The following is a 72,089-nucleotide window of genomic DNA, read 5'->3' as shown; positions in this document are numbered from 1 at the left end:
TTTGTCCAGCAATGAGAAGCTAACCACGGTACAGCCGGTAGATCTGGTGTCCCCCTGTACAGGCCTCTAAGTATGTATGTGGCCTTGCAAGAGTCAGAAGACCCTTAAAGAAGAATTTAGATCATGTCTTCCCCAAGATCGCTGTGGGCGCTCCTGCTGGGTTCAAAACTTGTAGCACCTGAGTGGGAATTGTCCCTAAATTCTTCACAGGAACTGTTGGATGAAAGTAGAACAAGATATGCTCCAACACCCTTTATTCCTCTGACGACTGTTTTCTCTGCTGTAGAAGTTCCAGTCATCGTTAGCTCCTTAGCTTGGATACACTCGGGTTACAGTAAATATAGTTCTTTTGCTAAAGGTTTTAATTAGAAATAAGTTTGCTGATTAAATGTCAGCCAACTTTCCAATACCTAACCAATGTTGTAAAGAGAAAGGGTTGATTCTGGCTGTACATGGTTGCAGTCTGTGACCATTGGCCATGGCCTCACGACTGCTGGCAGAGCAAACTGTTGACTAGATCAGGAAGGAAAAGAGAGTGAGGAAGGGGCTGGTGTCCCTCAGTGACAGGAATTCCTCCCAGTAGGGTCCACCTCCTCAAGGTTCCATCACCTCCCCACATTATCACCCAGGAAGCAAACCTTTGACACAAGTCCCACTGTGGGGGAGGGGGACAGTTGACGCAGCATTAGGCAAAACCCCACAGCGTGCTCTGGAATCTTACTCTCAGATGTTTTATTGCTCCTTCAAAACTATTGCTGCTGTGAGTAGATGTTACATGACTAGTGATGTACCAACCAGTTCTTTCCTTGGTCTAGCTTTCTTTTTCCAGGTCACCTGTACTACAGATGTTGGGAGCGTTAAGACACCATTGATCCAGCACGAGCCTGCTACTGGAATTGGTAAGTGTTTCACACATGTTGAGTGTAGCACTTCTCATCTTCCCCAAGAAACAAGCACATATGTATGCATACAGCCTGTGCTAATGTGTTAGTGTAGATTTTGTGGAAGGAGCCATGTTGTGTTATAAATGACTTTTACAAGGCCTCATGGAACTTACATTAGGTGAAGAATTAGAGCTGCTGTTAAAATGCTTAATCGTTGAACTATAAATGTGGGAAACAACAGAGATATTTCACTTCACTTCTCTCTTAACCAAATAATCTGTCTAGAGGAAACTGCTCGGGTCAGCAGCACATATGAAGTAAGAACACCGTGACTTTGTGCACAGAAAAGTGGAGTAGAGAAGAGATGAGAGGAAAGGGGACAGTTGGCCGGTTCAGCTCCTGTTGATCCTAACGATGGCATTCTGGAGCTAGAGCCTGGAATAATGCCTTTGGGACACTTCTGCCTGTACCCGTCATGAGAGGTGACAAGTTGCTGCTCACCACAAGTGAATCAGCTGAGGAGATGAAATTATAACTCGTGTGTCTGTGTGTGGGCACGTGTGTATGGGTGTGCGTGCACGTGTGGGCATGTGCGTGTAGAGGATAGAGGACCACCTAAGGCGCCGGGCTCGGGCATGTAATCCCCCTCATAGACACAGGGCCTCCCACTTCCCTGAAGCCCACCAAACAAGTAGGCTGGGTGGCCGGGGGCGGCAGGGACCCGCCTGCATCTGTGTTCTTAGCAGTGGAATAACAGACAGGGGCCACTGCATCTAACTGTGTTTTGTTTTGTTTTGGTTTTTGGTTTTTCTAGGTAGGGCCTCACTCCAGCTCAAGCTGGCCTAGAATTCACTGTGTAGACTCAGGCTGGCCTTGAACTCACGGCAATCCTCCTACCTCTGCGTACTAAGTGCTGGGATTAAAGGCAGGAGCCACCATGCCTGGCTACGTCTAACATTTTCATGTGTGTCCTGGGAGTCATACTCAGGTTCTCATGTTTTCAAGGCAAGCACATCACCTCATCCAGAGATTATAAGGAACATTTTTTAAGTGCAGTTTTACTCATAATATTTGACTCCAACATACACAGGACTTTACACTTTCAAATAAAAGGGCAAAGTTAGAGAAATAGCAAATCTTTTCCACTAAAACCCCTTGGTGGCTAACACATTTTCTGTTCTGGTAGCTGGTGCCTCGTCGACATTGTGTCCACGAGCACTTTGAGTGTGTTAGGCCCTCTACATGCTGGAGCACTGTGAGCACACCGATACCAGAACCAGCTTCAGCCAGTGAGAGTGCCGCTTGCAGACCGTGCATATCTGGATGCCGTGCAAAATGCCTCACCACATCGAAGGTGATTCCTCTCACCCAGCTGCTGCCATGTGATCTGTAGCTGTGAGACAGGAAAGAGCGGCCTGACACTCCTCGGCACTTCCTACATTTCTCGGTGGGGGGAGGGGTGCGAGGGACACAGGAGTTGAGCCAGCAATGCTCTGCAAGCTGGTTGGTAGCAGGACCACTGGACCATGGCTTTCCTCTGGACTCCAGGCCCAGGAGCCTTCACTGACAGTTCTCCGACTGGCGTGGGCACGAGTCACCTCTGCTTGCTTGTTCGTACATGGTTTCTCAGGCTGCTGACAGAGGTACTTGTGGGAGGCACTTTAAGTAAGTCCTGTGATTCTGGCCCAGAGGCCCAGGACCCCTACCACTCTCCCCAGTGTGCTTAAACCTGAGACCCAACCACTGGAGTGCTATTCCCTGACTGCTAGCTTCCCACTTGATATATATGCAAGTCCCTTAAAGTGGAAAGCATAGTATAAAAAGGGAGGGAAAAGAGAAATGTTCAGGACACCCTATGCTGATTTTGAGCTCTTCATAAAAGGAAGCGATCTCCTGAATACAAACAGAAGTTCTCCTGGCTGAGCTCTGAGTTGTGAGCAGCGGCCCTCATGTCTGGAGGCTGAGCTCTGGGCACAGCAGAGGGACGAAGCTCTGAGGACTGTGCCAATTCCAAGCACTGTCCAGCTGATACCTAGAGTCAATTTTAATTTTGCTGGTATAACTTCTGACGCGTCCCCGTTCCATTGCCTGCGGGCAGCCTCCCAGCCAGAAAGCAGCAGAGCCCGCATCTCCGATGGCTGCTCTGAGCAGTTTCCCTTTTGAGGTCTCCCTCAGGCACTCCTCAAGTGTTCCCAAGCAAGCGTCCACTGAGCCCATCACACCAGCCTCTGGAGTCCCAGCCTGTGTCACATGCACAGCAACTCAACCCTTTTCCTATATAACCAGGATCCATGTATTTGGAGTGAGGACGCCACATTGGTTCCGACTGAAGGACTTGTAGCCTGCAGGAGCTAGGTGTTGCTTTGGTACCAGCTCTCTCTCTCAGAGATGAGGACGCACAGGCCAGGGCATCAGCGACTTTTCAAACTGTATTGCAGCTCAGAAGTTGGATGGGGTTAGCAAAGGAGTTTTGCTCCTCTCACCATTTCAAACTTAGTTTTCCTCACTTTCTTCTCCTCTCTTATGTCTTTGCACCCCAATTCTGACCTTTGTCTTTTAATCTTCCCCCTGGGAATGTGAACGGGACGATGTGGAACATACCTGCCACATCCTTGATATACTGAGACAAGAGGTCCTGGCACACACTTGCCACATCCGCAAAGCTCTGGCACCAGGGATGGGTGCCCAGTGCGCAGGCTTCTTCTGCCTTGTCCGCTTGTCCTCTGCCTCTGGCCCAGGCATGTGCTTCCAGTGGGCAGCGCTCTGGCTGCCAGTGCCACACGCGCTGGAGCGGCAGTCTCTCACTTCCACGGGCTTCTGAGCTGGTTCCAGCAAGCGGCTGTGCAGAAGCTGATCCCCCAGTTCCCCTCCTTCTCATTTTGCCAACATGGCAGCATGATCCTCCTGCCTTGTGCCAGCCTGCAGTGACACCCCTTTTACCTTTCTCCCCTATGCCACTGCTCAGCCACGCCCATGCAGAAGACACAGTGAGCCCACTACTTCATCACGGGAGGGACTGACCCTCTTTGTGTCCCTCAGCTTTCCTTCACTGTGACAAAACACCTGAGGAAAATAATGAACAAAAGGTTCATTGTGGCTCACGATTTCAGAGGCTGCAGTCTACAGTCACCTGGCCCCACAGCCTCTGGGCCAAAGGCAAAAAAGTACCATGACAGGACCATGCCATGGAGCACAGCAGCTTACTGCATGGCAACCAGGCAGCGAGGGCAGACAGGGCCTCAGGAAAGTGCATCCTGCAAAGTCATGGCCCCACTGACTGACTCCCTCCAACTGCGTCCCTCTCTGAATCCCCTGAGCCATGAGCTCATCAGCGGGCCCGCCATGGAGGAACACGCCATTGTCCAGTCACCTCTCAGCCCCACGTTAGAGCATGGCTGATCCAAACCACAGCAGCCATTGAAGGCGAACCTTTGTGGGGGAGGGGCAGGCGCTGGGGAGATGGCTCATGATTCAGTGGGTGAAGTGAAAGCATGAGGACCGGAGCTTGGATCCCCAGCACCCAAAAAAGTGCCAGGCATAGTGGCATGTGCTTATAACCCCCGCCTCAGGTAGACAGGCAGGAGGATCCCCGCGGATTACTGGCTGGCTAGTCCAGACAAAACAGTAAGAACCTCTCTCAAAGTAAAGTGAAGAGTAGTAAACTACAACGAGCTCTGGCCTCCACATGCGTGAACACACGCGTGCACACACACACACACACACACACACACACACGCTCGCATGTGCACCAACACACACAAAGGTGTCCACATGAATACACAAACATTCATGCATACCACAGACATATATACATCTAAAAATGTTGTCTTTTATTAGCCTCCTGCTGAGATAATACCATCAACTTTCAGCAGAAATCAAAAGGCTGTGGTCAAGGACGTTCTACAAGAAGCCCCCTCAGTGCCTTTGGTGACAATCTGTAGACCTTTTGCTACGTAACGGAGGCCAGGGAGCAAGACATAAAACCTTTGTAAGAAGCTATAACCTTCACAGTGAAAACTGGGATCTGATGTATCAAATCTCGTTTGCATAAGACTTCTCAGGAATGAGGCTATCTGAGGTGAGGGGACCCTGGGTGTCACAGCCTGGACGGTGCATTGACTCTGTGGCAGCAATACCTAGAGCGGCCTGTGGCTCACAGAAGTGCACAGGGCCTCAGCCAAGCATCAGGACAGCCTCGTGGTCGCTGTGCTGCCGCCTTGTAAAATTGGCTGCTGTCCAGTGGTCTTTCCAGACTTTCCAGGGCAGTAGTGATTTCCAACCCAAACCACACTGCCAAGGGGACCACTGAGGTCCCTGGAGGTCTGTACGTGCTGGTTGCCTCCAAGCAACACCCAGACAACGTGCCTTCAGCCTGCATGGGAGTGTGAACAATAATGAGACACTGCTTTCAACTCCTGCATAAACTTCACAATTACACAGTAGCGAACACAGACCACAAAACTGCCTGCTGAAAGAGCATCTTCCTTTTCTTTTTTTTTTTAATATTTTCATTTATTTAGAAGCAGAGAGGGAGAGAAGAAAGACATACAGAGAGAATAGGCATGTCAGGGCCTCTAGCCACTGCAAATGAACTCCAGATGCATGTGCCACTCTGGCTTTACATAGATACTAGTGAATCAAATCCGGGTTATTAGGCTTTGTAGGCAAGTGCCTTAACTGCAGAGCCATCTCTCCAGCCCCTATTTTCCTTTCATTTTCCTGTATTTTTTTTTCAGGCCTAGTGCTAACAACTCCTGGAGAAAAGAAGGAGTCAGGAAGTAAAAGTACAGAGTTCTACAGTGAACTGTGGTTCATCGTGTTAATGGCAGTGCTGGGTCTGATCTTGTTGGCCATTTTTCTGTCCCTGATACTACAAAGAAAAATCCACAGGGAACCATATATCAGAGAGAGACCTCCTTTGGCACCTCTTCAGAAAAGGACGTCTCCATTGGGTGTCTATCCACCAGGGGAAATGCCTATGGTATGTACAGAAGGGTGTATCCTTTTCTATCACAATGTGAACCAGCTATGTGAGAGAGCACATAGGACTTTCTGTGTAAAGAATCATGGAGAGATGGCTTAGCAATTAAGGCATTTGCCTGCAAAGCCAAAGGACTCAGGTTCAATTCCCCAGGAACCAGGTTAGCCATATGCACAAGGGGGTGCATGTGTCTGGAGTTCGTTTGCAGTGGCTGGAGGCCCTGGTGCACCCATTCATTCTCTCTCTCTCTCTCCCTCTTTCTCTGTCAAATAAATAAATGAAAAATATTTTTAAAAAAGAAGCATGTATCATTTAAATTCTCTCAGTTTGGATGCCCTTATTCTTCCTTGTCTTGTTTAACTGCTCTTGCAGAGACTTGCAGTGCCATATTGAGTGGCAGGGGAGGTGTTGGCACCACCGTCTTCTTTCAGAAAAGACAAAGCCTTTACCTTTTGCCCATTCAGTGTGTTATCTGCTGGCTTTTGTTATAAACAGTCTTTATTATGTAGAGGTATGCTTCTCATTTTTATTTATTTGAGAGAGGGAGAGAAAAAGAGACAGAGTGAGAAAGAGAGAAGGAAGATGGGCACACCAGAGCCTCTAGTCACTGCAAACGAACTCCAGATGTATGTGTTACCTTGTGCATCTGGCTTACATGGGTCCTGGGGAATCAAACCAGGGTCATTTGGCTTTGCAAGTTACTGCCTTAACTGCTAAGCCATCCCTCTAGCCTGAGGCATGCTTTTTATATGTAGAGTTGTTAAGCATTTTCATCATGAAGGGATGTTTTATCAAATGCCTTTACTGCAAAAATCATGGCCATATAGTTCAATTCTCCATTGTGTTGATGTGATACATCAGAGTTTGATTTGCAGATGTTGAATCATTCTTGCATTCCTGGAATGAATTCCACCTGATCATGGTGATCATGGTATACATTCTTTTTAATGTATACAGGGAAATATAAGTAAATTTTGTGGTCTGTGGTACTGTGATTTGGCAGTAAGTTGAAAGTTGTCTGTGCTTGTTCACACTTGCATGAAGGCTGAAATAATACTTTAGTGTATTGATAGTCTGACTAGGAGTTTGAATTTAATTTATTAACTTTTTGTTTTGTTTTGTTTTTCGAGAAAGGGTCTCACTCTAGCCCAGGCTGACTTGGAATTCACTATGGAGTCTCAGGGTGGCCTCAAACTCATGGCAATCCTACCTCTGCCTCCCAAGTGCTAGGGTTAAAGTTGTATGCCACCATGCCTGGCTAATTTATTAACATTTAAATGATAATTTTTGAATCTGTCTTCATTAAGGGCATGAGTTGGTAGTGGGTTTTGGGGGGAGGTGATAATATGTTGCTTTTATTTTGCATATTTGTCTGGTTTTGAAATAAGAATAATGATGGCATCATAAAGTTTAGAAAAGATTTTTTTTCTATTTCAATTTTTTGGAATACCTTCAGATTTGGAAGTATTTTTTTTTAATTATTTTTAAATGTTTTCTAGAATTCAGCAATAAAGTCATCAGGCTCTGAAATTTTTTTACATGGAATATTTTTAATAATAATTTCAATATTATTCATTATTTTGTTTTATCTAGAATCAGTTCTGGTACATATGTTTATTTTACCCATTTTAATGTTAATTTACCCATTTCTTCTAGATTTCCTAGTTGTTGTTTTTTTAAATGTAGTTGCCCATAGCAGTTTTATGACCCTTTGTATTTCTGTGGTATCAACAGTTCTTATTTATATGTGCTTTCTCTTTTCTCTTGATTAAACTAGCTAAAGACTTGTCAATTTTGCTTATCCTTCCAAAAAAATCAGCTGTTACTTTGATGTACTGCCTAGTATTTTTATTTTTATTTCTGCTCTGACCTTCCCTACATCATTCCTCTAATACCTTTGGACCTCTTGGCTTGTTACAACTTTTCCTAATCAGTAAGGTGCACTTTTAGGATGGGTGAGATCTCTCTAGCTTTCCAATGTACGTGTTTATTGCTGTAACACTCTCTTGATGCTGCTGTGGCTGCGTCCCATAAATTTTGGCATACTGTGTTGTCATTTTCATTACTTTCAATTTTTTTTTCATTTCCTTTCCCTTTCTTCCATTACCCCTTGGTCCTTCAGAAGCATACCATTCAATTTCCTTGAATTTGTATACATTTCATTCTTCCTGTCTCCCCAAAGTCGTTTTCCTTTGCTTTCCTTACCCACTCTTCTCTAGATAATAGTGTTAAGGCTCCTTCTATTCCGCCAGTGTGCCACTAAATTCCTAAAACGGTTTTGAACAAGGACTAATGTCACTTTTTTCTCAGTTTGACTCTGTGGCTGACATATCCGATGTGTCCAGTAATGTCACCCTAAAGAGCTTCACCATGCACCTCGAGGTACCAATGAGTGCTGCATGAATGGCTGGCTTCTGCATGTTGTGTCGGCTGTCCATTGGGGGGCAGGGGCCTTTCACTGCGCTGTTAAATGAGAAACCCCAAGGTCGCAAGGGCACAGTCTGGGTTCCACATCATGGGAAGACATTGCTTTGTACATATTAATAGCACAGCTGACTTATTTTGGAGACTGGGATCTTAAACAAGACAAATAACAAGTACTAAGAAAAGGAGGGAGGGATCATTTTCCTACAGATTCAGGACTTTTAAAATGAAATTAAGCTGCTCATGGTGGGCAACCATGTACACAGCATGCTGGGGGCAGGAAACTGGAGGGCTGGGTTCTGTGCCAACATACGAGAACACCTGTTAACTCATACTCCATCCCCACCTCAAGGCATGGCAAGCCTTGCTCCACAGGGAGCAACAAGCCACCAGTGTGTGGACACTCTAGGTGTTGAGAGCCTTGGCCACCTAATACCAACAAGGGTACATAGAATATTATTCAGCTGAAGAATTCCATAAAGACTCTTGAAAGTCATTCTCTTCAGTGACATGTGTAAGTCACAGTTTTCTGCCACATATCAGGCCCATTTTGTTTAACATCAATCCCCAAAAACTTGCCTTTCAGGGACTAACCAATACCAAAATTCCCGGGTCCGGGACACCGGTGAGCATTCGGAGCAGCCGGAGTGTGTCTGTACTGCGGATCCCAAGTCAAAGCCAGATCAGCCACACCTACTCCCAGAGACCTCTCCGTCGCAGCGCCAGCCAGCGCATGGACATTAATGACAAGAAAGTTGTGATTGATGACTCTCTGTGGGAAACCATCATGGGCCACAGCAGTGGACTGGTGAGTTGTTAATGTCTTTAGTTCCATGGTCCAAATAACTGAGTCTGGTAGATGACCTCATCATGTGCTATTTGCAAGCAGGTCCCTAGCAGCTGAAAGGACTAAAATCCTAGAAATTTTACCAACTATCACGCTTCATTGCTGTGCCACCTTGTAGATGTCCTCTGCAGCACCATTCACTGGGCTGTCGGGTGAGAAGTGGATGGTGCTCGCTCATCTTCCCCAAATCTTCCTTACGTTCCTTCACAGAAAGACCAGGGATGGCTAGGGAAATGGCTTAGTGGTTAAGGAGCTGGCCTGCAAAGCCTACAAACCCATGTTCAACTACCCAGGTCCCACGTAAGCCAGACGCACGAGATGACACGCGCACAAGGTGGCACACGCACACAAGGTGGCGCACACATCTGGAGCATGGTGACAGTGGCCAGAGGCCCTGGTGCGCCAGTTCTCCCTCCCTCTCTCTTGCTCGTTCTCACTCTCTCCTGTTCTTTCTCTCATAAGAGAAAGAAAAACTAGTGGTTTCTATGAATCCTCTATTGAATAATGGTAAAAGATAAAGGGAAATCTTTTGGTTCAGGTCCCTTGTCCATCCAAAAATAGACCTCTGGACCTCTGTGCCTGCTCAAAATGATTAAGTGCATATGAGTCATTTGAACATTTTCCTGGGGGCTGGGCAGATGGCTCAGAGGTAAAGGCACATGCTCGCAGAGCCTGCTGACCTCTGTTTGATTACCCAATATTCACATAAAGCTAGATGCACTCAGTGCTACATGTGTCTGGAATTCATTTGCAGTGGCAACAGGTCCTAGTGAACCCAATCTCTCTCTCTCTCTATCTATCTACTCACATATAAAAATATTTTTTAAAATAAAAACTTTCCTGATCTTATTACAGCTAATTCATTTCCAGCTCAGATCTAAAGTTTTATAAATGACAGGAGTAAATTTTAGATTGTTGAAACACACAATTGCTCATGCAGTACTTTTAACAGGCAAAAGAGCACATTTGACTTAACACAATTCTTAGATGAATAAAAGTCTGCTATCATTATGTGATATTATTTAGATTATTCCATTTGATCGTCATAGGCTATAGGAAGTCAGTGATACTCCTCCTCACCTTTACAGGAGTGGAGGGTCAGATACGCAGTCCACATAAGCAATCGTTGTTGAGGGGAGGGATCTTAAAAACATCATGTGCCTCTAACTACTATGCAGCATGTGTCACGTAGGCATTTTGACAGTGTCACTGTGCAAGAGGATCAATGAGCAGTTTTAAAAGTACTTGGCAAATTTTCATTATAAAATTTTATCAATACCTGTTCAATAAATCCACTAACAGGATAGGAAGTAATCAAGAATATTCATGTGCATTTTGGCTCAGTCTGTAAAGCTTTTTTTTCTTTCTTTCTTTTTTAAATGACATAGATAGAGATACACATTTCTCCCTGCTTATAGCTGAGAAAATGGGAGCTTTCAGGGTGAAAATGCCGCACAATGTAATATGCTGGCTTAGTCTACAGACCATGTGTGCATGTAATGTGATTCCTTCAGTGGGGTAAATCTAAAGAAAGGACTGCCTAAACTCACACCTTAGTCTTTAGCACATCAAGCTGTCACTAGTCACAACAGGTACTGTCACAGTGATGCTTGGCTTGCTTTTCAGTACGTGGATGAAGAGGACCTGATGAATGCCATAAAGGGGCTCAGCTCCGTGACCAAGGAGCACACCACCTTCACTGACACCCAACTGTGAAGGATGGGAGGCTGTAAGATGTTAACTCTGCGATGTGGACTTTGCACCGCAACATTCCTGACCGCTGACTGACACAGCACGGTGCTGAAGACCAGTGTGTGCTCCTCTGTAATACTATAAAGAAATGAGGCTTGTTTCTGAAATCCTTCTTCTGTTAATAGAAATCTAAGAAATGCCCTGTATCTGGTAGTCAAGTATAAGGAAATCGTATCCATAGGAAAGTGCTGGTTCTGCCTTGCTCGTCTGGTGGAAGATGAAGCATGCAATTTGCCCTGGGCTCTGACGGCAATGCCACTGGTTAAATGAATAATCGGTGGCAATTTCACGATGGCCCACAGTTGTTATAAGTAAGTAATGAGATGCTGCTGGTCTAAAAATGAAGCAAGTGGACCGAGAGGAGGGACGCTGCTGCTGCACCCTCCTTCCAGCCCGATGGTTCCAGTGCCGGCTCCACGCCTGAGTTCAAAACACGTGACTTGGAAGATAACTCCGGCTGCAGACACTTAGCTAAAGATTATAGTTACACTATTTGGGGCTAAATATCCTCCAAGCCTTCTGACAGCACTATATAATTTATACATGCACCTGTCTCTGTTCTTGCATTTATGAATCTAGAAAATCTAAATAGCTAAAATAAATTCCAGGGAACAAACTGTTTCAATGCAAACACCTTCATTTGAGTCAATGTTTATATCAAACTCTAATTAGCATTTTTCATAAAATTCTGTCAATTCACTGAGCAATACGTAATACTGATATCTTCAATTCAGGACATTTTGAATGGCTACCATCGTACTGGTAATGTCTATTTAGCCTACGTGGAATTTTAAAAGGAATTTTTTTTTTTGCTCCTTCCTGACATGTAAGTATAAAAGTATGTATAATGTACATACATATGTATATCACATATACTCTGAAGTGTTTCCCTCCATGTCAAGAGCTCACTTCTCCCTTTAGTCAGTAATAATGAACAACATACAACAGTGTCAACTTCTAGAACTCAAGTTTCTTAGGATTACAAGGTTATCATAATTCTGGATTAGTGTTTAAAGCTTTTTGTTAAAATGACATCGAAATATACATTTCTCCTAGTTTATAGATGAGAAGTCCAAATCAGTGTGAAATTACATACATCCGTTTTTCTTTCAGATGGCTTAACATAACTTCTCTGCTTCCTTTTAAGGTTTAAGTGGTACTAGAAGTAATTCATACAAAAGTCTGACACTATTTTGTGAACCCATGCCCAGAGACGGGGGATCACAAAGTTAAACTGGCAAAAATGTACAAAGTATAGAGATGGCCCAACTTACTCTACTCCTCTGGTGCAGCAAAGATTGATACTTCATCCCAGTGTGTGGTGGGGCAGCTCCTCACATCGAGCTATTCCAAAAGGCTGCCTGCAGCACAGACCAGTAGTAAGTGACTCTGTCTGTCCACCACAATGACTACAGACATTCCGAAATAACTGCACCTTCAACAGTGGCCACTGTCCCCGTCAGTGGGAGCATGGCACTGGAAGGCTCAGGTTTTATTTCTGTGAGCTTATTCTGAGTCAAGTACTTGCTTCCTGCTGGAGGCCGGCACATCCGAGAAAAACCTGTGTCTGCCTGTGTGAGCTTCTGTAGCATGAGGGAGAAGAGGCCCTTTCTGGTCATAGCCTATGCCATCCCTGGCCTCCTGCTCCATAAGTAGCACTTGTGTTCACAAGTACATCCACAAGAGGGCAGATCCTCGGTCTTGGAAGTTAACTACTCCATCACTTTATATTTTCAAGAGAAAAAGATGTAGATCCACCCCAATTCCTGTTCCCAGATCAAACCCCCTTGTACCCCAAGGATCCACCCACCCATCTTACCCCAAAGACTCTGATCCAGGGGGCCAGGGCTGGGGCTGGGGCTTCTGCTTTTGAAAGCGTTCTTGCTCGTAATGGAAGAAGCAGTAAAGGAAAGCATCTGGAAGTAGCCCTGTGAGGAACACACGCGACCAGGGCCGGACCAGCCCACTGGCCACTAGTTGTCCCCCACAGAGCCAACGTCCTCCGTGTTCTTAGAACTTTTCAGTCTGCTCTGCGGTTCTGCTCACACTCCTGCGCTCACCAGTGCAGGCCAGTTCTCAGTTTAACTAAGAACTACCATGCTTTCTTGTTCCTAACATTGTTTGGTAAGATTACGCAGTCACGTTTTTATACCTTCTGCCAAGAACAACGCTGACGTACTATTGACTTCCACTGCAGAGCATGTGCACGTCCCAGGGCCTTGCACTGCACGGAGCATGTGCACGCGCGTCCCAGGGCCTTGCACTGCACGGAGCATGTGCACGCGCGTCCCAGGGCCTTGCACTGCACGGAGCGTGTGAACGCGCGTCCCAGGGCCTTGCACTGCACGGAGCGTGTGCACGCGCGTCCCAGGGCCTTGCACTGCACGGAGCATGTGCACGCGCGTCCCAGGGCCTTGCACTAGTGCAACACTCGTGCTGGCCTCCCTCTAAAGACAGTTCACTCCATCTGTAACTGACACGTGGAGCACTTACGTACCTCAGCAATAATGAGCATAATTGTATCACACTTGAGCAGTTCACTTCCAATGCTCAACTATCGTGTAAACTCATTTAGATGGTTTGATCAATAAATATTTAGATGTAAACCAAGTTTAGCATCTTTATGAAAAAAACATTCTAATAGACAATCCTATGTTGCACATCAGTTAATAACTACATGCCAATTAAGAAAACAGGATGCTCTTGGGCTGGAGAACATTGCTTAGTGGTTACGGCATATGTCTGCAAAGCCTAAGGACCCCAGGACCCATGTAAGCCTGATGCACAAGGAGGCACATGCATCTAGAGTTTATTTGCAGTGGCTAGAAGTCCTGGCACACCCATTCTCTCTCTTTCTACCTCTTTCTCTCTCTCAAATAAATAAATAAAACATATCAAAAAAGAAAAGAATGGGCTGGAGAGACGGCATAGCGGTTAAGCGCTTGCCTGTGAAGCCTAAGGACCCCGGTTCAAGGCTTGGTTCCCCAGGTCCCACGTTAGCCAGATGCACAAGGGGGCGCACGCGTCTGGAGTTCGTTTGCAGAGGCTGGAAGCCCTGGCGCGCCCATTCTCTCTCTCTCCCTCTACCTGTCTTTCTCTCTGTGTCTGTCGCTCTCAAAAATAAAATAAATTAAAAATAAAAAAAAAGAAAACAGAATGTTCTCAACCAACGTACATGAGAATTCACAGTGGTACCTTTGTCTGACTGAGTCCCAACTATTAGATTAAAATTTTGCAACATTGGAATAGGAGTGGGGCCACCATATCAAGTCCTAGGCAATTCTGACACAAGGACCAAGGTCCACCAAGCCAACTATCTGATGATGTGAGGCTCACAAGAGAGGCAGTCATGTAAGCCTGGTCAAAAGCTCATAGCTGGGGCGGGGGGGGGGGGGTGTTACGGTCCCTGGGAAGAAACCCACTACTGCTGTTAACTGGACATGTAGTCAAACTGCCTTCTAAATCAGTATGCTCATACCCCCAACCAGGGCTACTCTCAGATTTCACCATCACTCACTGCCGGGAATCAGTTCTGGTGAACAGTTCTCAGTTTATTGTCAGGGAAAATGGATCGATAAGCATCTGAGGGCGGGGGCGGGAAGGAGGACCCTAAGGGGGTTGGTGGATTAAAAGATTGCTAATCTATGGGGATATCCATTCCAGCACTTAGGCAATGGTGGGCCAGGTGATCTAGGGTCTCAGGGGTATGGGTTGTGTGAAGGTGTTGGCTGATAAGCAGTGTTCTAGGCAACTGGCCAAAGGCCACAGAGTTATGGGCAAAGCCCAAGTCTTATCTGAAAGTCCAGGTATCCCATGCTTGGAGAAGGAAGCCTTACATCCTGCTGAACTTGGGGTCCAGGATTTTATCTGGGGGTCCAGGCTGTGTGAACCCCAAGAATGGGGGTAGGATCCTGGCTCACTGCAACCCCCAAGGATGGGGGAGGAGCTCCCTTGCAGGTCCGGCCCCCAAGATAGGAGATATGACCAAGGTTCAAGCTGTTGCTTCCCCTCCACAGCCTGGGGACTTTGCGTCACAGTTTAGGTTTGCTCTAACCCAGGGTCCTGCCGATGTCCAGCACCCGATGCCTCCAAAACATTACAGACCATGGCCGAGGCTCTTGGTTTCCCACCAAAAATAGATAGTAAGATCCTACTGCTGAAGACTCCACATATTTGGGCTGTAAGGTCACTGAGAAATCCTCTTTTGAGTTGAGCTGAAAAGCTCCTCCATAAAGACCAGCTGAGAGCTGGTAAAAAGCTACACTGCATGCAGCTCTATGGGAGAAAGAGAAGTCATCAGTGGAGATAAACAGCAAACACTGCAAGCCTTAAGTTTGGCCAGCCAGGCCAAATGAGGAAACTGGTATAATAGTGGCATGTCTGTTGTGGGGGAAACTAATGGCTCTCTAATTGGACTGGAGGCCCGCTCCATGAGAAGGAATACATGCCTGATACTGAAAACGTATGATGGGGGAGGTCATGAGCCCAAGGGGTGCAATGCCTGCTGCTGTCCGGCTAAATGCATTTTATTTATTTATTTATTTATTGGTTTTTCAAGGTAAAGTTTCACTCTAGCCCAGGCAGACCTGGAATTCACTATGGAGTCTCAGGGTGGCCTCGAACTCACGGCGATCCTCCTACCTCTGCCTCCCGGGTGCTGGGATTAAAGGCGTGCGCCACCACACCCGGCCTAAATGCATTTATTATGCTCACCAAGCTGCTCAGTAAACACTTCTCTTAATGTTCACACCCATATTATTGCTACTCTCACTTTTGATTACAGAAGAAGCTTCTCTTTTCAGATGGCACTGACCACTGGGATGACTAAAAAGGTGAAGTGGCAGAGGAGTGCTCAGCACTGAAACGTCTCTATCACACCATCCAAGGCTCAGGGTCCATTGCAGAAGAGGTAGCACAAAGAATGTAAGAGCCAAAAGAAGGGTAGAAGTCCTTACAAAGCACTCTTTGAGACAAAAAACAGCCTGGATACCCATGACTTCACAGTGCCTGGCACTACCTACACAAGACCCTCATAATAGCAGGAAATCAAAATAAGAGGAGAGTAATTGAAAGGAGGGGATATGATTGAGAGTGAATTGTGAAGGAGAAACTGGGGGTGGATTACCATAGTTTATTGTCTATAATTATGAAAGTTGTCAAAAAATAATTTAGTACAAAATTGCTTCAAGTCTTTCATCATGCAAATTTTAACTTGTCACCATTTTTCAGTAATCAAAAAGTGTACAGGGGGTAAAATGTGCACAGGGGCTGGAGAGATGGCTTAGCAGTTAAGGCACTTGCCTGTGAAGCCTAAAGACCCAGGTTCAATTTTCCAGATCCCACATTAGGCAAATGCACATCATAGTGCATGCATTTGAGGCCCTGGTGCATCCATTTTCTCTGTCTCTCTTTCCCTCCATTCCTCAGTCTCTAGTCAGTAAATAATAACAATGCAAACTGTGGAATCAGACCTTTTGCTCTGGTATCCTGACTGGCCACTGGGTAACAATATCCCTGTTCACCTGAGCCAGAGAGTGCAAGGGCCAAAGGATAAAAACTTGCTTCCTCCTCAATAAAATAAACAGTCTTTCTAAAATGGGTAGACAACAACACAAAAAAGTCAACAAAAGTCAGAAAACTGAGGGATCTCCACCAAAGATGCCTACCCCTACAATGGAAGCCTCCAAGGAAATCATAGAGAAATCAACAGCAATTCATTCCCAAAATGAACACAGCAACCAATGAGAGACCCTCATTAAAAAACAAACAACAACAAAAAAAAAAAAACAACACTGAACTGGAAGCAAACTATCAAAGAACTAATAATCATATTAATAAAATTGAACAGAATTGTCTCTTAGAGCATTCAGCTTTTGATAGTTGGCTAAACTTGATTGAAGAAAACATAAGAAGCTTTCAAAGAGATATCAATGAATTGAAGGTGAGTCAAGAAAAGGAAGATCTCAACAACTGGTTGATTAAGCTTAATTAAGACATGATCAAACAAAAGAATGAATTCCAGAAGGCATCAGGAAAATCAGAAGTTGAGTTGAAATCATAAGTCAAAAAAAAGATGAACACATTGCAAAATAACACAACAGAAAACAAGTATCAAATAGAAATTATTAAAACCTCTTAATAAATCCTCACCAACAGAGTTATTCATGTGGAAGACAGCACCTCTGACCTGGAAGACAAGACAGAAGAAACTGATTGGGAGGACAAAAACTTTGGTAAGTTAAAAAAAACAAGTGAACAGAATACGAGGGAACCATGGAATATCCTAAAATGACCAAATATCTGCATCACAGGTATACGAAAAGGAGAGGAAATCTAGGCCAGAGGCATAGAGAACATATTCAACAAAATTATTGAAGAAAATTTTCCACATGTCTCAAAAGAGAGGTCCATCCAGATACAAAAAGCCCACAGAACACCAAACAGGACCAAAGCAGAAACTCTCCAAGACCCATCATAGTTAAAACTCTGAACAACAAAACAAAGAGAGAGTGTTAAAAGCAGGAAGGGAGAAACAACTCACAATATGCAAAGGCAATCCCATCAGAATTATGTCATATTTTTCAATGGAAACCCAGAAATTCAGCAGGGCCTGGGATGGAACACTTCAAAGTCTAAAAAGACTATGGCTTGCAACCCAACCTAATCTACCCAGCAAAAGTATCCCTCAGAATAGATGGTAAAAGAAACACTTTCCATGAAAAAAGTCAACTCCATGATTATATGAACATGAAGCCAAACTTACAGGGAATACTTGAGGGAATACTCACTCCACAGAACAGTCAAACAACCAATCTGAAGAGTCAACAAGATCACAATAACCAAAACAGACCAGGCTCAAGCACAAGAAAGCACAAACCCATAAAACACCTTATCATGGCAGGGGTTAACTCTAAACTCACAGTAATAACCTTAAAAATTATTGGTCTTACCCATCAAAAGACACAGGTTATCAGCGTGGATCAAAAGCTTGGACCCTTCTATCTGCTGTCTTCAAGAAAGCTACCTCACCACTAAAGACAGACACCTCCACCGGGTGAAAGGTTGGGAAATGAAATTCCAAACAAATGGAAATAAAAGTGGGTGTTGCTATATTAATTTGTGATAAAGTAGACTTCAAACCAAAAGTAATAAAAAAAAAAAGACCACTTCTAACTCATCAAGGGAATTATCCAACATGAGCATGTCACAATCATAAATAAGTAAGTGTAAAATGGGTGTGGCAGCACACGCCTTTAATCCCAGCAATCGGGAGGCAGAGGTAGGAGGATCACCATGAGTTCAAGGGCACCCTGAGACGACATAGTGAATTCCAGGTCAGCCTAGGCTACAGTGAAACTCTACGTCAAAAAAACCAGAATAAATAAATAAATAACTATACATACATACATACATATGCATGCACCAAGCACAGGTGCACCAGTTTATAAAACAAAATCTACTCGACAATAAAACAGAAATAAACACCAACATCACTATAGTCGGGGACTTCAATACTCCACTATCATCAATAGACAGATCATCCAAGCAGAAAATCAACAAGGAAATAATACAGCTCAACAACATCAAAGATCAACTAGACCTAATGGACTTCTCAGAACTTTCTACCCCAACAATACGGAAAACACATTCTTCTCAGCAGCCCATGGAACCGTCTCCAAAATTGACCATATATTAGACCATAAAATGTGCCTTCATAAAGTCAGGAAAATTGAAGCAACTTCTGTCAGATTACCCACCAGAGGTTAATGGTAAGACCCTACATGACAAAGACACCATATGCTCTCATCAAGGACCACAGAGACCTGGTTGGAATCCAGAAGAGAGCCAGTCACCAGACAATGCACCCACCTACTGCTGGAAGTAATACATGAGCTACTGGGGGAAAGTGGCCAACAACTATCTGAGCAACTCAAAGTGTAAGCGACTCAGAAGCAAACAACCTGACGTGATGTTCACACAAGTACAATAGTGGCACACAGCTATGATGGGTAGCCAGCTACTCTGCTTAGTGGAAAAGAAACCATATCTGAAACTGGGAAACAAGTCAAAATCATATCCAGGTAACGATTATGCTTCCCAATGTCAAGCTCCCACTAATCTTGGGCTATAAGAGGGTCTACACCCTTTAAAATCTAAATTAACAATACCATCCTATTTAACCAGTGCTGACTTCACGCCCCATTGGAGATTCTGCTTCTCTTTTGCAGATGAGATCAGGATCTGAGGTGATAAATGACCCAGTGCACTTCAGCCTGGCCCCAGCTGAACCCACAGAGGAACTGGGGAAATGAGCAAGAGCACTGCTTTCTCAGCACTAGGGTGAAGGAGATAGACACTGAGGACACTCAACACCTACCAAACCAGAGATCCAGAGGCTCCTAAGAGCCCATCACTGAAGTGGACTTAAAACGCACCCAGCATGGCTCAGGGAATTTTGTGGAAAGACTGTTAGAGCCACAAGGTGGGACATTCTGCACAGAGACATTGCCTCTCCCCCATAACTGACTGCTGCCCCATAATGCATGACCACAATCCCTATGAAGTTGACCTGCATCCCCAATGAGGAAGGCCTCTTCAGAAAAGGGGCAGGGAGCAGGGAAAGGATGGTACCAAGATGTATTTTTTTACATACTAAATATGTCCATATCTAAAAAAAAATAAAAACATAATTGAAAACACAGTGTTAACATTCTTAACTCATTTAATTGATGAGTTTTTTGAGAAACCACTGGCAATATAGTAAACTTTAAGAATTTATTTCAACTTCACTCATTCATTTTATTTCTTGGAATGGGATATATACATTATTCACCAATAAATGTTTAAGGGTTTAAATGTACAATTAGCCTACTGTAGAAACTTATAAATCATTCCAATTAAATGAAGAAAAATGTACAAAAACATTCTTTTGCTCTCAGATTCAAAACATATTCAAAAGTACATTTTTACATAGACAACACATTTAACCCCAAATTCAGAACAATTGTGTAAGTGAAAGAAAATGGCCACATTATTATAATTATCAACTGCAAAACATGGCGGCCCCTAAAGCAGAGAAGACTAGCAAATGGAACTTTCTCTTCTGCAAGTTTCACCTGATGATTACTCTCACTTCACCTTTTCAAAATACACAGTTGTTCCCACTGGAAAGACTTGGCATTCAATACTGGTGACACATGCTATATTCAAGAACTCCCAACAAAGGGAATCAGACACGGACTCACAATACAAGAGAATGACGTGGAAGGACAGTACACAGTAGGATCTGGGGTGCACATCAATAGTGTTTCGAGTCACAAGCAGCACCTCACATGCTGGTGAGCACTCTGCAATCACAGTAAGGGCAGGAGCCCCAGCTCCAGGAGAGATATGGTTCACGTTGACCTGACACCGCAACAGTGTCTGGCAGTCAGGAGAGCAGCAGCCCGCTGGGTCATGCTCTAAGGACAAGCCATGGGGGCGGCCTCCAATCACGATGTGCACACTCATGGCACAACCCAAATGCATGAACATTAGAATGAACGCCCACTTTACTAATGTTCCGTTACATGTGCTTACAAAAGAAAAAAAAAAAAAAATCCAAAATGTCAAGAGAGATGATTATGCCTTTTTACTTCATGAAATTCTGTTTAAAAAGGTACTAAATGAAACCAAATTTTATCTGGTAAGTTTTGATGTAAAAAATCAATGTACTGAAATTCAGGAAACTTTATAATTTTCACCTAAATTTAGCAAACTATCATGCATCTTGGTGAATTTTACAAGCTGTACTCTTGACCGGAAGAATCGCTTTTCTTATGCCTAGGAGACGGCGTGGTCTTGGTAGGCGATGGGGACGCAGTGCCGGGCGAGTCAGTTCCTCCATCAGAAGTACTTGGCGAGGAGGCAAGATGGGGGACTTTCTTTCTTCCCAGGAACCCTCCCCCTTCAAACGCCCCTTTCTTCCGTAACTCCACTTTATTTTCATTCTCATCTTCTGATGACCTTTTCTTAGACTCTGAAAAACTTTCTATTAATTTATGCACTTCCAATCCACTGTCTAATTCTTTCAAACTTTTTATTTCTGTTCCAGGGGACTTATTCTCAGATACAGTCCCTTCCCCTGCAGCTCCCTTCACCTCAGCTGGTATTGGACCCAAGTTACCATTTTCAGGGACAGCTCTTTCGACATTTTTATTCAAGTTAATCGTCTGGAAGTCCTTGTGACTGTGAAAGCTCTCTGTTCTTCTGGCTCTGGCTAACAAAGGGCTCTCTCTGTATGGTCGCACAGCACCGTAAGTAGCTGCTTCATGGATGGTTTCTTGATGTTGCAGCTGGAGGCTAAAATACAGTTTTTAAACATTATACTTCAGATTTCATAGATTTCTAAAAAGAATATATCACTGAACTACCAAAAGCTTACTATATAAACATGCAATGTATATTATTATTCACATTTTTCTGTAAAAAATATGCATATCAAGTAGTCTACATTATATATACTACCAATGAAAATAACACCAAACATATATTCACATTCATTATATTCAATATTTGGTCCTTGGCTTTTCAGAATTTAAAAAGTTTTTTTGTCAATATGGTAAAGAGGCACAACATTCATTCCGCTGAAGTACACAGGCCTTAACGTATGACAAGACCAGACAATGCACTCTTTCCTCAAGCATACTGACTGCAAGGCAGCAGAACAAAACTGCACACATACCCGCTGTGATACGTGATTTTCCTGCTCTGGGTGAATTCAGAGTTACGTTCAAACTGACAATAATTTACAAAAGGAAAAAGGTGGGATGGGCTCAGTGACAGAAAGTATGCTTAGCATGCACAATGTCCTGAGCTCAGTCCCAGCACCCACCCAGAAGAAAAGACAAAAATATGTTTCCTATGAAAAGAATGTGAGTAAATTTATGTGAGAAATTTAATAAAATTTAAACACTATCAATATGAAGTCTGAACTGAAACTACACTTTGAAAAATATGCCTCTTACAACTGACTCCAGGATGTCAAGACATTTTTCTTAAAAGCAGTCGGTTCAATCTGGGCTATCCCCCCAGCTCCTTCACCCACCTCGAGCTGGATTCCCGCAGGCGGCTATGCTGGACCACTGACGTTGCTGGACTAATGTTAGGAGTGGCGCAGCGAGACGTGCTCAGATCACACTGGTCTAGCAACCTGAGTAATTCTTCTTCAGTTGGACCACCTACATCTTAGTAAAAGAAGCAGTTACTACCAGCACGTGGGAGAGGACCACCATCCCTCCGAACACGGCAACCTACCCTTATCTTCACTTTTGTTCACCACGTCCATGGCAGTCGTGAGATCCCACATTTGAATGCTGCCGTTCGTATGGCCAGTGAACAAGTAGCGCCTGGGCCGTGAGCCCATCCTGCTGGACCCCTCACACTCTCTCACCGTAAAGGAGGAGATTGTTGTGCAGTCCACGGCCTGAATCTCACAGATTCTGCAAACAAGTACACAGATGTGAACCACAGAAAGCAATTACATTTTGCAACTGAGATTTTTTATTAATTATTTATCTGCACGGTTACAAATGAATATGTATCTAAGACAGACTTAAAGGGGCCAAGGAAAATCAATAGAAAAACAACTCAAACCTTGGTTCTCTGAGAGGAGGTTCTTTTTTAAAAGATTTTTGTTTGTTTCTTTTTATTTATTTATTTGAGAGTGACAGAGAGATAAGAGGCAGAGAGAGAGAGAGAGAGAGAGAGAGAGAGAGAGAGAGAGAGAGAGAGAATGGGTGTACCAGGGCCTCCAGCCACTGCAAATAAACTCGGGACATGTGTACCCCCTGTGCATCTGGCTAATATGGGTCCCGGGGAATCGAGCCTTAAACCAGGGTCCTTAGGCTCCACAGACAAGCGCTTAACCGCTAAGCCATCTCTCCAGCCCAAGAAGAGGTTATTATACATATACATTCGTGATGGTAATTTCTGACTGACAACAGAATTAGACCCATCATGGAAACAAATCTCTGGTCATATCTGAAAGATGTTCTAGATTAGATTAGTTGAGGTAAGAGGAACCATCCTATCTGTAAGGCCTGTAGGTGGCACCTTTTCCATGGGATGCTTAAAGAGGAGAAAGCTGGCTGATTGTTCAAGATCCATCTCTCTCTCTCTCTCTTTCTCTCTCTCTCTCTCTCTCCTTCTTCACTGTGGACACAATGTTTCCAGAGGCCTCTAGCTCCTGCCACGATGCACCCCCACCCAATTCCCCTGGGAACTGTCAGGTGATATAAACTCTATTTTCCTAAGCTGCTTGTCATAGGGTATTTTGTCTCAGCAACAAGAAAATAACTAATATAATATCAATGCATTAGTTAAATAAAATACAGAAATAATTTAAGTCACAAAAGCAGAAAGAGTATTGGTGAGGAGGGATTCTTTACAAGGAAGCTGTGAAAGAGAAGATATAGGGGGAAGGGAAGGAAATTATTCTAGACCTTACAAAAAAAGCAATAAAATTTATGTGCAAACTTCTAAATTCAAAACCAAAAAACACTAAAAAGTTCCACAAAAACATTAAGATAATTAAAAAAAAAGCCGGGCATGGTGGTGTATGCCTTTAATCCCAGCACTCTGGAGGCAGAGCTAAGAGGATTGCTATGAGTTCAAGGCCACCCTGAGACTACACAGTGAATTCCAGGAAAGCCTGGACGACAGTGAGACCCTACCTCAAAAAAACCAAAAAAAAAAAAAAAAAGAAAAAAAAAAGAAGCATTATTCATTGATTCTCAAACATAACATAAAAACCAAAACTAAGAACCATTTTCCCAGGCTGACAAAAAAGGAGGTGGAAATTGTGAGCACACGATTATATCAATGCTGTTCAGGTAGTTGAATTGCACTTCAGCTCCTTCAGGCTACTTCAAATCAGAGGAGGAAGGGGTGAAGGGAGGGACAATTAGCATCCGGACAATACAAGAGGAAGGAGATCCAGTCCACATGACCTGAGAGCCAGGAGACAGGACATGAGGTGTAAGTCAAGGTCTAGTCACCCAGGGAACAGGACGTCTCTCCTTCCCTCCCCTCTCCCCCCACACACGTGCACCCTCACATGCAGTGATGGCTATGCTGGTCACGTTTTCATGTTAAGGAGAGAGCTTTGTACCAAGTGTAAGGTTTGAAACAATTATTTTTGTAGCCTCTATCACATTAAGGGTCTTCTCCATTTTAGTTATTAGGATTTTTAAATTTTTGTTTATTTTTATTTATTTATTTATTTGAGAGTGAAAGAGAGAGAGAGAGAGGCAGACAGATAAGAGAATGGGCACGCCAGGGCCTTCAGCCACTGCAAAGGAACCCCAGATGCATGCACCACCTTGTGCATCTGGCTAACGTGGGTCCTGGGGAATCAAGCCTTGAACCGGGGTCCTTAGGCTTCACAGGCAAGCACCTAACTGCTAAGCCATCTCTCCAGCCTAAGTTATTAGGATTTTTAAAGGCTGTAAGTGGATGTGAAATTGGTGATTTTTTTTTTCTGTTTGATAATCTTTCTCACTACTATTAATGTAATGAGTAATGTTTAGTTATAAATAACTGTAAAATCATTCAATTTTTTTTTGAGTAGATGTCTGGTTTATTTTTAAAATAAAAAAAGGATCACCATTTATATGTGCATGAAAACAAATATAACTTTGCTTTTTTTTTCCCTATGGGATAGATTCCTAGAATTTTTCCACCTGCTTTTTTTTTTTTTTTTTTTTTGTGGTGGTTGTTGTTTTTATTGTTGTTTTTGTTTTTTCCTGGTGGATTGCTTCCCTAATCTCTCCCAGAACGCTTTTGTTCCACTTCTAAGCTATCTTTAAAAAACCCACTCTGGCTCACAATAGCATTAGAAAGGTCTGACTTTTACTCAGTTCTACAAGTAACATTTGCTTCTTATTTTTATAGCTATATTTTAAAACATAAATAATAAAATTCATGTAGAAATTAAGTGATTATAACGCACTGCAACTATCTGAAATCACTTAATAAGGGGAATATTAAAACGGAATACAGACAAGAGATACTATGCTGCCAGAGAAAGCTGTACTACCAGCTTTAATAAACATTTGGCAGCTTCTCTGTGGAATATGCACCAAACACTAAATCACAGTGATTTGCAACATGTCACGAGATGGCAATATGCTGTCTAAATACATTACAGCCCTATAAGTCATTGCCTTTTAAAAAAAATAAACATAAGTAACAACCAAAAAAAAGCTGTCCAAAAGATGATTTAGGTACATTAAAATAATTTTCTAGAATTCATTCATTTATCAGTTGCTAATGACTACACAATTACCTATGAGAGAAAATTTATCATCTCTCCAAGTTGATTCATTAAAATATGTAACCAGAGAAAGTTGAAGAAAGACAAAAGGGAACTTTGAAAACATGAGAGCAACACTCCAGACAAATTAGCCATCTGTTTAATGACTGAGAATGGAATTTTACTTGTTGCACATGTCTGAGGTGTAAAAAGGTTTGCTGTTAAAAACGGGAAATATTGGGGTTCAATCTAAAGCCACAATCAGATTATAAGAAGTAAAATTTTAGTCAACACAAAAGAAAGAAAAACTAAACTCCACTGAGTAAGTCAGAGACTATTTCTTAAACTTATTTTCTCCTATGACATCTAAAAAGTGGAAGCTTATTTTGTAAAGAAGCTAATGAAGAGCTTGTTGCTTTCATACAGCTAACAAAAGGAAGCACTAGACTAGAACTTCACACTGCATCAAATTCACTGTGGCCTTCTCTTACATCAGACCAGAAACCATCTCTGATGTCAAAGCAGAGAAGACAGGCAGCGTTACAGGTGCAAGGAAAGCCTCAGGCAGTGCAGCGCCCACACTGTGCAGGCGCTGACGAGGCGTGCAGATGCACTCCGCCTCTCATGAACTCAGGCAACACGTCCCCCGACAGACAGGGAGGGGAAATGCAGTCATGGCTGCTGTCTTGTAGGCTATGCCACAGCTGTGCACATTAGTTATTATTAATCAAGGTTTAAGTGCTTCGTCATTTTTATTCTATATGGAGATACTGTCTTTCTAAAATATCTTTTATCTGTGATACAAATTATATACAGAGACTGTAAAGGAAGGGAACTATTTAAATTCAGGGGATTTTTTTTCCTCCTAATAAGAAACTGAATGTTTTTAAGAAAAAAAAGCATTAAGTGGTTAAAGTTCACTATATCTTATCCCAAGTTCTTCCTAAATGATCACAGCATGAGTGAAAATGCTAAATAAATTCCAGAGACTGAGTAGTAGTTCATTGGTGAATTTTAACTGGTGCACAGATGCCTTACTTTTTTATGTATTTCTGCGCACATATGGATGGATGTGTGTGCCATGGAGGTCAGAGGACAACCGCGAGGTATTTCACCCCTCCTTTGTCAAGTTCTTGACACAGGCTGTCCCCTATTTACTCCACTAGGCATACTTCAGTACACCTGGCAAGCAAGCCTTAGGATTCTCCTGGCTCCGCCCCCGCGGCCACAGGTGGATCTCAGATGTGTACCACTTTGCATCATGAGGGTGCAAGCTAGCCCCTTTCACTGTTGAGCCATCTCCTGAGCCCACAACTTTAACTTTTTCATTGTCATTAATAGACTTCTGTCACAATATGCTCATAGTAACACTGTTTCTTCACTGGAAAATCACACCCTCCACTCTCAAAGACATAAGCAGTTTGTGAATGTAAGCATCACTGCAGCCAAGTGTCACCTTTTTCCAGTTGAGGAGAGTCTTACAAACAGTTTGTTAGTGATGGGAACAACTTTCTGGATAAACACTTGCTGATCATCTCGCTCTCCAAATGGTCCTGGGTCAGAAAACAGAATGCCAAAAAGTTAATTAGATTTTGTTTCATTTTAAAGAAGGAACCTTAGTAATAACTAATACCCATCTCCCCCGAAATAATTTCATTCCTGTCAACATCGCACTGAGTTCTAAGTCAAAACCAGACACATAATGCTATGAAAGAACTACTTCAATTTGCATTAGCTTGTTTTAAAACACAATATTTCAGATTTATATTTGATGTGCTAAGGCTTTAAAGGTAACTGTTTCCATAAAGTTCTTCAGTAGCAGTCTAGAAGATAACTTATTAAAATATACTCCATCTTCAGGAGTATTCTGGGATAGATGGATTGCTTGATTGATTCACACAGATTCCTAGGACATAGAAACTGGGGACCTAGGGTGTGGCTCAGCACTAAAATGCGCTCTTGGCATATGCAGTCCTTGGGTTTGATCCTAACACTCAAAGGGGCAGGAGAGCGAGGAACTAAGGCACTACATGTGCTCATCTTACTTTTTGAAAAGCTAACATGCAAACTTTTAAAATCCCAGTGTAACTTTATCATTTAGTAAAAAATACAATATCCCAAAAGTATGGGATAGCCAGGGACCACAGCACAGTCCAGAACATGTAGGATAGCACAGGTCCTATGTGACAGAACTCAGTGAACCTCAGCCACAGCTCTAGCGTGGTCTCCACTGTGCTAGGTACCTGCAAACTGCCAGACAACTTTCTGACTTCCAGGCCTACCGACGTGGAACAGCAGCCCTCAGCCAGTAACTTCGACCAAAGTCAAAACAGTGACATGCTACCCAGCGCCCAGGAAGGATGTGACTATGCAACTATGCCTTCTCCCCTGAACTGCATAATGGTGAGATGTTCAGATACCCTAACTCTTCACACCTTAATAACCATCTGTATTCAATTTATAGATCCTCCCATCTCTCTCCAAAAGGGCTCCACAAAGACCCCCAAGACTTTTCTATAGTCTTTGCAGAAGAGAGGACTCCAAAAACATGACCTTTGACTTCTGTACCTTTTAACTAGCTCCATTTCTTGTTTCTTTCATGGTCTCCCCTCCAACATCCTATCATCCCATTAACTACTGCAAATCAAGACTTCACCCACACCTTCTCCACTCTTCTACTGATTTGTATGTCTATCTCTTAGGATACAAAAGAATCGATATATAAAAGGAAATCTTCCTATCTCCTTGACCTGGTTGGTTAGGTTGTAAAATTAATTTTCAGGGCTGTTTCTGAGCATCTTTCCATTCACATTCTGTATTCTCTCCCTGAAGGCACATTTGCTCCCAGGATCCTCACCTGCTTCTTGTGGGATGCTGCTCAGTACACAAGTATGCACCTAAAGTCTTTCTACAGGGGACCAGCCCATTCCCATCACACTATGAAAGAGAAATAGGCACAATACTCAGATATACCCATCCAAACTCATCTATTTAAAAAGCAGCCCCTCTCTCTCTGACAATGGTTCAGTGACTGCAACTTGGCTACTTCATTTCCTGAGCAAGAACCCTGAGAGTAAGCTAGACTCTGCTTCAAAATCTCACATCAGTCTCCACTGTTCCCTTCTCTTTTCCTCTTCTTAGGTAATTAAGTCATTCTTCCTGGTTTCCCTGCTTCCTGGTTCTCTTTGCATCCTTGGACACACACAAGAATGAACTACATAGCTGGATGTGGTGGCTCATTCCAATAATCCCAGAAGTTGGGAGGATGAGGCAGGAAAGTGATGAGACATGCGTCAGTCAGCCTAGGCTAACAGTAAGTTAAGGGCTAGCCTGTGGCTATGCAGAGGCCCTTTGCTATCTGGCTCCTGCCCCCCAGCCAGTTTCACATTCCACTGGGTTCACTTGCAAAGCTTGTGATCCAGAGTCTCATGACCTACACGACATTTTCCAAGCTTGCCACATTCTCATACTTCCATCTTTTCTACATGGCTGGGGATTTTCGTTTGTTTCTGCTAGAATGTCCCAGTTCTAGAACCACCTAAATCCAAACACCTGAAATCCTATACTCCCTTCATGTGATACACATTATGATCTCAATGAAGGGTTCTCTTTCTGAATGTCATTTTGCTTCAATGTTAAATGGAGATTAGATCCACCTCATAAAATTCTCAGGAATATTAAATGAAAGGATAGAACACCCTTAGGTATTATTAGTTCTGTGCCCTTGAGCAGTATGCAAACCACAATTGTTTTCTCTTTATTCTCATTGTTCATGATGTTGACACTAAATGCACTGAGATTTCTAGTGTACAAAGCATTCAAGGTAGTTTTGAGTAAACCCCTATACTTCTAGTTCCTAACTTCACATAGGAAACCAGGATCAGACAACAACTGTTAATACTATAATGCCAAGCATTTCCTTTCCTAGAAAGACTTAAATTTTACTTTCAACCTGTACTGTTAATGTCTTCTTTTAAGAAATGTTTGGAAAGATTCAACAGTTAAGCAACAGGTCATGCAGAACTACACAGTATAAGTTGCTTTTTGTTTTCAGACAGACTACTGGAGTAACAAGTTGTCTCTATATGCCAACATGTATATGTGAATCCACATACAAATGTATGCCTGGTAGGCAGGCAGACAAATCAATCTAACTTAACTACTTTTTGCAAAATCCAAAGCATGTCCAACAAAAATTTATGATATTTTCTTAACAGATATTGTTCAATATTGCAAAGCCATCAAAACAAACTTTCTATTTTGAAAGACTGTCACATGTCACAGTTGGTATCAAAAATATGAACTCAAGTTTTAGATTTCTACCACAGCAGATATATTTCTGAACCACATGCAAATATTTAAAAAGGCCCACCTATGTCGTTACCAGAGGAGTAGCTACCATGGCTTTCAGTCTCCTCCAAAGACAGTATCTTGAATGACGCTAACGGAGTGGACCCTGGCTGCGTAGAGATCATCCCTCTGAAGCGTGTCACTGTCCAGGTCCGGACATGGTTGTTATCTGCACAGACTACCAGTGGAAGAGAGCACCAACGCATCACCAAATCACTCTTGCAGACATTTTAATACTTTTTACAATAAGAAGATTGTTACATTTTAAGTGGCAAATGGCATATTTACCACATAAGTACTTTCAATTTGCACTTTACCATATAAGTGCTTTCAATTTGCACTTAGCTAACATAAGTGGGAGAAATGAATATGGTTTCTCTTACTGCAAACACCAAGGCATTTAAGTAAACATATGAATCTTTTCAAAAATAGTGTATAGGAGCCAACACACAGTATACAACTATAAACCCAGTACTTGGCAGGGGGCAGATACAGGAGAATCCTCACAAGTCCAAGGACAGCTTCATCAAACAGCAAGTTCTAGATCCACTCGGGCTACAAAAGAAGACCTTGTTTCACACACACACACACACACACACACACACACACACAAAGTTTACAGGCTATAAATATAAGAAATATTTTTAAAGTATAGAAGAGGACATTTTCCTGTTTTGAACAGTTGGCTGGTCATCATCTCAACCACAGAAGCTGCTGCTGCTGATGCTCCTCAGACCCCAAGACACCTTGAGCCCGAGTGGCTGTGAGGCCATTCTGAGCATCTGCCAAATACCCTGTGGGGCTCAGCTGTTGACTGCCCACCGACAGTTATACAGTACGAAGCATTCCAACTAGGTTTATTATTTTTTGAATGAAAATAATATGAAATGAGGATATAGCAAGAAATTTCCCAACTTAACTTCACGTTTTGGGGTCCCAAAGGTTGCTCTTATTAGAAGATATACACCAAAAAAAAAAAAAAAAGGTATCATTACTGCAAGAACTGTACTTATTTTTGTATGCCCTAACAACAACTTTAAAAATGCACACTAATTTGCCTCTTAGGAGGTAAATGGTTTCAGAAAATATATCAGCAACAAGATGTATCTTTATTGGTAAATACTAAGATGATATTTAAAACTTCTACACACAAATCAATTCCTAATTGATGCCAGTTATGTACTTTAAGTCAAGGTTTAAAAAGAACTTTTTCAAGTTGGAACAAGTCACCTGAACATGTTTTAATCTATGGGATAAAGTTCTTATTTAGCATGCCAGTACTGAAAGTAAAAAGGAGACACAGAATTTTATATCATTAATCACTTTCCTAAGAAATAATTTTGATCTTACTATTAAGTTTACTAGAATTCAGAAAAAAAAAAAAAAAAGACAATTTTGGCTTCAGATAACTTCTATCATTTGTTACTATTAAGTACTATGCAGTTATTTTCTGTAACATTTATGCTCATAGCCACCAGATGGCAGAGTAACTGAGACGATAACATACTCCCAGGACATTTTTCTTGACAAACTTACTGAAATTTTAAAACTACAAGGCATATTTCACATTATATACCAACTGTACACCATAATTCTTTGGCACAAAACCTCCAACAAAATCATCCCTAAAATGAAAAATATTATAATCTCAAATCATTGCCCTGAAATGTTACAACTCAACAAAACAGCTCAGGACCTCACAGGACAAAACTGCCTCATTTATTATTAGCACAACATATATTACGACATCTTTCTGTGCAGAGCTGGGCTATAGAGCTGAGATAAGGAAAGAACAAATACTCAGCAACTTCAGAGTTCATTTTCCAGAGAGATGACAAGAAACAAAAACTGCTGACACGTCTATGAAGAAAAATGGCGTTACTACCAGACCAAGTACTTCTGCAAACATGCTTGCTTGAGGAGCTCCAGGAAATGAGGCCTTAATGAAAAACCAGCCAACCAGTTCCACCGGGAAGCAGACATTCCATGAGAGAAGAACAAGAACTAAAGTAGTCCTAAGGCATCTGAGAAACACAGAGACAGCACTTAGAATCATGAGCAAGAGAATCAGTCAGGAAGAAGTTCAGAGTGAACATGTCTAGACAAAGAGCCACGCAAGTCGCAGTGGAAATGTCCGTTTATTCTAAACACCAGGCAGGTCAAAAAGAGACTTCTGGCTGCTGTGCGGAACATGATCACAGTGGGAAGATAAAAAACATGCAAGAGTTTCGTAGCTTCCACAGCAACCTAGAAGAAACAATGATGATTGACTAGACTGAGAGAAACAGCTGTGAGCAGACTTGGGAGACGCTGTGCAGCAAAGTCAGCGGGCGGCATGCGTGAGGGTCCTGGGGAAAGCCAGTGGGTTGCGCTGGGCAGCACGTAGGAGGACTATGAGAAAACCTGGTGGGACATAATGGACAGTGTGTGACAGGCTAAAAAGGTACAAGAAATGCAGGGAAAATTCCTAAATTTCTAGCACACATGTAAATAGACAGTGATAGTGTATATAAAAATGACCTTTGAACTAGTAAGTTTTAAAACATCATTCTTTTACAAATCATAATGAATACTTTAGGTTATTTCAATCTTCAATAAATTATGTGAGATCTGCACATCAGTTTACAGACAAAATTTGAGCTTTATTTTATTTGGAGAAGAGTGGTACATCAGAGGTTTTTCTTATTAATTGGAGATAATAGTATATCTAACAAAACTTTTTCACAAAAATGATTTTTTTTTTTCATTCTGGAAAATGATGTTGTGTGATCCACATTGAATCAATCTCTTCAGGTCACACCAGACGCCTTGTGTCGTCCTTCTTTGCTGGCGTTAGTAGCTGCCCCTAGACACACACCTTTCCTTGTCCCCCTTTTAACTTTACGAAAATGTGGGAAACTAGCATCACTGTGCACATACTCAACGACACTTCAGTTGAATCTCCCAGCTTCTCGAGAAGTTAGAACAGTTTCATAGTTGAAACACTTTGTGGGCAAAGTATCTCAACACTTGAGTAAATAAATCATTAACTGTTCAGTACCAGACGTGGCAAATCTCAAGTGACATTGCACTGTGAGCCCATCAACTCGTGTGCTCTTCCGCACCTTCCCAGCTTCACAGTCAAGGTCAGCAGGAAGCTCAGCGGCACCTTCACGGTGACCTCCATCATCTTGTCTCACTTGGAACCATTTTCAGTTTATTTACTATGCAATAGACGGTCGTTCTGTAATCAGCTTGGGTTCAGTGCCCTGCTCTGTCTTCCTGTCAGACATGCACTTGTCTGGCTTTATCCACAGTATGTGCGCTGCCATTGTGATGTTGGTTTTGGTTGGTTGGTTGAATAAATTCGCGACACTCAAAACACTTGATGTGATAGTAAAAACAATACCAGTATTTGATCCAGTTTCATCTCAGCTGTGCTGTATCTGGACATTTTGGATGTTTATCAAAGGTCTTTTATGGGGAAGAAAGTACATATATTAAACAATAAATGTGTGACATTTATGAGTAATGTTGGCTCTGAACAAACTTTTGAAAACTTAGTTGACAACATTTTGGATCAACTGAAAAAAAAAAGCATGACTTTTGAAATCTCTGAATGCCTTGGTTCTCAGTATTATCACTCTTTATTGAATTTTTTTCTTATTAAAATATGTAGTTTTTAAGACTTTTCCTGACAGTATTATGTAATTTTTTAGCGTGGGTAGATGGGAGTGTTGCTTGTATGTTACCGTACAGCTGACATGTATTTTTGTCTGTTCTTTACTATCTGAGTAGTTCCATGCTATGTATGTACCATAACCAACCTATTGCCTATGAGAAACATGTAAGATAATGTATTTACAGCCATTGTTACAAGTTTATAATGTATTTTTCTATCTTGTTTTATATGTATGTTATATAACATTCAAAAAAGAATTTTTTTCTTGATTGAGAAAAGGATACAAAATGCAAAATCCACAATTTTGATAACTGAAAATTGCCAATTGTTTCGCAGTACTTTATTATATTGGGTGTCTTGTCTTTCTTGGGCTTTTAGTTAGCTGATGAATGAATACATTAGACACTTCTGGGGTTTAGTTGGGATTTTACATAGCTTGCATTTTAATTCTTTGGTTCTTTGCTGTTTCTATTAACCCATAGCATTATTTTAATAAATGTTATAATACCAACCTAAAAAAATAATAAAAAATAAATAAAAATGACCTTTGAGTTGCCAATGCATGATAAAAAGTTCTAATTTCTCCATGTCTGAAATGGCTACTCAACATACAAGCGGAGGTACAGACCCTGGATATACAAGTCGGCGCGGTCACAGGTGGAGGAGGTCAGTCACGGATACACAACTAGCTTTTAGTTCAACAAGGAGAGGAAAGAGCAGAGGGCGAAAAAGCGCTTGGGGTCCACCGAGCAAGAGGAGGAACCAGAAGCAGAAGCAAGCAAGTCTCAGGCAGCAGGTGAGCACCAGTGAAGCGCTGAGAGAGCATTTCAGAAAGGCGAATTATAGCCAGACATTTAGTACTCCATAGAACATGTTCATTCATCGGTCCATGGAAAAGCAATTCCAGCTCCTGGTGTTTAATTGGACTGAGAACAGAACAATAGGGCATCTTTAAGTAGTCTTCACATAAACAAGCTCCGCACTGGACAGGAGCTCTTCAACAGAAGCAGAGGACTATTCCAAAGCACAGCCTCTAAGAACAACTCACAAGCTGGCTTCAGCAAGTCTTCTAGAATCACCATCACATATAATGAATGTCTTCAATGGAATTTTAGGAATTTTACTTTGTTATCAAAAAGTAATACTAGCCAGGTGTGGTGGCGCACGCCTTTAATCTCAGCACCCGAGAGGCAGAGGTAGGAGGATCACCGTGACTTTGAGGCCACCCTGAGACTCTATAAGTGAATTCCAGATTGTTCTGGGCTAGAGTGAAACCCTACCTTGAAAAACCAAAAAAATAAAATAAAAGTAATACTAAGCTATAAAACAGTATGATATATTTAAGTATCTAATATCTAAACTTAAAAAAACTATATTATAGGGAACTATAAACCCACAAATGTTATTGTCTTTAAATAATCATTTTATACATTCTATAAATTTTTAGTATTTTATAAGGTTGTCAAATATAATAATATACATTTGAATCTACAATGTTAGCTTAAAACTGAGGCTAGCCAACTGTGGACATGTAGAAAAATCACACCCCAGGCAAACATGTACATGAATTAGAATTCCTACCCAGTACTGATAGAACCCTTTACCTGACACAAGATGCTTCTCTGACAGCATAATTTTTGTAACAGGGCTTCGGTGGACTGTGAAAGTCTGGAAAAGCTGAGGACCTGAGCCCACTGTCTCTGGATGCTGCACAATCACCCGCACTGCCCCAGAGCTTGTACCGTAGGCGATCTCAATCCAGTTACCGCTGACACCTACGAACCAAAAGTTGAGGGGTAGAGATTAGAAGACAGCCTTTGCAAAGCTTCCCTGTGACGAAACAGACAGAGTGGGACTCAGAATATAGGACCAAAATTCACTCAGCAAAGATACCTAGAGATTTCACTGCCATCTTTACAAACCTTTACCCAAGTCTCGCACCCCAATGAACTGCCGGTGTCTGGTGTGACTGTGTACATGCTCTGCTATGACAGCAGCCCCGGACCTTATCTTTTATCTGTCATCACTCAGATGGCCTGAGACACAGTAGGTACTCAACACCCACTTAAAGACCACCACTGAGGCCATGCTTCCAAAGCAGCTCCCTATTTACTTCTGCTGCAGGATCAAATCATCCTTGACTGCAGAAAGTGCACTGTGAAATGAGCATGTCAGCTACACAGCTCCCACCTACTAACTACAGCCAGTCCAGTTCAGCAGTAGCTCTTTTTTAAATCAAGTGCCACACCCCGGCACAGACTTAAAAGATAGGTGGCGCTCGGGGGCCTGCACTTTGAGAGGGACTCAATCAGTGCTCCTGGGCTGTTCTTTCTGCATGCCCTGAAAACTGCACCTAAGGACAAAGAGCAGCAGGTTCACCGCAGCTGACCTGAACAATTCCACTGCCACTTTAAAGCTTGCTATGATGAGACCACGAAAACTTTCCCAGTTTCTCTCTAGTTCTAAATTATATGGGGGGGGGGGGGGGGGGAATGAAACATAACTCAATGTACTCCAATAAAGTAATGGACAAATAATTAAGTAGCAAACATTTCAAAATTTGCCCCCACATGGTCTGTTGCAACCTTTCAACACTATCACCGTGACATGAAAGCAGAGAACATGGACAATTATTACAAGAAAAGGCTAGCTTGGTCAGCAATCCACACTTTGTTGCCCTTTACTCTAGAACACTATAGCTTCAATCCCACTGTAATTCCAATCCAATTATCTGCATACACTAGAATGACTCTTTCACACTTAAGATTATGAATGAATTCAACAAAGGAATAATCTTGAGCAAATACCACATTTCTCACAATTCCTTTCATTATAGCTAATTTTTAAATCCCACACTTATTTTTATCTTTCATTCTAGAATATAAATATTCTTTCCCTTATTTTTTTGTTTCCTTTGCATTTCTGACATTTCTTGACACAGGGTCTTATGGATGATCCTTCTGCCTCAACCTCCCAAAGGACATGCAATTTCTCAGTATTTCACAGAACAAGTCTGTTAATTTCACTGGGTAGACTTTTAGAAGGCCATGGAAGTTATTTATATATACTGAAATTCTAAATAAAAGGTCTTTTCCTACAGTGTAAAATTTAAACTCCCAAGAAGCTTGGATATGCCTCAATAGCATATCCAGGGCCCTGAGTTCAACACCCAGCATTGCCAAATATTTTGTTGTTGTTTTTTTCCCTTAAGATTCATGTATGGAAGTTTTTTTTGTTTTTTTTTTTTTTAAACTTTGGTCACTTAACGTACCTTAATGCGTACAAATCAGTCCTAATTCTCCCTTTTGAATGCTGTCCATTTACTGGGCATGTTCTAGCTTCATTACAAAAACCCAGCATATATTTTAGATTGACAGATGAAATTCTTAGCACTGTAGTTCTCAAAAAGAAAGGTCCAAGTTAATTTTACCCAGTCACAGAAAACTGGTGACCAGAACTTCAGAATTTTGAGACTGGCAATGCACTGACTTGTTTTGGGAGTGAGGTAAACACTCAGAGCAGTGATGGCGTCGTTGGAGGGATCGTGATAGAGCTCAGTGACGAGAAGATCGTTATCTTTCATTCGCAAAGGAAACTTCTGCATATCTGAAAGGAAGTAACACAGCATGAAATAAATACATCAACTTAAAACTTTAAAAAGCAATGTTTTCTTCTTTTCAGTTAAAAATAAAATAACTGAAGTAGGAACCTGTGGAGTACTGAAGCACGTACCTATGTAATACACCGACCCGTTGTTGCATCCCAGGAGAAGGAAGGAGCCAGCGGTGTCATAGCTGGTGATAGGAACAACATCTTGAACCTGCCACAAGGAGGTTAGAAGATGTTAGCAAGTAATTATCACTTCTGTTTCCTAAATTTCCTCAATGTTTTGCTTTGATTTAAAAAAAATATCTAATATCCAACTCTCATAAGGTTTAGCAAATGAGCAGTCTTCAAGTTCACTCGCCACTGTGATCGTTGACAGCTGTCTATAGTTTTTTTGTTTTGTTTTGTTTTCCATTATTTATTTACTTATGTATTTGAGAGAGAGAGAGAATGGACCTGGCAGGACCTCTAGCCACTATAAACATGCGTCACCTTGTGCATCTGGCTTATGTGGTACTGGGGAATTGAACCTGGGTTCATAGGCTTCGCAGGACAGCACCTTAACCACTAAGCCACCTCTCCAGCCCATATCTACAGATTTTATTCAGTGTTTAGTTCTCCACAGCAGACTTGCCCTCTGAAGTACTTGCTGCCTGTGCTCACTCCCTCACAGCCTGACAAAAGCACTGCCCACAGAAGAGCCCAACATCACACAGGGAGTACAGAACAGAAACAGAACTAACAAATGGAGCAAGTGATTTTCAGACAGGACTGGATGCCCAATGGTGAGATAACTGTCTCTAGTTTCATACTTCTTTCCTGCTTTCTAAGAAATGATAGGGCCAAGACTCCTGTGAGCTTTCTGCCCCAAGTACTGGACTTAAATATTACATCTTCCAAGCAAATCAGTCTAGTTTGCAAATACGTTACTACATGTACTAAGAGAAAAAGCAAAAGGTATGAGTTTCCCCACAAAAAATAACAAACAAGAAAATAATACAAAAAGCAAGGCAACAAGAGATGCACAGGATACTTCCTACACAAAGTGCTGGTCACAGGCTGGCTGGATTGTGTGTGCCACAGCGTGACCTGCAGTTCTGGACAGGAACTTGTTCAGGGAAGGAAAAGGAGGCCCGACAATGGCTGTCTGCTACATGTGCTAAGACGAACCTTCTGGAAGCCTTGCAGTCTGGGCTGGAGGTGGACTTTGTCCATTACAGTTTGATCGGTTTATCTTCCAAACACACACACAAGCTCGCCACTCTTTTTCACCTTCACCAACCACTTTTTAAGTAATTATTTACCCAAACAACACACATACCAGCTTCTTTCCTAACCGCTGCTCATCGCACCCCACTCCTTCCCCTTCAAAACACTGATCTGAAGCCAACTCTTCTAGCGCTGCCACTAAGTGACAAGCTACCATTGCTACCTGAAAACACCTTTCTCATTGGTATTTAAAGGAGAGTTATACTCAGTCTGCCCACGGTCTTCTGGTTCCTCTACCAGCAACCGGAGTCTCATCACAGGCAACATCTCGGTGCAGTGCAGACATGTTGTTCACACCACCATGTATTTAAGCACTGAGTCTGTAATACTCCGTCTATTTCTTTAACCAGCAGATTCATGTCTTTCTTCATTTCTCCAAAACTGTTAGTGATTAGCTTTGTAAATATTAGCATTCCACCATTCTGTCTCTTTCTCAAATTGATGTTTTCTGATTTTTCATCCTACTTCTTAACATACTGTTAGTAATTATGTCAATACACTGTCTTTTAGTTTGTTCCCATTCAACTAAGTAGTTAAAAGTTACATATTTGTGGGGTTTTTTGTCTTGTTTTGTTTTTAACTTTCCAACAACCTTCTGATTTCTAATACCTCATCTGAAGTCACCCAGCCTGCCGAGCACAGAAAGACTCCTGTGTCCAGGGCTGCTGTTGCTACTGGGCATGACTGCATCATGAGGGCATCAGGCTCCTCACGGCTGGGTCCACAGCGGAGTAAGCCATTAGGAAGTGGGACCTACTTGGAGGAAGGGGGTCCCTGGAAGCATCTGAAGGGTTCCTTTTCCCGCATCCCCTTCCTCCTATGCACTGCCTGCTTCCCAATTGCCACGAGGTGAGCAATTTCACTCCGCCTCGCTCCCCGCCACGCCGGCCTCGCCTCACTCCGCCTCGCTCCCCGCCACGCCGGCCTCGCCTCACTCCGCCTCGCTCCCCGCCACGCCGGCCTCGCCTCACTCCGCCTCGCTCCCCGCCACGCCGGCCTTGCTTCACTCATTTTCTAATAGTTCAATTTTGTGCAGTAGTAAGAATGTAAAGGTTCTACTACTATTTTTGTTTTACATGTGATGAATTTCCCCCTTGCTCCCAGGTCCACAGAAATTTGGAGTGAGAAATATCGGCGTATTTTCAGAAGAAATGATTTCTTCTGTGCTGTCCTTCATGCCCTCTTTGGTTTCACACCCACATCTAGAAATGTAAATGTCCCTAAATGAGATTCTCCAGTTTACTTAACACAAACGCATATCTGTATGCTGCAATTCACATTATTAGTATTCCTAGTTTGAGTATTTTTATCTCAATTTCTCAGTTTTCAAAAGGTTGCCCTGTGTACCACCCCTCCCCTGCAAAAGGTACCAACATGTCCAACCACCTTGTTCCAGGACTGCTGGATAAGCTGCAGAGTCTTCTAACAGTCTCACTTCTATGTTCCCACAAAGCTAGGCCTCCTGCCTTTGCTAAAATCTTGGGCCATGGAGCCTTATTTTGATATAAGGCATTCAGTATGCATAAAGGAATAAATGTTATTTAACAAATACTATGCATGTAATTTTAATATTTCTATCAGGTATTTTTATAATATTTGATTTGCAAGCACAGAAAGATGACAGATAGATGACTGGTTGATAGACAGACAGATAGATGATAGACAGACTGACAGACTGACTGACAGATAAAAGTGAGTAACTGTGGGCACACCAGTTCCTCCAGCCACTACAAACAAACTCCAGACACATGCACTTCTTTGCATATCCAGCTTTACATGGGTACTGGGGAATCGAATGCAGATCCTTAGGCTTTGCAAGAAAGTGCCTTAACCAATGGCCCATCTTACCAGCCCTGTATCTGATACTGCTATATACAAAAAGGGGAAGGCAAGGCTCATGTCAGCTACATTAGTACCTTCCTGTGAATTCAGGTCAGCAGTCAGTGTAGTGTCTCCAAGTCAATCTCCTGCCCCACTGAACTGTGGAAATGCTTACCTGACTCCTACTCCTAACATGAAGAGTTTATAAAGCTACAACCAAGGGCAAGGCACCAATGCCACAGACAGATGACTCACACTGGGAAAGGAAAGAGGTAAACCACTTGAGCCTTTCAATTCATGTCCAGCCAAGCCCATCCTGACCACAGAGCAGAGACCCTCACGCTGAGAGCAGGTCTGGGTCATTATCTCTCCACGAGCTCGACCTCTCCAGTGATCAGACTCGAGGCCGCACTGAGACAGTCGCTTGGACTCAAGATGTTCACCCCCAGCACCAACAAGGAAGAACGCTCTGACCCTTTAGGAAGAAAAACATGTGATGGCTTTCTAAGACTAACTTCCATATTTTCTGTTTGATATGAGAATGAAAAAGTTGTATTCTCTGCTAAATAACTAGCAACACTAGTATGTTCATCATTAATTTTCTTTTGAGACATGACTGTGTACATGTGCATGCTATATGTGCAGAGATCACACTTAAAAAGGAACAAGAAACTGAAGCATTTTTCTTAACCTAAATTAGATATGCTCTATCTTATTAAAGACATCTTGATGAGAAGCTGACATACAAACAACTTTGACAGTGGCTTTAAAGTTGTACACACAGACACTCATCGGGTGTTTTATCTGACTCAGACACTTCAAATGAATCTTGACCCTACATTTAAACATAGAACTACAGGGCTGGAGAGATGGCTTAGTGGTTAAGCACTTGCCTGTGAAGCCTAAGGACCCCGGTTTGAGGCTTGATTCCACAGGACCCACATTAGCAAGATGCACCGGGGGGGGGGGGGACGACACGACATGCACTGGAAGTTGTCTGCAGTGGCTGGAGGCCCTGGCGCACCCATTCTCTCTCTCTCTCTCTCTCTGCCTCTTTCTCTGTCTGATGCTCTCAAATAAATAAATAAAAATAAACCAAAAACATTTAAAAAAAATAGAACTACAAAGGGTGCCCTGCATACTTTCCATTCAATTCATGGGCAGAAGTCTTGCTACAGGCTGGCCCAGAGCCATGCAAGTAATGTCACTGCAATCAGAGAGGGCAGCGTCCAGTCAGAGCTGCCCACTGAAACCTGCAGGTGGAGTTACACTTTCACCACACACCATCTCTGCAATACACCAGCAAGAAATCCCACTGGGAATAAGGCTTGTTTGCTGCACGCAGCTCAACTCTCCTAAGGTCTCATGCATGTGTAATACATTTGTCAGTGATGTTTAGAATTCATGCATACACCAATAGGGAGTACCAGCTCACACAGGGCCAAAGCTGAAGAGTCCACATGGTCACTAGTATAGTGTATTGGACTTCAAAGTTATCAAAACCTTTATACCTAACTAGTAAGGGCTGGAGAGATGGCTTAACGGTTAAGCTTGCCTGTGAACTCTAAGGACCCTGGTTCAAGGCTAGATTCTCCAAGACCCATGTTAGCCAGATGCACAAGGGGGTGCATGTGTATGGAGTTCGTTTGCAGTGGCTGGAGGCCCTGGTGCACCCAATCTCTCTATCTGCCTCTTTCTCTGTCACTCTCAAATAAATAAATAAAAATAACAACAAAAAAATCGAAAGTAAAACAAAAAATGTAATAAAGGACTGTTCCTGAAACTCAGAATCTGTGACAAAGAACAAGGTTTATGCTTAACCTCTCGAATTGTGCTCCATTTCACATAAGCCTCACTTTAGGGGCCAGAAACCATCTTCACACTTTAAATCTTGTGTGTCCACCCTCCCTCCCCTGACTAAAACTAGCCTAGAGAAAAACACAAAAGCATTACCGTCTTTAAAAATATAGAGAGAAAGCTTTATTCTTTTGGTTCTTAGTTCAGTCTTCTACTTGTTTCAGCACAGAACAGCTTAAATGATAACTGTATTTCTTATCTCTGACCTTCTAGTTCCTTGGTTACTCCAATCTAGCTCAGGCTCTCCTCACTAAAACCTCAATAGGCATTTGCACCATGTGCACTATTTAATCAGCTGCCATTTCTCAATCCTCTCACATGTATTCTGTGGCAGGCAGTCTTCTGTCCTTTCCCTTGAATACTAGTGTTCCAACAGAGCTACAATTTAGGCTTTTCTTTCTATTCCCTCTCAGTGAAAAATCTTATTAATTCCTGTTTTCTTTTTTTTTTAATTTTTTTAAAAATTTATTTATTTGAGAGCAACAGACACAGAGAGAAAGACAGATAGAGGGGGAGAGAGAGAATGGGCGCGCCAGGGCTTCCAGCCTCTGCAAACGAACTCCAGATGCGTGCGCCCCCTTGTGCATCTGGCTAATGTGGGACCTGGGGAACCGAGCCTCAAACTGGGGTCCTTAGGCTTCACAGGCAAGCGCTTAACCGCTAAGCCATCTCTCCAGCCCTAATTCCTGTTTTCTTAAATTACCTCAATAGCACTGTGGATCTGAAATATTTATGTCAAGACTTTTCTTCCTTCCCAAATTCCCAGAGCACTTTTAGACAGCTTGGCGTGGTGGGTAATGCCTGAAATCCAACCACTTGGTAGACAGAGGCAGGAAAACCACGTCATTGTCAAAGCTAGCCTAGTCTACACAGTAAGCTCTGGCCCAGCCAGTCTGACCGTGTGACGGTGTCATAAGGAAGGGGGAAGAGAACTTCTGGCTATATTCTCAACACCTGCACTTGGATATCCAAAGGACTCTCAAATAAGCAGATAAAATTAATTAATTTCTTCCTCGCCTTATACCAGTATATCTACTTCTCTTCCTGCGTTTTCTATCAATGCAAAACATTAATAGCGGGCTGGAGAGATGGCTTAGCGGTTGAGCGCTTGCCTGTGAAGCCTAAGGACCCCGGTTCGAGGCTCGGTTCCGCAAGTCCCACGTTAGCCAGATGCACAAGGGGGCGCACGCGTCTGGAGTTCGTTTGCAGAGGCTGGAAGCCCTGGCGTGCCCATTCTCTCTCTCTCCCTCTATCTGTCTTTCTCTCTGTGTCTGTTGCTCTCAAATAAATAAATTAAAAAAAAAAAATTAGTAGCTACTCAACTACCAAACTCAGAAACCTGAGTGAAATGCATCCCTCTCTTCCATCTTTGTCATTTCAAGTCTATGAAATGTTTTTCAAAGACATATATTTTTTGCCACCTCTGTGAACACTAAAGTAAAGTCCCCTGCTTCTCTTGCTGGATCCCTGTGCTTGATTCCCCAAACCAGTTTACCTTTCATCTTAACTCCCACTGGGATTTTCCTAAAGTATGGGTCCCATCCAAAGTCCTTGACTTTCTTCTTTTCTTTAGAGTTAAGTGTTAACCATTTTATCAATCCCATCTCCTTCTCAAACCCTAGAGACCACATAGCTTACTCCTCCTCTGAATAGGTTATGTATGTTTAGGCGCATCTGTGCCACCACTCAAGAAGAGAAGCTTAGGGGCTGAGGGACAGCTCAGGGATAAAGAAGTGAAGTTTGCTTGGACTCCCACTGTCCGTGCTCCATGTCCCTGGCATGAAACTTAAAACATCTCAGAGAAATGGAAAATGACAAGCCTGAGTGTAGAAAAGTATTACTTTACAAAATAAAATTCTGGAAAAATAGCACAATTTCTATCTAGAAACAAATTCCTCACTTGATGTATCCAATATTGTATGTATTCAGAAACTGAACAGCATGGATTACTCAGGAACATGTAAGATTCTGCAACAAGCTTTAGTTCCAACCAACCTGCCAGTGCTGAGTGACCGCGTTCCACACTCCCACCTTCCCTGTGTGACTTGTGGCCACCAGCTGGTTCCCAATAAAGAAGAGGGCATCGACAGGAACGCCAAGGCTGAACACTCCTTCAAATGAAGTAAACAGAGGTTAATCAGTCACCAGCTCACAATGAGCTGCAACCTAAACTGAGAACTCAAACCTAGTCATTTTTGTCATGCTCTGAATGCTCTATACTCACTGGGGACCAGAGATAAAGAACATTCTTAAGCAGCTCACAGAACCAGAGCAATCTCACACTGACTGATACACATTCTTAGTACTTGCTCAGCATGAGAACCTGACAGATTCAAAGCGAACATCACAGACAGGATCCTGGGATCCAGGCCAGACCCACTGCACTGTGATAAAATCTACAGGAGGTGCTGGAGAGGTGGCTTAGCAGTTAAATGCTTGCCTGTGAAGCCCAAGGACCCCGGTTTGAGATTCAATTCCCCACTACACAGACGCACAAGGGAACACATGCGTCTGGAGTTCGTTTGCAGGGGCTGGAGGCCCTGATGCACCCATTCTCTCTCTCTGCCTCTTTCTCTGTCTGCCTGCCCATCACTCTCAAATAAACAAGAATAAACAATTTTTTTAAATGTACAGGAAATATAAATACAGCTTATTCACAGATCTGAGACCTGAAGACACAGCCTAGAAATTGTAACTATCCAGAAGATATCAAAAATTCAAAAACAGGGCTGAGGAGATAGCTTAGTGGTTAAGGTGTCTGCCTACAAAGCCTAAGGACCCACGTCCGACTTGCTAAAACCTATACAAACCAGATGCACAAGGTGACACCTGTACAAGGCTGCACATGCACATAAGGAGGCGCACACGTCTGGAGTTCAATTACAGTGGCTGGAGGCCCTAGTGAGACAAGTCTCTCTTTCATAACGAAAAAATAAAGGTCAGTCTGTTGGGCTTACCTCAAAAAATTAAAATAAAAATTCAAAAATAAAATGGTTACCTTAAGTAAACAAATAAATAGCAAAAAAAAAAAAAAAAAGGAAGGAAGAAAGAAAAGAAGAGCAGAGTGCAGATCAGGGGTCTGGGGATATGGTTCAGAGTGGTTAAAGGTGTTTTCACCCAGTTTAATACCCTAGCCACCCACATAAAGCTGGAAGCACATGTTGTAGTAAGAAATTGTGGTGTGTGCACATGCACATGTACAAATAAATAAAAACTACTGCAAGGCACATTATACTCAATCATCCAAACCTTTAATGGAGAGTTTATTTTTAACCCATTATTTCCCAGCATTTCAGTCTCAAGTGAATTGAAAAGCCTTGGGATTTATAAAAAGAAATGAGAACACTGATTTTATGAGGAACTTACAGTTAAGTCCAGGATAAAAATGCGACCAACTGTAACACAATACAAGCGTCACAGAAGGGTGCCCAGGGTCAGCAGTGCAAGAGTACAAGGCACCAGGTGGCGAAGGAGTTTGATGAGATGGGTGAGAAAGGTGAGGATGGAAATGAGGGTTACAGGAGCTCATCGTGATGAAGACATGGAAAGAAGAAAGCCCAGAGACTCCCAGGAAGGAAAGTGGTTGCTATAAGTACCCAAATCAGCAGCAAAGAGGCCAAGTATGTCCAGGACAGAACTACAGGCTTGTCTTGCCCAGGACAGAGAGCATCCAAGGCTCACCCAGAATGGCATGTAGGCCCTGCACTTGCCTGACGTAAGCAGGCCACTCTGCACGGGATCCTGGCTCTAAACGTTACCTTTATTTGCTGCCTTTGTGGTTCCTTCTTACTTACAAAACATGAATCCAAACCTAGTGTCTCAATACTCACTTTTACTTTAAAAGTATAATCTAGTTCCTTCACTAAAATAATATTATCTAAATTATTTGATAAACATTCTATGGGAATTATCTTTTCATCCAATGATGCTAGAAAGTAAGTCTCATCTATAAAATATGTTTTATAGACCTGTATTCAAGTATTGGTTTATTTCAAAAAAAGTATTTGATTACCAATATAAACAATTTCCTCAGCATTTATCCAAGGAAAACAAAGCTGCTTAAGGCCTTGAAGAACTTACAGGGGAAATAATCCAATGCAAACAACAGGTCAGTTTTAAACCATAAGCCAAGAAAGATTGCTGACTTTGTCCCAAGTCTTAATATCACCACTAGGTGTGCCGCGTCTTGAAAATTCTAAGCCAGTCTTGAAAAAGTTGAGAAACCCACAAAAAGAAAGATGATACATACAAGATAAAAAGAACAGAACAGAAATAAATGATGGATAAGTACTGCTGGGAGTATCTTCTGTACATATACTTAAATGTGTGCATAAATACCTATTTGTTACCACAAGAATCCAACACCTCTCCCCAACCTGCCACTGAGAACACAGAGTAAAATAAAATACTTGACAGTTCATAAGCTAAACCCTTTGACCAAAATAGGTAAAGATAGCCTTCCATTTCAAAGCAGAAAGAAATTCTTTCGTATCATGTACAATTTTATTGTTTCTTCTACAATGTTCTTTAGTTTTGAGATCAACTTTTTTGTTTGTTTGTTTTTTCAAAGTTGAGTCACACTTTAGCCCATGTTGGCCTCGAACTCACTGCAATCCTCCCCCAACCTCTGTCTTCTGAATGGTGGGATTAAAGGGGTGTGCCTCCAAGCCTGGCTGGGCCAACTTTTTAAAAAACATTTGAAGCCAACTGTATTCTATTCACTCATGTGGCAGAAATACAAACAAGGAGAAAAACTTCACTCCAGTGCAGGTAGAGGCCGTCAGAAGTCAAGACAGCATTCTGAACAGTGTCACAGCACGTGAAGGGCCACTCCCGCTTGTGCTCACCTGTCCTGACCACTGTCTGCAGGAAAGATGACAGCGCAAGCAAGGCAAGGGTCCTCTCGCAGAGCATGGCCTTGGAGTCAGAATTCAGTGGTGCTGGCTTCGGTGTCACCCTGAAGGGTTTTCAGCCGCTGCAAGAGGTCTGCACGGACCCCCGCCCTAACAATCTTCTTTGGGTGGTACTGTCAAGCTCTAAAGAACATCTACAATAACAAATGGTTCCTCTTACATGAAATGAGCCAACTACTATTGTCCCATCTCATCATACAATTCCCTATCACCCTTGAAAACCACAAAGGAGTAAAATCTCCTTTACCTAAAACAGCAACTGGAATCACAAGGCTTCCTTCCCATATACTTAAATGTACTGTAATTTTAAAGGTGTTAACACTGAAATTTGTTTCCTTATGAATTGTCACAGAGGGCCTCTGTTATCAATGATGGAGGGATAATATGGCATTCCAACAGTGCCCACTTTACAACAACAAAAGAAAAAACTGGACAAGATCCAAGGCAATGGGTCACAGCACCAGAGGACCAAGGGTTTGAGAAGGAGAAAAGCACCGTGTTCTGTCTTTCTGCTCAAGAATACTTTCCATCTTAACACAGAGAAAAAAACCAAGTAAACAGTGCTGGTTTCCTTGAACTGAGGAGAGGGGGACAGAAAACCTGAGGCCAGAAACTGAGTGGGAACTGGCCTAAGAAGCTGGCTAACGAGACAAGGGTAGAGACTGAACAAGATTTGCAAAGGGGTTTCACTAATCCAACCTGTAACAAGTAATGGTGAGAACATCCCCAGATAGAAAAGAAAAGGTGCTGAGAATGAGAGCTGACAGACTCCAGGGACCACAGTGGATAAATGAGACAGGTTGAGCTCAATGAAGGTGGAGAGCTCACTGAGCACCCAAAAAGCAACTTTTTTTTTAAGTAGAGGAACCATGTATGTGAGGAAATGCTAACAAAATTACATCACACTGAGATCCCATTTTACACCAGTCAGAAAGGCTATCACTAATCATAATAATAAAAAAAATGCTGGTGAGGGTATGGTGTGGAAGGTAAGCTTATAATTACTGCTAATAATGAAAATGAGTCCAGTTACACAATGGAAATTAGCAAGCAGTGTCCCCAAAACCTACAATTAGGACTGGCATGGTGGCCATGCATGCCATCTCAGCACACAGGAGGCAGATGTGAGGTCAACCTGAGCTACACAGCAAGGTCCAAGCAGCCTAGGCTAAAAACCAAGACTCTGACTAAAAATGAGGGGAAAAAACCCACCAAACACTAAAAGTAAAACAATGACATGGCAGTGTACTGACTTGGTGTTCTGGGTCCCATGTCGCTAGATGAATTAAATATGAAGTGGGTGCCTGAATACCCTCTGTTTATTGTGGCTCTATTCATGATAGTCCTGCTATGGAAATAGCCAATTCCACCAATGGACAGAAGGATAAAGGGAATGTGGTCTACACATACAACACAGAATTCATTATTCAATCATGAAAGGGAACCGTATCATGTCTACAGGGAAATGGGTGAAACTGGAGATTATCATGTTAAGCAAATATAAAATGTCTGCCCTCACATCCAGAATCTAGATTTTAAAAAGCAAACAACAATACAGACCTTGAAGTGGGACTATTTGGGAAGACCAAAAGGATCAAGGAGGAGGGAGGGCGAGGGGAAGGGTAATGGGGCAATGTGACTAGATCCAAGCATGTTATACACACATATGGAAATGAAACCCATCATTTTGTTCCAGATACACTAAAAATAATGCCCAATATCATCAGTTAACATTACCACTAAGAACCAATGTTCACGGGCTAGCGAGGGTGAGAGCGCAAAGTCTGACGACAGTGTCAACAAGGACGTGGAGCAGGCAGAGTTCTCCCAACTGAAGAAACATGTACACGGAGCCAGGCATGATGCACTGTCAGCTACTTAGGAGCCTGAGGCAGGAGTTCTGCAAGTGCAGTGCCTGCCTGGACTCTGGAATATGTTCAGGCCACACAAGGCAGTTTACCAAGTCTCTGTCTCAAAATAAAAAATTATAAAAGGGCTGGGGATGTAGCTCAGTGGCAGACCTTGCCTAGCACACTGAAGGCCCTGAGCTGAATCATAGTACTGTGAGAGAGAGGGGGGCCGGGCATGGTGGCGCTTGCCTTTAATCTCAGCACTGGTGAGGCTGAGGCGGGAGGAGCGCCATGAGCTCAAGGCCAGTCGGAGACTACATAGTGAATTCCAGGTCTGCCTGAGCTAGAATGAAACCCTACCTTGAAAAACCAAAATAAATAAAATAAATAAAGAGGGAGGGGATAAAGGGAAGAAGAACACACAGGAACAAGCAAGCAGTCTGTCCACCATTTCTCATCACACTGAACACATGTTCCAGCATGACCCAGAAAACTCATCACAGTCTAGTTTAAGCACACATCTATAAGGTTCTGTTTAAGCATAAACTGTAGCTTTGCTCTTTCTCAAGTGTCTATCAACAGGTGACTGGATCAGTATTAGTTCAGTAGAGGATTGATCAATAATCAAAAGGAAATGGACGACATACAGCATGGAAGAAGTGACAGCATCACACAGCACAACTGAGGCGTAGCACAAAAGAACCCTGCCTGCATCATCTACTCATCTGCCGCTAGACAAAGGACAGCTAACCTCAGCAACAAGCATCAACAGCGTGCGTGCACACTGGGCATGACAGTGAACACCTGCTTTCCTTCTGAGACTCTGCAATCTTACCGCGTGTCTGCATGCATAGCCTCCAGCTTCTCTAGCAGACACGTCACATGAGCCTCTCAATATGACACTGGAGGAATCAACCCATCCTAGGAGACCCTCCTAGAAGAAAATGCTTGGAAGCCTGTCCAAGTTTCCTCTAGACTTTAACCAACATGTCTTCCCTCTAGGCTAATCCTGCTCTGCATTCTCATTCTAACAGGTTGCATAGTTCCATACTCAAATATGCCAAGCCCTAGGAGCGGTCAAGCAAATGATTACACCTGAGAAATGGAAAGGTGGACTCTAAGGGCTGAGCTCTGGGGCACTCCAACGAGTGGATGAGAGGAGGAAAGAGTACACACTGAAGAAGCTGGCCTCACCTAAGAGGAGATAATGGGGACAGGGAGGCGAGAGAGAACACAGGAGGGGCTGGAGAGATGCTCAGTAAAGTACTGACCCGCACACACAAGCACATGCATCCAGCTCTCAGCACTCAGGTAAAAGCCAGGCCTGGTGCAGCCCGTAACCCCAGCACCCATGTGACGGCCAGGCCTGGTGCAGCCCGTAACCCCAGGACCCATGTGACGGCCAGGCCTGGTGCAGCCGTAACCCCAGGACCCATGTGACGGCCAGGACTCATGTGACGGCCAGGACCCATGTGATGGCCAGGCCTGGTGCAGCCCGTAACCCCAGCACCCATGTGACGGCCAGGCCTGGTGCAGCCGTAACCCCAGCACCCATGTGACGGCCAGGCCTGGTGCAGCCGTAACCCCAGCACCCATGTGACGGCCAGGCCTGGTGCAGCCGTAACCCCAGGACCCATGTGACGGCCAGGCCTGGTGCAGCCGTAACCCCAGCACCCATGTGACGGCCAGGCCTGGTGCAGCCGTAACCCCAGGACCCATGTGACGGCCAGGCCTGGTGCAGCCGTAACCCCAGCACCCATGTGACGGCCAGGCCTGGTGCAGCCGCAACCCCAGCACCCATGTGACGGCCAGGCCTGGTGCAGCCGTAACCCCAGGACCCATGTGACGGCCAGGCCTGGTGCAGCCGTAACCCCAGGACCCATGTGACGGCCAGGCCTGGTGCAGCCGTAACCCCAGGACCCATGTGACGGCCAGGCCTGGTGCAGCCGTAACCCCAGGACCCATGTGACAGCCAGGCGTGGTGCAGCCCGTAACCCCAGGACTGGGAGGTAGTGACAGGAGGACCCCTGACACTCAATGGCCACCAGTCTGGCCTAATTACTGAGTTGCAGGCCAATAAGAAACCCTGTCACAAAAATGGCAGGTGGCTGCTCCTGACCCAACTTTGTCCTCTGGCCTTCACACATATATGGACACCCAACCCACATATGAACATACACAAGAAAAGAGAACACAGGATATAAGAACTAACGCACAAGGATGAAAAGGTAATGGTAAGACCTTAGAGAAAAATCTCTTGTGATTCCATTTTTTCAATGATAAGAAAATGAATATAAATTCAGGGAGAAAGAAAAAGAGAGAACTGACAAGGATAATACAGTGGGATTGCTGGATGCATTTAAGCCCTCTTGAGAACAAGTACTATTTTTGATGTGTACCTTTCTTTTGTGCACCCATGTTTAGTCAGAGATGGAAAAATGGGTATGGCCAGCATTGGAGTTATTCCAGAATATGTAGTGCAAAAACAGACACATACAAAAATTGGGTCTCTTAGCTGTCTAGGGCTCACTGGGTCCAAATACACATTTCTACATATACACAAAGAAAATTAAGTATTTAAGATCAAAATATGACAGACTCTGAACCAGCTAAAATTGAGACTAAGTTTCAAACTAGAAATGGAAGAGCCAGTGAAGCAGCTTCAGGTGCAATAGTGAATCTTCGTGTGAAGCTGACTGGGCCTGAAATCACATGGCTTTTCCCCACCACCCCGAATGTGGGCGGCACCATCCCATAAGCTGGCGTCTGGACTGAATGAACAGGAAGCGCACTGAGCACAGGCATTGCTCTCCTTCCACCTCTGACTGCAGCGGGACATTCCTGTGGCCACACTGCAGCTAAAGCCATTCTTAGCACCACGCCGTCCCTTGCCAGGACGGACCTCTCAAAGTGTGAGCCACAATAAACCCTTATTCTTTAAGGTGCTTTTGTCAGGAATCTTTGCACAAAGGCAAGGAAAAAAGTAACTAATACACAGCCTAAATTATGGCATAAATCTGGCTAGAGAAATGCCACCAACTGCAGAGAGACTCGGAGAGCCTGGAGCAGACCACACACGGAATGCCTGCTGGATAAAGGCAGTCTTAGAGGCGGCGGCAGCACCACTTTTCCATGACAGAGTGACTCTGTGAATGAACAATGTATTACCTGCCTTTGTTACTTGGCAGCTTGACAGACATGAGCAGGAGGGAGGAAAGTATCAGGGATGAGCACCTTCTGTGTCAGATAAAACCTGATCGAAGCAGGGGAGCAGGCCATGAGGCACCACTAAGAGCGTACTTGTGCCCTGGCCCCAGTACATCTGAATAGTTAAATGCTCCTTTGTGGTGCAACACCCTCGAAGCTGCAGTTAGGTTCAAGGACCAGCGTTAATGGCATCATTTAACACGCAGCGAGCACCTGGAAGTTCAGCACAACCTGGTAAGCCAGCATTTTCCAGATGACAGGGAGGTGACAGCATCATGCCTGCAAACAAGACCAGTTCAAGCACCAGCCCGACTGATGGATCGTAACAATGTTCACTGATAGGACTTCAGAAACGTTGGTGCAGGACCCAATAATACCCACAACTGCCTGAAGAAACTACTGACGTCATTTCCCAGCTCCCTACGTCGCAGGCCGGCCTGTCTTCACGTACTGCAACCAGAGCAGCGCGCCACAGCGGACGAGTGCAGAGAAAGACAGCAGAAGTCAAAAAATGCGCGGAGACAGAAAACTACAACCAGTACCATACCTCTCACAACTGCATTTTTTGGAAAACAACTACTTTTCATTAAAAATGTTACATATTTTGTGGTGGTCATTTTAAGTTAACTAGCATTTATAAGCTTCATGTCAAACTTCTAATAAAGTTAAGTATCAATAGACAATAACCGACACAGAGACTCTGTTCCTGAGTAACATTTTAAGAGTGTTTAACAGTCACTAAGTCCAAACGCTGGAGAAAACTGGGCACAGAAGCAGCAGTAATGAGCAGCAGGAACGTGACTCACCCCACCGGCAGCAGCACGAGAAGTGAAGACCCGACAGACAGCCGCAGGGGAAGCAGGAGCAGCGCTGACGGCTCAGTGTCAGTCACAGCAAACTGCCGGACGCTCACCTCTGCTCACAGCGCCTTCCCCTCGCCCAACAAGGCACGGCAAGTCTTATTACCACTGAACCACAACTGTGGCGAACTAAGAAGCAGGCGAATGCGTGCAAACAAGAGCTCCTACCTATCTCACTTCCACTCCCCCCGTCCTGGACACTCCACAGGATGATGCTACTCTCCGAGGCAACGGCCACCATCTTGTCCTTGTCTCCATGGGGACCTCCAACCACCTTTGCATTTAACGCCACTCGTTCAATAGTCCAATCCAAATAGGGGCTTGTAAACACTTGCTGCCATCCTGAAGATTCTTTGATTCTGTTGAGAAAGAGTAGACAAAAATCACTAGCTACCATCCATCTTTACATTCATTCAAGGTTAAATGGTCTTGATATATCAATTACAAAGATAGATCATTATTTCTGATCTTAGATAAATATACAAAGGACACATGGCCACTTAAGAGACCAGGGTACTGTATTTCTCCCAGGTATGACTAAATTCCTACAAAATATTTTACTATGTCAAAAAAGAGGGGTCATGTGTCTTATTTCTCCACAAAACTCCTACTGTTATTTTCCATGGGTAAGAAAACAGTCAACAAAAATCAGAAATTTTTATGGAAATTTTCTCTTTTCCATCATTAATCACTTTCAAGCTATTCCTAGCTGGAATGGCATGCAATGAACCTACCTTTTTCTACATTTCAAATTATTGTCTCCTCTGGCAAACTAGAAAGTGAACCACATACATTATAACTCAATACCTCAGAATAATTAAACGAACACAGAGTGAGGTGGTCTCTGAAGACTGGTTTATTAAGGCCTAATGGCAAAACTTTGTAGTACTGGTTCACTAGATACAAGAGCTAATGTATATGTAAACTTTCCCAGTAAACATTGCTGTCCATTTTTTTCTGTGTTTTTTTTTTTCTTTTCCTCTCTTTGTGTAAGTGGGGTATTTGTGAGTCTAGTTCTTACTATGTAGCTTAGGATGGCCTGACTTCCAAGTCACACTCTTCCTGCCTCAGCCTCCTGAAACTTGGGAGTACACTATGGGCACACACTATTATGCCAAGTTCTCAATTTTTAAATAATTTTTTCTACTCTATGTAAGCTTAAGTCTTTCAGAGATGTATTCTATGATTATAGCAAGCCTTCATATATTTATAACTAAGTAATTTTACATCATAGCTATGAATAAGCATTGCTGTGCCATTATGAAGCCTATTACCCCTGGATAATCATCACAAACATTTCACCACTATCGGAATAACTTGTCAATTAAGAAAGAAAGAAAGAATACTGAAACACCCAAAACACAAAAGCCTTTTCACTTCAGATTCTTATGAAGGCAAATTCAAAATGACACTCAAAAAAATTCCTTAACAAATCATCTTACTTCATATAAAATTAATGCACAAAATAATCGTCCAAAAACCCACTTCTAAACTATTTAATAATAAAACTTATAAACCTACAAAACACCCTCAAAATGAACCAGTCAAAGCCGAAGTGGAGAGAAAGCTAGGCAGGGCAGCTGTATGGGATCATAATATAAGGCAGTAAGTTACAAGCACTTTTGTGTTCCGTACTGTGCTATATACCACGAGCATGTCCTCTGATATCCAGAGACTTGAAGAAGAGAGTCCTAACTCCCTCCGTCTAGTCTATAAAGCAAACCACTATGTAGGAAAGATGCTCGCAGAACAGACAATAAAGTACACCACTCTGCTCATCCTACGCTGCACTACTTCCTCCAACAAGGTGGTAGTCATGGCCCGTGGAGAGTCTTACTCTCCTCCACTCAAGTACAAGACTAACTCTGAATGGCATTATTGAGCCCACATTAATAATCCTACCTAGTGTCATTTAACTCAATAGCTAAATGAGTCAAAATATAGAGTAAGAATAACATCAAGACAGCTCAGCCAAATCATAGCTTATATTGTCTGGGAAACACTGAAGACGTAACTACCAGCAACATTTATTATATTAGACATCCAAGAAAATGCTAAATTGTAAGCAAATGATACAAAAATATGTGAAATATATAGTAAAAAAAATGACAGCTGAAAGAACAGCTCTCTAGACTAAATGTAGAATCAATTATTAAAACTACACTCAAAATAAAAAACAAAGAAGGTAGAGAGATGGCTCAGTGGTTAAAGGCACTTGCTTGTAAAGACAGACAGCCTGGATTTGAATACCCACATAAAGTTCAACACACCAAGTGGCACATGTGTCTGGAGCTCATATGCAGTAGCAGGAGGCCCCAGTGAGCCCGTACTTCCCCCTTCCTGTCTCAAATACAAATATTCAACAACACAGCACTGCTGACCACACAGCACCTGTAGCACACAGCAAAATGAGCATAGGCAGCTACGATCCAGTTGTGGTGGCCAGCTACTATCAGCACCTTTCGTGGATCCACCGGAAATCCTGTTGATTAGAGGAAAGAAATATTTTACATTCTAAAATTGGGGCTGGCAAGCTGTGGCCCACTGATCAAATTTATTTATCTGCCTGTTTTGATTAAAGGTGGTCAGAATACAGCACTTTCATTTGTTTATATGTTGTCTATCATGCCTCACAATACCAGGCACTTACACAGCTCTGCCAAATCATATAGCTAAGGAAACCTAAAATTTTAATTTAATATCTGGACCTAAACAGAAAAACTGTCAACCCTTTTCTGAAAGGATCATATAATATTTTAAATTAAAATGTTAATTGAGACTTTCCAAGATATAAATGATACATACGGATTTAAAAAAAGGGCTGGAGAGATGGCTTAGCGGTTAAGCGCTTGCCTGTGAAGCCTAAGGACCCCGGTTCGAGGCTCGGTTCCCCAGGTCCCACGTTAGCCAGATGCACAAGGGGGCGCACGCGTCTGGAGTTCGTGTGCAGAGGCTGGAAGCCCTGGCGCGCCCATTCTCTCTCTCCCCCTCTATCTGTCTTTCTTTCTGTGTCTGTCGCTCTCAAATAAATAAAAAATTTTTAAAAAAAATTAAAAAAAAAAAAAAGACAAGAGAAAGGGCCAGCAGTGCGGCTCAGAACTATAGCAATTGTCTGGCATGTAAGCCCTTGCATTCAGCTCCAGAATTCCAACAAAAAAAGAGAGCAAAAAGCACATTACTGCAAACTAAAACATGCATTTTCCTCTTTCTTTTCACATGGTCTTTTCTCACCCAGCCTAACAGACCCTTCCCAGCTCCAGGGAGAACAGGCAGGGTTCAGGGCCCCCACTTCACCTTCAGCAGCAGACAGCCCAGTCCTAACAGCAGCAGAGGACCTCGCTGTGTTGTTCACTTTACGACTAGGAATGCCTACAAAGGAGACAAGGTTATGTAGATATTAACTGTAACAGAGAAACACAAAGATGGGAAATGATCTTCTAATATTGTAAGTTATTGCAAATCACTACAATTTAAAGAGCAAAATAACAAAACACAAACAACAGATTTCTGGCATTTGTTATAGTATTTACAATAAATAGGACGAAGGTGTGTCACATTACCCCTACTTGCACTGACCCACCTAGGTTTACGGTTGTGCCCATGTGTCACCAGTGCTATGTCCTAAGTCACCTGCTTTCGGATGGATTTCCCCATACTTTCAAATGGGAGAACCTGTTACCACAGGCCATTTAAGTGGTATAAAGGTGACACTGGTCCACCTCTGCAGAGCTCCTGCTGTTCTCCATATAGAAGACTGCCTGACAGCCCCTCCTCAGTGTATAGGCTGGTATTAGATGGTGTGCATGTGCCAGAGTTGAGTGACTGCCAAGATCTTCTGACTCACAAAGTTTATCTGCCCACCACAGAAAAGGTTTGTCCAAAACTGCTCTACAACATGCACATATAGTATGCGCTCACTTTTGTAAAAGCTAAAGTTCTTACTCTTTTCAGACTTACAGAAACTCAGCAGTCAAGAAATAGTGCTAGGCATGGTGGTGCACACTTTTAATCCAAGCACTTGGGAGGCAAAGGTAGGAGGATAATTGTGAGTTCAAAGCTACCCTGAGACTACACATTGAATTCCAGGCCAACCTGGGTTAGAATGAGACCTTATCTTGAAAAACCAAAAATAAATAAATAATAATGCTTCCAATTTAGGTTTGTACTTCCTTAATATTTTAGAAAAAGGAAAAAACAGACTTTTAATAAACAACTGAACAAATTCAAGGGGAAATACCTGGCGGGGGCAGGTAGCCATGAAACAGTACACTGCCACAGGATGAGCGCTCCAGTTCCTCACACAAGAGAAGCCTTCTTACTGAAAACATGGCAAAGCAAACGGTCAAGGGTACATGCAAACAGAAAAACACTTCTCCATCTTTATTTTCTCTAGTTCAAGAAAACATGAAAAGAAAGAAGAGATTTAAGTTAAATCAGAGCTGACAGTATCTTCTTACCATGAAAATCCTCAGAAACTAAGCACTGAACTATTCCATGAAAAATTGGGACCTGACAGAAGACACATCTAATTCAGGCAAGTTCAATCGTGAGAGGAGCACATACCTAATGGGGTGATCCCATAAAACTCTGCTTCGTGCCTGAGAACATTAATACTCACTCCCCTGCAAAGAAGCAAATGGCAGGTGTAAGTTCAACACTGGCAACGTAGACTGACATTGGAAGTAAAGGGGTAAGTACAGGTTCTTAACAAGAAAAAGGTCCTAAAAACTGAAAACTTACTTTCCTCCTAACGTTGCTTTCCAGTACCATTTATTATTTGCCAAGTCTGAGCTAAAAAATGCACATGATCAAAAACATTTGGTATTTTTTCATACCATGTATTTAGATGATTTGGGTGAGTAAATGAGGGACTAGGGTTCTAAAGCAAAAACAAGTGGTGCAAGAAGAGCCTGAGTAGACAATCAGCGCAGACAGACTCTTCTGGTGACTGGACTGCTTGTAAAGTGCTATCTTGAGTATTTCCATACCTAGTTTTACCTCCCTACAAGCCTGGTTTACATCTGACCTAGCACCATGTTTTTAATATTTTATTTATTTATCTATTTGAGAGAGCAAGAGAGGCAGATAGAGAAAAAGGGTATGACAGCATGCATACACACACACACACACACACACACACACAAGCAGTACAGAAACTCCAAAAACTCCTTCAGTCAGATGCAGTAAAGATCCTTAAAGTCATCAGTGTGAAGGCCATGGGGTTAAAAGTGTGGTAAGAGGAATTAAGCACAAGCCAAAATATGGACAAATAAGACCAAATCCAAAATTGTGAGTGACAAGTCCTATTTGACCTATTAAATAAGAGTTTAAAGCAGAGCAGCAACCTAGTCAGACCCCTACTTTTAGAAGACAATTTTGGCTGCACTATGAAAAATTAGATGGAAGGACAAGAGGCAGGGAATGTGCTGGAGGAGCTGCTGGGTGAGCTGTAAAGAGCGAGGTGCAAGTGGCCTGGTTGGTCGGAGTTTAACTAAAGGGCTACTGTCTTCTCTATAGAATCTAAAAACATTGATCACACAGAAGCACAGAGCAGATTGAGATCACAGAGACTTTTAGGAGGCTGAACTATAGGGGACGGTAAGAAAGTAGGTAACAGACAATAAAACACAGTTGGGAGAAGTAGAGCTAATGTTAAATGTCACAAGAGGACAGCTATGATCTATAATTAAAATTAGATATTTCAAATTAACTACAGAGTAGCTTGAACATTTCCAACATGCAGAAATGACACTATGAAGAGATGGAAATGCTAACTACCATGCTCTGATTACTATACAATGTATGCATGTATCTAAGTAAAATCCTGTGTGGACAAACATGTCAATTTAAAAAGTCTTGGAAGGACAGGCTGGAAGGATGGCTTAGTGGTTAAGGCATTAGCCTGCAAAGCCAAAAGACCCTGGTTCGGTTTCCCAGGACCCACGTTAGCCAGATGTACAAGGGGCACATGCGTCTGGAGTCCGTTGGCAGTGGCTGGATGCCCTGGCTCACCCATTCTCTCTCTCTCCCTCCCTTCCTCCCTCCCTCCCCCTCTTTTCTGGCAAATAAATAAATAAACAAAAAGTCTTGGAAGGAAAATGCTATTATCCTTATGAAATATATTCAAAACATAGAGCTGTCAGCAAAAATTTATTTTAGAAAAGATGAGCTTCTTACCTTAAGTCTAGTTCTTTTGTCCGAAGAAAATTTAAAATGGGGGCAAATGCTGCCGGATCTCTATCAATAAATATCTACAAGTAAAAAGACACTTTCATATTAAAAATTAAACATTTTGGGCTGGAGAGATGGTTCAGCAAAAGGTGCTTGCCTGCAAAGCATAACAAACCAGGCTGGATTCCCCAGTACCTACATAAACCCAGATGCACAAAGTAGCACATACATCTGGAGTTTGTTTGGGGGGAGAAGAGCTGGAGGCCTTCTCATACCCATTCTGTCCATGTCTCTCTTCTCCCTCCCTTCCTTTCTTCTCCTTTGCCCTCCCCCTCTCTCCTTACAAATAAATAAAAACATTTTTTTCTAAATAAAATAGTCTTTTCCCCTTAATACCTTCAACATTCTGTCCCCAGTCAACACGAAGGAAGAACACTATTCTCACAGCACTTTCACTACTCTTTCACTAGCTCAATCTCCTCAGGATCTGGGAAGGGTAGTTACAATGAAGAATTTTAAAGATAATTTCAGATGAACATGTCTGTATTGCTGCTACCTTACTGTACCTAAAATCTCTCTAAATAGCCCTCACTGGCCTCCTTGCTGCCTCCAGACTACTTCTGTGAGCTGGCACGGGAACTGATGCCAGTTATCTAATGGAGCTGGGCACATAGGAACATTGGGAAGCACCTAAACTACTTTGTAACTTTTTTTTTATATATTTATTTGCATATGTGTGCATGTGCATCCATGTGCACCAGCATCTCTACAATTCTGCTACAAATGAACTCCAGATGCATGCGCCACTTTGCATCCAGCTTTATGTGGGTTGCTAGGGAATGAACCCCAGGCAAGCAGGCTTTGCAAACAAGCACCTTTAAAACCACTGAGCCATCTGCCCAGCCCATAAACCAATTTTTGATTTTTTTTAACAATTTACAGGCATTTATTTCTTCACATACCACTGCTTTACAAGTCATAAGGTTATTCTCCAAAATTAGAACATGCAGTACTTAGCTCATCTGCAACCTCTCCTCATTCCATTAGTAAGCTATTCTCTTAGTTGTATTTGTGCACTGAACGTTAAAAGTATCAATTATTACAGAGCTATGTCTTCAGTTTTCAATGTGAGCTCACAACCTGCAACTGCTGTGACCCTGAGAGCACCTAACACTGCTCTATACAGTGCTTTCTGCTCAAAGTTCTCTTTCCAGGGCTGGAGACATGGCTTAGCACTTCAAGAGCTTGCCTGAGAAGACTAAGGACTCATGTTCAACTCTCTAGGTCCCACATAAGCCAGACACAGTGACACAAGATATGTTGTTGCACATGCACACAAGGGGCACATGCACCTGGAGTTTGATAGCAGTGGCTGGAGGCCCTGGTGCACCAATCCTTTCTCTGCCTCTCTTAGGCGGAAAAAAAAAGCCAGCCCACTGGGCTTGTCTCAAAAAAAAAAGTTCTCTTTCCAGTTAAAAACTACTATACATGGGGACTGGAGAAATGGCTTAGTGGTTAAGGTGCTTGCCTGCAAACCCAAAGGACCCTGGTTCGATTCCCCAGAACCCACATTAGCCAGATGCACAAGTGGTCACACATGTCTGGAGTTCGTTTGCAGTGGCTGGAGGCCCTAGTACACCCATTCTCTTTCTCTCTTCTCTGTCCTCCTGTATCTTTCTCTCTCTCAAATAAATAAATAATAATTAAAAAAGAACAACTAGGGCTGGAGAGATGGCTTAGCGGTTAAGCGCTTGCCTGTGAAGCCTAAGGACCCCAGTTCGAGGCTCGGTTCCCCAGGTCCCACGTTAGCCAGATGCACAAGGGGACGCACGCATCTGGAGTTTGTTTGCAGAGGCTGGAAGCCCTGGCGTGCCCATTCTCTCTCTCTCCCTCTATCTGTCTTTCTCTCTGTGTCTGTCGCTCTCAAATAAAAAAAAAAAAGAACAACTATACATGGATATATATATACATACATACATCACATATTTACAAACACATGCATACACACAGAGAGATACATGCATACTCCTTTCATGTAGTAGTTATTTAAAACCTGAGTTCTGTCTCATGCTTCTTTCATGTAGTGATTAAAAGGTAAGTTCTCTTGTCATAGACTTACTATATAAGGACTAAAAATTTTAAGCATTAATTACTGAACTTAGATACTCACAGCACCAGTTTCATCTCGAAGTGTTGAAATTCTTCCACTCAGCAAACTAAAAGCCAGCAAAGTAAGCTAAAATTAGTTGTTTGTTTTTTTGGTTTTTCAAGGCAGGGCCTAGAATTCCCTATGTACTCTCAGGGTGGCCTCAAACTCACAGTGATTCTCCTACCTCTGCCTCCTAAGAACTGGGATTAAAGGTGTACACCACCATGCCTGAGTTAGTTTTTAAAATCTGAACCTGTAAAACTTCTTTGTCAGGCGACAAAGACCAATTAAAAAAAAAAAAAAAATCGCCGGGCATGGTGGCACATGCCTTTAATCTCAGCACTCCGGAGGCAGAGGCAGGAGGACCACTGTGAGTTCAAGGCCACCCTGAGAATACAGAGTGAATTCCAGGTCAGCCTAGACTAGAGTGAAACCCTACCTCGAAAAAAAAAATTAAAAAATCTTTGTCTTCAACTTAAAACAAAACAAAAAAAAAGTCTCCATTTTGACCAAGCTTGACAGTATATGCCTGTCATTCCAACTCTTGGAACTGAGGCAGGAGGCAGAGGAGTGAAGCTAGACTGGGTTAAATAGCAGAAGACTGTCTCAATGTCTCAAAAGTATAAAGTAAGAAAAAGATCTAACTAAAGAGCTCACATTTTTTATTCAAAAAATAAAATCTTGCCACCAGGGGAGGGGAGGGGAGGGGAGGGGAGGGGAGGGGAGGGGAGGGGAGGGGAGGGGAGGGGAGGGGAGGGGAGGGGAGGGGAGGGGAGGGGAGGGGAGGGGAGGGGAGGGGAGGGGAGGGGAGGGGAGGGGAGGGGAGGGGAGGGGAGGGGAGGGGAGGGGAGGGGAGGGGAGGGGAGGGGAGGGGAGGGAAGGAAAGGAAAGGAAAGGATTTAACTGACAAGGCAAATTCTAATTTGGAAAATAAACATATAATAATATAATATAGCAATTACATAAATTACCTGGAAAAAAAAGAATCTGGAATCCACATAAGAGTTTGTCTTGAGGTACTGAATCTGCAATTGAAAATACTCAATATTATAATAAGAACATAATTTACAATCTCAATACTAGTCAACTTGCTTCAAAATTCTAGTTAATGACATATACAAGCTGTTAGATAATTATATCTCTATCAATTATATTTACTATCGTTAAATTTTACTACATTCAAGTACCTCAGCAAAATCAGATAATTCTTTACCACATCTTTCCTAAGACACTACTTGTTTTACCTTATCACAACAATTCCCAACTTCTCAGTAGAACATTCAAATTTATCTTCAGACTACACTCTCACACTGTTTTGCAACTCCAGCCATACCACTTTATAACTGAGCAATTCAGACTCACTATCATGTCTTCGTTCCAGCTCAGTCACTCCTTGCATGTCCAATACTCCATCCATCTTTCCTGATCCTACTTGGGGTAACCCCATAGTCTGCAATGGCTTTTCCACATAGTCTTTACGATCTCTTTGTGAGTTCACAGTAATGCACTCAAAGTTAGGTAAGTTTTCTAGTATAGAAGTTTATCCAAAAAGCAGACACTGTTTACCACTTGCTCATCTCAGACTACCCTCTCATTTCCTCTTCCCATCTTCCAAATAGCATAAAATCACAGTAGTAGATGGACTGCAGACCCGCTTGAGAACAGCAATGATCACCAAGGATCACCACTCAACATGGTAAGCCCAAGACAGCAAGAACTTACGACACACTGCTTGATAAACGACTACTCCCTTTCAAGCTTAGTTTCAGGAATGAATATCATACAAAATACTATGTGATTATTAAAAATGACTAGCTGGCAGTAAGCGCAGAATTCTTTGCAATACCACAGTGCCTGGCACCTAACACAGACTCAATGCTATTTGTTGAATGAGCTGTGACAGCCAGGTCCACACTTTATTCAACTTGGTGTTTTATACAAAGTGACACAAGCATATTCTACACAATCTGTGGCTTTTTATAGTTACAGCAGAACATTTCCAGATGAAGCAGGTGCTGACAAACAGATGTCACCATAGTGCCCACTTAACACGGCACTTAGTACTGTCCTATTCCTCGTCAGTAACAGGAGAAGCAGTACAAATACTGATCCGTGAACATGCCTCTGCCTTACACAGAAACTCTGTTACTAGCAAGCATGCTTTTTCATCACAATGAGATCAGCTCTGCTTCTTCCCTCCCAGCCACAACAGCACAACGTACAAAGAAAAACCTGACTCCACAGGCTGACTACAAGAAAGTGAAATAATTATAGATATATCTACATGAAAGCGACATTAAGATATATTTTTGAGACAGGGATGTTAATCCCCAATTAGTTTCACAGGTTATAAATAATCCAGGGGTCATTAAACAGGTCCTATACTCAATCTGATCATGAAAGGACCATAAATGGGCTTACAGTGCACTCCAGTATTCCCGCACTGCAAAGTTGAAGGTAGCCTGGGATACATAATGAGCCCAAGACCAGTCAGACTTTGGCTCAAAAAAATAAGGAGCCAGGTATAGTGGTGTACATCTTTAATCCCAGCATTTGGGAGGCTGAAGTAGGAGGATCATCAGTGAGTTTGAGGCCAGCCTGGGCTACAAGGTGAGTTCCAGGTCAGCCTAAGCCAGACCTGAGACCCTGTCTCAAAATATACAAGCAAACAGAACAGACTTTGGACTGGAGCGATGGCTCAGTAGTTAAATATGCTTCTTTGCAACGCCTGCATACCTGGGTTCAATCCCCTGGTGCCCACATAAAACCAGATGCACAAAATAGCAACGTGCATCTGGGGTTCATTTGCAGTGGCAGGAGGCCTGGTACACCCATTCTCTATTTTCCAATAAATATTTCTAAAACAATAAATAAATAAATATGAGCCAAACAAATGTGCTTAAGAAAACATAGCAAGTTTTCTTTCCTACATACATTTTTAGCAAATTATTAAGAACAAATGAAATATAGATTAGTGCTAGCAATAGAAAACTTAGTAAAACCAACATATGATGTTTACATACAAAATATGTCCACATCTAATAATAAACATAAAAAAAGAAAACTTAGTAAAATATAAGAAAACCAGTCAATAGTGAACTGAAGGACCACAGAAAGTCAGTGTTTCAGAAGCACCAAATTCAAATTCATTCAAGTAAAGATAGTTAACAACTCCTGACCTTCATTCCCACCACCCTGGCAAACCATCTTCCAAATGTTCAAAGTGTACCACTTAGAGAAGTATACCAATCTACCTCAAGGCACCTTATCCAGCTGGGCATGGTGGTATGTGGCTGTAATCACAGCACTCAGGTGGCAGAGGTGGGAAGATGAGTTCTACAACTATCTGGGCTACACCCCCAGTCTCAAACCCACAGTTAAAAAACAAAATCCCCCACAATGTCAATTCCAATGAAGTTGCTTAAATTGCTATTTTGAGGTGTGTTTAGTAATTTCTGGACAAAGGTATTAGATTCTTACCCTCTCCAGCCCTAATCATATTTTTTTCAAACAAGAAGAAAAAAACTGAACTAGGTCCAAATTGAACTCCATGACAACTAAGCATTTAAAGTACATGACGAGCTTAACTGTTTGTTATACGCCAACAATTTTCTAATTTGGCCTCATATCCACCCATAGTGTACCAAGAAAACGATGCTCACAGCAAAAGGATGAGTCAAGAAATTGACACAGCCAATTAGACTCCAAGACAGCAGAGTCTACTAACTTGAGAGCAATCCAAGTCAATTGATTATGCAGTATTTCTACTTACAATGAACTAACCCTTGCATCTCATGTTTATAACCTCAAACTCCTCCATCAAGCTGTAAGGCTGGTCTGATCACTGTCTATCCACATAGGTTAACAAGGCACTACACAATAACTTGCCCCAGGTTGGTGCGCGCCTCAGAGGTTAAAGCCTGCTGCGGGGGGAAACAATGATTCCAAAGTTCATCAGTGAGCCCTTCCTCTGAGGTCTAAAATCATGCTTGTGCATAACCACAGAAACCATATACTGAGTCATATTAGGGTTCTTTTTTATCTTTATCATTAACAACTTCCATGATTGTATACAATGTCATATTGGGGTTCTTTTTCTAAGTATTAACAGTTTCAAATGAACTGGAACTAGCTACAAAGTATTAAATGAAACATAAACTTTGTTTGAATGGTACTGACAGCAGAGCTTTAAGACTGCGACGCAGGTGGCCCTGCCCATGTAAGTGACTGTGTAGCTGTCCTTTTCTGTGCTGTACAAGACACTGATGACTGAACAGTGCAAGAGCATGTAATCCACGTCAAATCTAGAACACTGTCTGAGAACACTAAGGAGTTGATGTGTTTTTTAATAGACCATGTTATTACTTATTTTATAAAGGATTTTATCGCAACAACTCGAAAGCTTGCTGTACTTTCTTTTATTTTTCATTCAAATCTCCAACTTTCACCTGTTTCCTAAACTGTTCAAACTACTATTCTTATTTTGTATTTATTACTAAACTTATCACTTAGAAAAAATTTGGAGACTGATAAAACCAAGTTTCATAATTTAACATAAAGTAAATGTTAATGTCTTCCAAGACTTAATATTTTGAGGCCCGCAGTTCTTAGCAAAAGTCAGCTTTTTAAAAACCATTCACTTTCAGTATTCAATGACTAACAATGCAACGTCATGTTATCATACCCTTATGTCCTTCTGAATGTTTAACAGGAAATATGTCGGCAATCAACAGCGATCAAAATCAAAGTAGGGTCAGTAAGAACTCCTTTATTCTAGTAATAAATAGCACACATGGTTTAGTGCGACATTCCATTGTGCCTCCAGTTTCCTGGAATATTTTCATGTAGTTTTAGGTGGAAAAGCCCACTTCTTACATTAAAATATAAATTTTCACGATGACTGGTATGTACACGATGCAATAATGTTGCAACATCTCCAACTGTCAAAGCCTTCCAGGAGGAAAAAGGAGTTGTCACTGCATGAAGTCCACAGCTTCTGGTGCAAGGATCTGAAGCACGCTCAGAAAGCCAGTAACAGTTTCGGGGGTTAAACTTATGTTTTATCACCAGTGTGCTTTCTCACTGTCATCTTGCATTTAAAAACGGGGGAATCGAACAAATTTAAAGTCTCAGAAGATGAAAAGCAATGATAGTCCCCAGCTAGCTAAATACGCTGCATTCCATGGGTATCTCATACCAGGCCTAATACAATCAGCCTCCCCATCCTTTTTCTGCGCACAGCGCTGGCACACCCCCTTTTCTAAAAATGACTCATAAGTCATGGCAAATCCGCAAACGCGGCTTGTTTCGGCCAGCAAGCTTCATAAAAGGCAGGGAGAGGGAGTGGAAGGCCCGAGGGAGAAGAAGAGCTCCGGGTCGGTTCGGCCCGCGCGGGCATCCCTAGGCCGCCCGGAGCCGACGGCTCGCCGGGAGATCAGAGTCGGCCTTGCAAGCAGCTCGCCTCCGCCTCGGCACCGACGCGGCGGGGACCGCGCCGGGACCCCCGGGAGGGAGGGAAGGCCGCGGCCGCGGCACCGCGGGACGCCGGGAGCAAGGGGAGGCCTCGGCCGCGGCACCGCGGACCCCCCGCCCGAAGCCCCGCGGCCGCCCATCCGCTCACCTGGTCCCGCCCACGTTCAACTGCACGATCTCGCCGCTGCCGGCCGCCGCCGCGCCGAGGCCGCCGCACTGTCCTCCCGCCATGGCGGCGGCCGCGGGGCCCGAACCCGAACCCGGGGCCGGCGGCGGCTGCAGGGCGGGCGGGGCGGCGGCGGCCGGAGAGCGCGCGGGGCGCCGGGCCTCCACCGCCGTCCCCGCGGGGCTGACCCGCGTGCGCCTCGGCCCCTTCGCTCCCCGTGGCCTCCACCGCTCACGGGTTCCAGGCCGCCCGGCCGGCCCGGGCCTCTCTACTGCGACCGGCCGCCACCGCCATGACGGCCGCCGCAGCCCGCCTGGAAGGAAGGGAAACCGCGCGGGACAAAATACCGCAGCGCGCTCGGAGCAGGGGCGTGGCCTACGGAGCCTGGGCGGAGCCTCCTGCGCCGCGGGCGGGGCAAGGTGCACCTTAGCGGGTCTGTCCCCGCGAACCCCGGCTGCACTTACCCTGGCGGTCGCTGCGCATCCCAGCCCCTCCGCGTCTCATCCTGAGCTCTGGCTCCCGAAGTCCAGGCAGAACCGCGGCTAGCCAAGTCTAAGCTCACTCTCCTGAGCAACTGCCCTGCCCACCTTTTTTCCCCAAATAGTCTCTCTTCTATGTTAATGTCATCATTTTTTCCCTCTTCTACCAGGCAGCTCTTGTGTAGGTAGCTTCAGCCACGCTGAGGTCATGAACACCAAGGCCACTTTGTGTCTTGAAGAGAGTCGTACGGTAAGTCCTCCTCCCCTTCCTTTGGCTCTTACGTTCTTTTCACCACATCTTCCACAGTAATCCCTGAGCCAGGGAGGGTGAGATAGAAATGCCTCAGTCCAAGCAAAATATACCTTGTAGACGTTCAGTCCTTGGAAAGCGGTGGTGGGAACCCAGGTAGATGGAGTTAGATTGTCTCAGGACTATCTGAGTGTGAGCTGACTTTAAGAGGAGATAAGGTTAAAACAGCACTGAGGACACAAAGTCCTGAAATTAACATAGTTACTATTACCAGAAATAATTTTCTTTTACCATGAAGATCTAGAAATTCATTTTTAAAGTGATTCACCAAATGGCACAATGCTATTGCTATTGTTATTATGATTATTATCCTCTTACCCACTCTAAGAGTTAATACTCCCACTGTTTGGGGTACGACTTTAATAATAAGCACCTTGACATCAGTCTTTAAAATCACAGACTTGGGCTGGAGAGATGGCTTAGTGGTTAAGCGCTTCCCTGTGAAGCCTAAGGACCTTGGTTCAAGGCTCCATTCCCAGGACCCACGTTAGCCAGATGCACAAGGGAGTGCATGCGTCTGGAGTTCGTTTGCAGTGGCTGGAAGCCCTGTTGTGCCCATTCTCTTTCTGTCTCTCTATCTGCCTCTCTCTCTCTCTGTCACTCTCAAATAAATAAATAAAAATGAACAAAAAATAAAATAAAATCACAGACTTGAGATTGCAAAAGGCAATAGAGGAAATTACTCTTTGCAGGAGTTATCACCCTCCAAAAGCAGACCTTGGAAAGAGGAAAGGACTGGAAGTTTCACTGGATCTGATCCCCCACCCTGAACTCACCCAGCATACTTAGCACAGAGCTGTGGCTCTGAGCAGGATGATAACTACTAGGCAGGAACAGGCTATCAGGCCTTATGGGAAAGAAAATTGTCTTATTTTGGAAGGGAAATAAGTAACTTAGTGTATACCAGGGAGAGTCACCTAGCTTTCTTCCCTACCATAAACACTCAAAAAACAGGGTGAGGATAGAAGGTATAAATATAGTCAGTGGACTATCTACTAAATTTACTAACAATAAGGAAAAGTCTTTCATAAATATTAGTATGTGTTGTGGTTATAGCTGGCTATAACACCCCTAAGTCTGTACCCCAGTAACACACTTTCTCCAGCAAGCTTCCACCTCCCAAATTGCCATTAGTTGAGGACCAGACATTCAAAGCACATGACTTTATTGGGGGGAGAGGCACCTACTCAAACCACCAGTAATCAGCTGTCTGAGAATATTTTGGCATAGTTCATATTTACCATACTTTTCCACAGCCTTGCTTCTTTACCTTGATTTCTACCAAACTTGATGCTGTCTTTAAAAAGAAAAAAATCTTTAGTGATTAGAACACACAGTACATTTTCAAGTGAGGGGACAATGGCTCATTATTGCTATGATTGGAGGGACTGCTCAGCTAACTATTCAACTAGAGATCTGGTCTAGAGATCTGGTCTTATTTTAATTCTTTTTTAATATTTTATTTTTATTGATTTATTTGACAGAGAAAGAAGAACAGAGAGAGAGAATGGGTGCACCAGGGCCTCCAGCCACTGCAAATGAACTCCAGATGTGTGTGTCCGCTTGTGCATCTGGCTAACGTGGGTCCTGAGGAATCGAACCAGGGTCCTTTGGCTTTGCAGAAAAACACCTTTAACTGTTAAGCCATCCCTCTAGCCTTCTTATTTTTATTCTACCCATAGCCACCTTCTAGACAAGGAACTGCAAACTGCTTTTCATCCTACCCATAGAGCTGTTTTATCAACATATCATTTTGATTTATGGCCACACAGAGAGCAAAAGCCCTGCTCCAGCATCATCTCCCCTACCCCATTACCACTAATAATTTCCTCATGCTACCTAAAAATCGCCACGCGCTCAATGTGCTCCCCACACTGTGACCAGTGGTAGCTGGAACAACTTAACTATGTACGGAGCCGGTACGGGTGCTGCTGTCTTTTCTCCTGGTTGTGCTGGTGGAGAATTGATGTAAAGAATGTAGAACACCAGGAACACAATATTCACTGGATAAAATAACTCCCAAGGGCTCTCCCAGCACTGGAAATTAGCCTCAAATCATAAGAAATGCATCTAGATGTATAGGCAATTAGCTGATCCAAATCTTGATTATGCTTTGATTTGAAATGATGGTCTTTAAGATGGAGGTATACGGAGGCTGAGGAGGTGGCCCAGCACTTACAGGTGCTTGCTTGCAAAGCCTGCTCACCTGGTTTCAAGTCACCAGCCACCTATGTAAAGCTGGAGGGGCATTTGTTTGCAATGGCAAGAGACTAAGGGGCTCTGGCACGCATGTGCGCACACACATGCACACATGCTGTCACACACGTAATTTTTTTTAAGATGGAAGTATTCTTCCATTCATGAGCTTTCATTCTTTGGAAGATTATGTGTGAGAAACTTGCAATCATTTTGTGGATTGGATTGTTACAGAATTGTTATACCCATATTTTTAAACTGACACAATTGAATCATATAAAGAATTTAATGAGGGCTGGAGAGATGGCTTAGCGGTTAAGCGCTTGCCTGTGAAGCCTAAGGACCCCGGTTTGAGGCTCGGTTCCCCAGGTCCCACGTTAGCCAGATGCACAAGGGGGCGCACGCGTCTGGAGTTCGTTTGCAGAGGCTGGAAGCCCTGGCACGCCCATTCTCTCTCTCTCCCTCTATCTGTCTTTCTCTCTATGTCCGTCGCTCTCAAATAAATAAATTAAAAAAAAAAGAATTTAATGAATCCAAAGAGGCAAGTAGCAAAACAAAAACAGGAGCTAACCATACTAATTTAAAATAATTTGCTAGAAAATAGCTGGTAACTAAGCATGATTACATATAGTTATAACAATCACTATGTAGACAACCAACAGTCTAAAATTGCCAACTAAAAGGCAGGACTTTGACAAATCATATTTTAACTCTTAATTGCCATCTTCCATAATAATAGATGATAAATCATGATAATTCCCTCCCCACTTCCACTTCCCCCTTCACAAATCCACCCTCCATTATATCCCTTCCTCCTCTCAATCTCTCTTTTATTTTGATGTCATCATTTTTTCCTCCTATTATAAAGGTCCTGTGCAGGCAGTGCCAGGCACTGTGAGGTTGTGTATATCTAGGCCATTTTGTGTCTGGAAGATTGCATCGTAAGCAATCCTACCCTTTGTTTGGCTCTTACATTCTTTCTGTTGCCTCTTCTGCAATGGACCCTGAGCTTTAGAAGGTGTGATAGCAATGTCTCAGTACTGAACAATCCACTATAACTTTCTCTCAGCCCTTTGAAGTGATCCCAGTGGTCACTGCCATCTCAAAAGAGAAGCTTCTCTCACCAAAAGTGAGAGTAGCATTAATATATAGGTATGAATATTGAAAAAACAAAAGGGGGCTTATAGGGCAGTTTGATGAGCATAATATACACATTTAGCCAGACAATAGCAGGTGTTACTCCCCTGTGGATCATGACCTCCTAGACTTTTGACTAAGTTTTCAGTACCAGGCATATACTTCGTCCCATGGAGTGGGCCTCTAGTCCAATTAGAAGGTGGTTGGTTTCCCCTATAGCAGACATGCCGCTGTTGCATTCGTTGGCACACATGGCCTGGCTGGCCAGTCTTCAGGCTTACAGTGTCCGTTGCTGCTTACCACCAATAACTGTGTCTCTCCCATATGGCTCCATGCAGTGTGGCCGCTCGCCTCTCCTCGTCGTCTTCTCCCCCAGAGCCGCTTACCTGCTCCTTGTTGTCTTCTCTTTCTGGAGATGCTCACCTGATCCAAATTGTTTTCTCCTTCTTCTTTTTTTTTTTTTTTACTTTATCCCAAATCATATTTTAAAAAATGAATGGGCATAGCAGTAACTCCTGCCACTGCAAATGAACTCCAGGCACATGTGCCACTTTGTGCATTTAACTTTAAATTGGTTCTGGAGAATTGAACCCAACTTGTCAGGCTTTGAAAGCAAGTACTTTTAACTGCTGAACCACTTTCCAGACCCCAATTTATATTTTAAAAAACTCAAGATCCACTAGGTGTGTTAACACATACCTGTGAACCCATCACTAAGGGGTTAGAGTGGGATTAGGCAAGAAGATTGTGACTAGACTGAGCTAAATAGTGAGTTTAAAACCATCATGAATTACATAGGGAGGCCCTATCTTAAACAAATGAGCAAATCAAGGTACTAGTATATGCATTCCTACAGAGAAATAACCACAATCAATACCACCAAAAGCAAGAGCAAATTCAGCAGCCCAGTAGCAAGAAACCTAGGCAGAACTGACTCTGCACACTGTAAGCTGGAATTCAGATCTGTCCCACTTTAAACACCACTCTCCCCATAGCAGAAGTCAGCCTGCTAGAGGCAGAAGCTGCAAACTCAATTTTAATAACACATGAGTCTACTGGGTGACATAGATTCAAACTACCACATTTTGCTCCTGGCCCATAAGAGACTCATGACCATTTCATATTGCAAATTGTAAGGAGTCCAAAGGTCGTATAGTCTTTTTTTTTTTTTTAAATTTAATTTATTAGTTTTCTTTTCAGTAAATACAGGCAGTTTGGTACCATTATTTAGGCTCATCTGTGATCTACCCCCTCCCATTAGACCCTCCTTATTATTGAAAATGGGTCGTGCATTGTGGAGTTAGCCCCCAGTTATTAGTATGATAAATGTCTCTGAAAATCATGACCCAACATGTAACTCTGACATTCTTTCCGCCCCCTCTTCCGCAAGATTTCCCTGAGCCATGTTGGGTTCATTTTTGGTCTGCTTCAGTG

General features: G+C 43.0%; 2 protein-coding genes across 4 annotated transcripts in view; one reads left to right on the top strand and one right to left on the bottom strand.

Moving 5' to 3' along the window:
- Positions 1-10,852, top strand: part of Ush2a (usherin) — a 755,222-nt gene extending 744,370 nt beyond the window's left edge. The window contains exons 68-71 of the mRNA XM_004672003.2: positions 816-899; positions 5,621-5,865; positions 8,876-9,097; positions 10,763-10,852. Of these exons, the coding sequence (XP_004672060.2) occupies positions 816-899; positions 5,621-5,865; positions 8,876-9,097; positions 10,763-10,852 (641 nt within the window). The remainder of the gene's footprint in view (positions 1-815; positions 900-5,620; positions 5,866-8,875; positions 9,098-10,762) is intronic.
- Positions 10,853-19,592: 8,740 nt separating this feature from the next.
- On the bottom strand, positions 19,593-67,187 carry Kctd3 (potassium channel tetramerization domain containing 3). 3 transcript variants are annotated; one of them, XM_045152306.1, is made up of 18 exons: positions 66,998-67,187; positions 61,867-61,920; positions 60,917-60,962; positions 58,753-58,826; positions 57,139-57,197; positions 56,813-56,893; positions 55,870-55,944; positions 54,967-55,057; positions 52,744-52,934; positions 43,741-43,856; positions 36,925-37,012; positions 36,682-36,798; positions 34,797-34,967; positions 29,554-29,709; positions 26,638-26,734; positions 22,184-22,368; positions 21,975-22,113; positions 19,593-21,229 (listed from the first exon to the last, which is right to left on the bottom strand). In XM_045152306.1, the coding sequence occupies exons 2-18, from the start codon at positions 61,893-61,895 to the stop codon at positions 20,668-20,670; spliced, it is 2,277 nt and encodes a 758-aa protein (XP_045008241.1). In that variant the 5' UTR covers positions 61,896-61,920; positions 66,998-67,187; the 3' UTR covers positions 19,593-20,667. The 3 variants fall into 3 exon arrangements, with proteins under 3 accessions (XP_045008241.1, XP_045008227.1, XP_045008232.1); XM_045152292.1 differs by lacking the exon at positions 66,998-67,187 and adding an exon at positions 66,516-66,598; XM_045152297.1 differs by lacking the exon at positions 66,998-67,187 and adding an exon at positions 66,516-66,598 and having other exon boundaries at positions 21,975-22,107.
- Between the last annotated feature and the right edge of the window lie 4,902 nt (positions 67,188-72,089).

The sequence above is a fragment of the Jaculus jaculus genome, chromosome 1 (genome assembly GCF_020740685.1).
Source record: "Jaculus jaculus isolate mJacJac1 chromosome 1, mJacJac1.mat.Y.cur, whole genome shotgun sequence".
Taxonomy (NCBI): domain Eukaryota; kingdom Metazoa; phylum Chordata; class Mammalia; order Rodentia; family Dipodidae; genus Jaculus; species Jaculus jaculus.
The sequence above is the reverse complement of the archived record's forward strand: the minus strand, read 5'-3'. Positions and strand labels throughout refer to the sequence as shown.

What these genes read in the sequence shown, in the direction of transcription:
- Kctd3 (XM_045152292.1), bottom strand. Translation starts at nt 66,598, where the DNA reads ATGGCGGGAGGACAGTGCGGCGGCCTCGGCGCGGCGGCGGCCGGCAGC. An exon ending in ACAAAAGAACTAGACTTAAG is followed by an intron (nt 57,198 to 58,752) that starts GTAAGAAGCTCA and finishes GCTTCTTTGCAG; the next exon opens with GGGAGTGAGTATTAATGTTC. An exon ending in CTCTCCTCAACTGGAAAAAG is followed by an intron (nt 22,369 to 26,637) that starts GTGACACTTGGC and finishes ACTTGTTTGCAG; the next exon opens with AATCTGTGAGATTCAGGCCG.